The following is a 72,089-nucleotide window of genomic DNA, read 5'->3' as shown; positions in this document are numbered from 1 at the left end:
GGGAATATTACTATAGACAAAACATCCTGTTCTTCCACACACTCTAAAATCATCTCAAAGCAGCAGACGTAGAGAGAGTAAAAGAGCATCAAACCAGAAACTACAATCAGTGCCATAGAGCGCAGGGTTTAGCAGAACTCCAGCCAAGTGAATCAGCACGGATTCGCAATCGGAATCACCAAGGAAAAAGGATCACATTCCCGATCTTATCCTGTAAATACTGAAAATGGAAGAGTGCGAAGAAACAGAAGTACAACTATATCTACAAGAAGAAGGCAGTCAATCGAATGGACCAGCTATTCAGATGACCAGAAACCTGAACAGACAGTCAATAGTCTTTGATGATTCACATTCTACAGAGTTTGAAAGACAACATGGAGAACTTCAATCCTATACGTCCCCTGAGAAAGTTGAGAACTAGATCAAGGAGATTGGTGAAGCCACCACAATGGCTATGTCTGTGAACCAGCGATGAAGATAGAGACTTCTGCAGGGAGATGTAGGATAATATGTTTATAATTACTTAATATATTTAGTACAATCAAATACTTGGGGGGGGGGGGGGAGATGTAATACAAAAGGGTCAATTTAAAAAATAAGTTTATAATACCCAATTTTTTTTTCAATTAAGGGACAATTTAGCGTAGCCAATCCACCTACCCTGCACATCTTTGATTGTGGGGGTGAGACCCACGCAGACACGGGGAGAATGTGCAAACTTCACACGGACAGTGATCCGGGGCCAGGATCGAACCCGGGTCCTCAGCACCGTGAGGCAGGAGTGCTAACCACTGCGCTACCGTGCTGCCCTATAGAGGATCAATGTTAAGTATGTGAATAGACAATCTACATCTCATCAGTGATGTACGGACTCATGACAACAGAATATGCTGAGAGATAGTTCGATGTGAAGCCTCATGCTAAGCCTTCTTCTGTACAGTTAGTGGAGTGTTCAATGAAAGGTAAAGTTGATTAACAGCCTAGCCTCCTGCAGTCTCCATCAATTCTGACCGAGGAAAACCTCGTCAGAGCCCACAAAGATGCTAACCAACTGTAAACCATATATGTCCAAACTATAACCCGCCCCTTATCCCCCTACATTCCCCCCACCCGCCTGCTAAAAATTATAAAATAATGATAGGGTTTAGGAGCGAGACTTCTGGAATCAGGTGCCATTTTGGTGGAGTCGGAGACCCGGTTGCCCCCACAAAAATATAGGCTTCTGTCACACTAATTGCCCATGTCCTTCTTGACCTCATTCGTGCCTAATCCGTTGATATCTCCAAATTAAAATTCTCAACCTTAGATTTGAAATCCTTCAGGATTTCAACTTACCCCCCCCTCTCCCTAAGTTCCCCCAAACCAACGGTTGCACTCAGAACCCTTATGTTCTTCGAACTCTAGTTTCTTTTATACACATCTTCCTCTTAGTCCAACCATTAGTGGGACTGAGATTTCAGTGGTCTAGGTTATTCACTCAGTAATTCTCTCCCTCAACCCTACTTCCTTCTCCTCCCATAAAACTTTCCTCAGAATCCACCTCCTTGACCACAGCCAGGATTTTTCCGCCCTGCCGTGGCGGGACCCGCTGCTTGGAATGCAGCTGGTCAGCCAATGGTCCAATGACTGTCTGTGGGAATGGATGATCCCAGTGGTGGACAGGACCAGAAAATCCCGGCCCACGTTTTTGGTCACTCTCCCAACATCTCTTATCAAGCGATGTGAGCCAGCAGGCCAGAGGGAAGAAAGTTGCAATACGCGTGGATATAAATGTGGGACTAAAGTATAAAGTTTGGAGGTACGAATGTCAGAAAGCATGAGGAGGGATAGCTCGGATTAAGCAGGAAACAAAGAAAGAATCGTGGAAGTCTTTGAATCTGATGGCTGGAATTAAGAGGCACAGAGAAGTGTAACTTTGGTCTGGATGCAAGTCAAGAGGCCAGCCTGGGGACAGGCTGATTGTGTGGTTATGGAAGTTGGAGCCCAAGTGTTTGCCAGTAGGAAGGTTGAGAGACTGAGTAAATGTTAGTGGTGAGGCCAGAAAAGTGAATACATTGTATGGAGGTCAGGGAGATGCACACCGGGACGCCAGGAGAAGTATGTCCAAAACTAATTTGCAATTTGGAATCATATCAAATTGTCAACATATTAACAATAAAAACAAAACATATCATAATTCTCTCATTTTGTGAAGAAATTAAATCATAAAGCGAATGCATGCAAGAAGTAGAGCAGTGTAACTTGATTCAATACAGACAAAATTTTGTCCGTGTTCCATTCAGCACAATCTTCCCTGTAGCTTTTATTGGCAATATGTATGTCTGTACCTGTGGATGAATTTTATAAGGAAAGATATAAGTATAAAGAGAATATAGAAATAAATTAATACAGCACCTTCCATAAGCAGACGATAAAGCATAGGCAACTAAATATGTTTGAGGCGCAGTGCCTGTTTAAATGTAGGGCAACAGCAGCCAATTAGTGCACAGCAAGGTGTCAAGAAGCGTGAATAAAGCAAAGATTTAAAAGTGGGATAAAATAAAGGTTAAAGAGGCTTGAATAAAATAAAGTTTGAAGAATGGGACAAAAGAGGATTGATAAGAGTGCAGCTGTCTGGAGGGTTTAGATAAACGAGTTAGCTTATAAGTTAATTTTGGGAAGATACAAGCTATGATCTGAAATTAACCCCGTTCCCATCTATCTACGCACTTGAACTCTGAAAGACTTATCTGAAGTGGGGAACAATCGAGCATCCGGGTATCTCTGTACTGGCAGGAGAACAGGAGGGAGAGAAGGAGAAGAATCAGGATGAAACACCTAAAATTCTAGCTATGCTCAGCTGGGAATGCCTGAAAGCAAATGTGAGCGAAAAGATGTTGTTTTGAAAACTTCAAAGATTCAAACGCTGAACCCAAGAAGAAGTCTTCCTAAATCGCGTGTGGTAACTATTTACTGGATTTAGCTCATAGAGTTATCTTGTATGGGATGTTGTGTTGGGACAAAGGACATCTCTCAGAGTTCAAGTGCGTAGATAGATGGGAATGGGGTTAATTTCACATTATAGCTTGTATGTGTGTAGCCATTATTGTAGTTAATTGTAATTTGTTTTTGAATTATGGTCTTTCTTCTTGTGAGTTTTACATGTTAATTAACATTTTTTTGTTTGAGTGGTTCCAAAATGACTGGACCTTTCCGCGATACACTTTGGGGCTCTCTAAACCATGGCTCATCTTTCGTCACATGATATTGTCATGTGAGAGTACCTTTAAGAAATGGGTGTTTATTAAATAGCTGTAATGGATGTACCTTTAAGAAATGGGTTTTTATCGAATAGCTGCAGTGATGTCAGAGTGTGGGTGGAGCTGGGCTGGCTGTCTTTCGCTTTCGCTTTGAACAAAAGCTGGTGTGTGTCTGTGGGTTTTTAGGTTTGTTTTGAGAGCTAGATAGCTGCAGGAAAAGCAAGCAGCTGTATAAGGATCTCTCTGCAATCTAAAGACTGTCTCCAGATCATTTGGGTGATTTCAAAGTGATAACTGCTCTCAGTCGAGGATTTAAATCTGATGTCTGTGTTAAAAAGAGTCCTTTGTCTTCTGGATGTTGCAAGGGAAGATTAAGGGTTACTTATAGAATATTGTATCTGTGGGGATGATTGGTGTTGATAGTTGTTAAGATGGTTACTGTAGGTTTATAAAGTGTTAACTGGTTTCATAAATTAACATTGTTTTAATTTAAAAGTACTTTAGATCTCTGTCGCATCACACCTGTAAAGTAGACCCGTGTGCTCCCATAACCACAATCTATTAAAAATTGTGGGTCAGGTGAACTCCATGATACACTTTGGGGTTCTCTAAACCCTGGCCCATAACAATGTCAAATTGAAAAAAATACAATCTTCAGAACCGATATTCCAAGCGACCCTCGTGTCTAACATTAACGGGGTTCTTAACAAAGATACCATTAACAAGAGAGATAACTGACTGTATAATCTGTTTCCATTACATTGTTTGAAGGATAAATATTAGCCAGGACAACAGGGAACCCCACCGCCACTGTTACTCCTTCAGTTCTTCTTCAAATGTAGCACTTGAGAGGGCAGGCGAGGCATTAGCTTTCCATCTCTTCCAAAAGACACCATCTGAAAAAGTGCAGCACTCCCTCAGTACTGTGCTCAAGTGTCAGCTGGAGATGAAAGTGACACCACTGGGACAAGATGAATAAGTTATGTGAGTTCCCTTAATAGTTTAGTGGAGAATGTGCTGCTGAATGTGATTTTGAGCAGAGGAAAGAAGATCCTGATCTGCACCATATTCTTAATCCCTGAAAGCTGTGATGCTGAAAATGACCATTAAATCCCGCAGGATTGGGTCCTTACCACACAGGGCCTCCTCTCCTGGTTCCACTGAGAGTCCCCCAAACCTGCCAGTCCTGGGCTGTTCTTCACTGGGGCTGGATGGAGTCCCATTCGTGGCCACCACACCCAACCGCACTGCTGGTAGCAGGAACCTGTCAACCAATCAGATTGACTGGCAGTTCTTGGAGGTGGGGCCTGCTCCCCAGAATGTTGAATGGCTGAGGGGCAGCAAGGCTGGGTGGGGGTGGGATTCATGGCGATTATTTTGGGAGAGAAACCCCGATATCTGTAAACTCCTGCCTTGTGCTTGCGAGTTCCACATTCTTACCAGTTTTACAGCTGCCTTTGCAACACTGTTGGTGATTGGGTTATACAAGGGTCAGCTTTGCTGATTGGCTGATACATCTTTCAATCATGCTTTGTCAAACTCATTGACAATAACTCTTTTGTCTGTGTTCTGTGATGTAACAATCTAACTGACCAAATGAATAATCTACTTGGTTACATTATGAATCCACCTAGAAACAGTAATCCATCATGACAAGAAAAAATAGCTTTGACACTATTTAAATTGTAATTAAATGCTTTGTGTTAAAACGCCAGTGCGGAAACAAAAAGACAATGTCAGCATGGCAACACTTGTCTTTCTATTGTTTGTGCTGACCTCTGGTAAGTAACTTGCCAGCTGAGGTAGGTTTTTACTATTTTGAACCACCTAAGGTTATCGAATGGAAGAATCCCTATAGTGCAGAAGGAGGCCATTTGGCCCATCAAGTCTGCACTGACCCTCCGAAAGAGCACCCTACCTAGGTACACTCCCCTGCCCCCTCTCTATAACCCCACTTCACCTGGACACTAAGCATAGCCAACCCACCTAACCTGCACATCTTTGGACTGTGGGAGGAAACCAGAGCACCCAGGGGAAACCCACGCAAACACTACAGCCTTTGACCTCCACAATGGCAACCATGCTGCAGGAAAATCACACCAGACACCATATTGGTGAGGGCATTATTCTGCTCTCAGTAAATGGCGACCAGCCGTATGCAGAGTAGGCAGATCATGAAGTCAAGCTCCCTGATTTGATGCCAGCCTTGCCATTTTGGAGCTCAATGCTGCAGCTAACCTTCTTAACCTCGCCCAGCTGAATATATGTTCAACAGGAGGAGAGACCCCCACAGTGCTATTTTAGGGGATCATCGACTGGTTGCACGTTAGTCTGCGAATGTTTTCTGCTGGCTGTTGCTAAAATTGAACGCCTTTGATAGTTGCTGCAAGTTGCACAAGTCTACGGGCAGGTGGGGGAAGGGTTTTTCACCGGCCTAGTGGGTTCTGCACAAATCGAGTCACGGGTGCACTTGTAGCCATTCCCTTTGCATTACGGTATGAGTTGGAGAATCAGCAGAGGTTACACTGAGCAGGACAAAAACTGCTAGAAGAGGGAGGGAGAGGAACAGGAGAAAGGCTCTAAATGGGAAGCCATATCCATCCTTGGAAAGTTGAGGCTCGGTGAGGAAAAATATGTGAGATGTCTGCACCTCAGGGAGCATGACCTCACTGAAGTCTGCCGCCTTAGCAGTCACAACAGCAAACTAAGAGCAAAGCAAGGCTGCCATCGACAGTGGCTACATCTGGCTGTCTCCAGGTGGGAACTGGGGATATTTGAAAGATTTCACAGTTTGCTGTCCACTGTTACTAATGGGAGGTAACTGAGGCTCTCCATTAACTGAGAACATACAGGTGCATGCAAAAACAAAATAATTTGAAGCAGAAGTAGGCCATGTCAGCCACTGAAGCCAGCTCTGCCATTCAATAAAACCATGCTCTGTATTTCAGAGCCCTATAATCTTGCCTCATTTAAATAATATGTTGCTTTTTTATTCTTCCTGCCAAAGTGGACAAGTTCATATTTTCCCACGTTATATTCCATTTTTTTGCCAACTCATTTAACCTATCTATATCCCAGAGTGGACATCTTGGGCAGGATTCTCCGAGCCCGTGCCGGGCCGGAGAATCGGCGGGGGCATGGGAAATAACGGCAGGCCGCTCCGATGGCGGGACGCAATTCTCCGGCGACCGGAGAATCGGCGGCAATCGCTCCCGCGCGCTCATTGTGGTGCCGGTAGGGGGCCGCTGAAATAGGCCCGCGCGATGATTCTCCGCGGGCGATGGGCTGGACTCCCGCCGAGTTCCGCCGGCACGGTTTCAACCTGGCACCACCCACGGGAGCTCGGACCCACGGCAAACGTGAACACCCTGGTGGGAGGATATGGGGGATCTGACTTCAGGGGGAGGACCTCCACGGGGTCCAGGCCCGCGATCGGGGGCTTCCGATCGGTGGGCGGCCATGATCTGGAGGGGGCCTACCTCCTTCCACGTGGCCCGCTGTAAGGTCCCCGACATGTTGCGCCGCACTGGCACGGAGACGGCAACCATGCGCATGCGCCAGCGTGGAGACAGCAACGATGCACATGCGCCGGCGCGGAGACAGCCATCGCACACATGCATGGACCCACGCCGGCCGTGCAGGGCCGCCTTCCGGCGCCGGAGCAGTGCGCAGCACTCCAGTGCCATGCTAGCCCCTAAAGATCGGTGAATTGCTGGGCCAGGATGCCCGTGGATGCAGGCATACACCACTCCGGTGTATCCGTCAGCGTCAACACTTGGCCGGGATTTCAGAGAATCCCAGCCCTTATGTCCTCTTCACAACTTACTCTCCTACCTATCTTTGTGTCATCAGAAAATTTAACAACCATTGGTCTTGTCATCCATGTTATTAATATAGATTGTAAATAGTTGAGGCCTCAGCACAGATTCCTATGGCACTCCACTCATTGCTTTTTGCTAACCCAAAAATGGCCCATTTATGCCTACTCTCTGTTTCCTGTGAGTTAACCAATCCTCTATCAACACTAGTCTGTTACTCCCTCCACCATGATCTCTTATTTTGTGTAGTGTTCTTTGATGTGGCACCTTGTTAAATGCCTTATCGAAATCTAAGTACTTCACATTCACAGATTCCCTTTTATCCATGTTGCTTTTGTTACCTCCTCAAAGAGTACTTGCAGGACAATATCTACCCTTATCAAATCGTTTCACATTGTACAGTTGCATGACAAACTCATGAACTGGGCAAAGGCTGCCACTTTCGGTTCTGAAAAATACCCAGTCTATCCGGAAAAAGTTCATCTTCAAGCCTCAGAGATCCGTCTTCTGTCTTCAGGAGGTCTATCTTCTTTCATAGTGGGTCAGTGATGTCAGGCACCTTTTAAATATGGCACCTAGATATGGTGGCAGGACACAGGCCATCAAGCCTTCCCCACCATAGAAGAGAGCGCAAACCCTCTGGATGCACAATTACTTATGTTCGGGTTGGAAGCTCTCCCAGCCTTCACGCCCGCCGAGAGGCTTATTCCCAAATGCAAGAATTCCCATCACTATTTCTGGTGTATTATGGTGTTTTCTAAAGTCACTTTTAGTTTTTATTTTCCCTTGTGAAACCATTATTTCCTGGACATTTGATTTTTTTTTTTTTAGCTTTGTAGTGTTAAAAATGCAATAGCGTCCATAAATTTCTTAAATTTCTCATATTCCATGTCACATTCACCCATCGCCATTGGGCTCACTGACCTACATTGACTCATGGACCAGCAACACCATGGTTTTGAAATTCCCCTCCTAAAGCTCAAATCCATCCATGCCCTCACCCCTCCATACCTCTGTAATCTCCTCCAGCCCTCCATTGGCGGCACGGTGGTAAAATGGCTCGCACAGTCGCTCAATTCCAGACTTGGGTGACTGTCTGTGTGGAGTTTGCACTTTCTCCCGGGGGGCGGGATTCTCCGACCCTTTGCACCGGAATTACGGCCGGCGCAGGGGCGGAGAATAGCTGTTCAAGCCGGAAATCCGGTGCGGCGGGGCTTCCACGGACTCGCCAGTTGTGTGTGCGCGGTTGACGCGGCGCCGGTCGGGGGCCGTTGGAACAGGCCCCTGCGATGATTCTCTGCGGTCGACTGGCCGAACTCCTGCCGTCGTGGTTTACATCTGGTACCACCCAGTGGGAGCTCGGACCCGCGGCCGCTGTGGCGGTCCTGGTGGGGGGCGGGCGGAATCTGACTCCAGTGGGGGGGGCCTCAACGAGGCCTGGCCCGCGATCGGGGGCCACCAATCGATGGCCCATCGCGATCTGGGGGGACCTACCTTATTCCGCGAAGAGGCCCGCTGTATGGCTCCGCCATGTTGGCGGCACCTGCGCCGAGGTGGGCCACCGCGTGAGTACGCAGACCCACTTGCAGCCGCCGTGCGCATGCGCAGCCATGCGATCTCTACAGCAGGGCCCCACCGGCAACCAGAACTGCGGAACACACGCTGGGGCTCTGGTAGCCCCCTGGAAAATGGAGAATCACCCCAGACTTTCGAGGAAAAAGTCCGGAGTGAATCTCGCCCGTTTTAGCCATGCGTGGGTCTTCATCCACAAAAGGGAGAACCCGGCCCATGTCTGTGTGGATTTCCTCTGGGTGCTCCGGTCTCCTCCCACAGTCCAAAGACATGCAGATTAGGCAGATTAGCCATAATATATTGCCCTTAGTGCCAAAAGGTTAGGTGGGATTACTGGGTTATGGGGATAGGTAGGGTGCTCTTTCAGAGGGTGGGTGCAGATTCAATGGCCCGAATGATCACCTTTTGCACTGTAGAGATTCTAACCCTCACTGAGATCTCTGTATTCCTCCTTTTCTGATATTTCGTGTTACCCCTAGTTCCACCATGGATGGCAGTGAATTAATCGGTGTATGCTCTATGTAAGCTCTGCCTCCCTGAAATGTCTTTACCTGTCTGTCACCTTTCTTTCCTGCTTTCAGATATTGCCAAAACCTACTTTTTGACCAAGATTTTGACCATCTTTCTTATCTCTCCCTCATTGGTTTAGTGTAAAATGTTGTCTGTTAGCATCCCTGGGAAGTTTTACTACATTAAAGGTGTTATATAAGTGCAAGTTGTTGGTGTGCTTAATGTTCAAAGGCGATCGGTTTGATGACATCAAACTCGAATTTCCATAATATCAACACGATAAAGTAAGTCTCAGAAAAAAAAAGGTCTATATTCTACACTTCCCGGTGGCCCCATGAGTTTCCCATGATTTCCATTTGTTTTACACCAGTTCTCACACTCTGATGCCAACAGGTTTATTTTTCTGGTGTGAGTTGCCAACAGGAAGGTTGGCACAAAGAAGGGTGAAGATATGTACAAAGTCTGATTGATCCAGGAAACTCTGACCCATGATGTTTATCTAATCGCACTGTTAGGTCCATCAACGGTAAATTATTGCCTGCTATGGAAATTTTGCACTTTGAAGCCTGCTCTGTTTTTCCTGTGCTATTTTGCACCTGGAACACACACTTGTGACATTTGAATGGTCACAGATAAAGAGCAAATGTAAATGTGTATGCTACATTTTATTGAGATGTGAATTGAAATTCCACGTAATAGATTTGATACAATAATGTGATCCTCACGTGTTGCAAATATTGCTCAGTAGACTTTCGACCTAAAGGTAACAAAATGAAAATATTTCGCAAATCGTTTTGCTTCTGTTCGTCTTACGCCAACCCAAGAATTTTGCTACCAACAACTAAACATGACTTTCCTTGTGCAGATACTTCATGAGCCACTCAATGCTTAATCCGGGATCTCATTTATCTGCTGGTATCCCTTTCAATATTTTGACGGGTGGGAGGGGCAGGGAGGGGGAAAGCAAAACCTTCATGTCATTTCACAGCTTCCAGCCAGAAAAACAGCCTCTGGAGTGAATTAACCAGTGTGGAAAACAGATTTCACGTTAATATCGTGATTTTTTCCAAAGAATAGGCACAGTTAAGCTTTCTGAGAACGCTGCAGTGGTTTTTTTTCCCAGAACCCTATGCGGTAAACAATCTCTATTGTATGACATTAATTGCTGTGGAAAATTATTATGCGGAGATGATTGACTTTGGGCTTGTTTCAAAAATCACATTCAAACACTTTTAAGCTATTTTGTACAAGTTTCAGGACTTAAATCTAAACCAAAGCAAGGGAATTGTCATAAGAAATAAATTTGACATGCTAGATATATGGACCCAGAGGTACCACAGAAGAGGTACTGGGTTCCCCCTCCTGGAAGTCCCCATACAAGTACAGCGTGGAATTGTTCGGGAAGTTTAAGTTTCCGATTGACAATGACCCTGCACTGGGAACCATCTAATGCTTCGATTAAAATCGAAGACTTTGAATGGTTCTAATTTATTTAGCAGAATAGTTACCCAGGAAAGGTTAGAAGGATTAAAAACACTTCTGAGTCCTGGGTAAATATGGAGCTGCCCTCCCCGACCCACCCCAACTAACCCCCCTACTTCTGACTACCCTATTGACCCCTCAACTTCCCACCCATTGACTATAACCCACCCCAACTTCCCTCGCTCTTGATTACCCTTCTGCGGGGTGCCCCCTCCCAACCGATTACCCTCTCCATCACCCTTCATCAACTACAATGCCCCCGACTATCCCATGACCAATCCCCAACTTCCGACCACCAGCCCAACCTCCGACCCCCTGACCATACGACACTGCCCAGATCCTCTCCACATCAGACTACCCTCCTTACATGCTGAAGACCCTCCCAGCCGCCCCCCCCCCTCCCCCCGATTGCCTACTGTGATGTGTTGGGTAAGCTGGGTCTGCGAGGACTGCGTTTACTGTAACAGAGAGAGACAGGCTTCCAACACTTGAAGAAATGCAACTCTATTTTATTAAACTTTTAACTATTAAACATGCTTGAACTGTGGGTTGACACTATGCTGAATTGACTGGAGACCTGAGGCTAACCTGACCAGACTATCTTACTACCACTTGGTGGATCTTCTAGTTGTTGCTCACAGGTTCTGACTGTCTCAGAGGCTGCATCCCCAGAGAGCGGGAAAACTAGCGCCCTCTGGTTTTATAGTGGCCGTGACCTGTCTGGTGATTGGCTGCTGTGTTCTGTATGTTCATTGGTCATCCTTTGTGTCACTCACTGTCTGTCTGTGCACCATCATATACTTGTGTGTATATTATGATATCGCCCCCCTTTCAAAAAATGTGTATGTGTCAATAAATAGTGTACAAAGTATGTGGGCGTATTTACATGAGTAGGAGCTTAACTATATACAAAATACGTGAACGTATTTACATGGGAAGGTGTCTAGTGCAGATAGAGTGCGTACAACAAATTAGGAAGAAACAATATGTACAGATGTGTAAACGAAGCACAAGGCAATGCAACATTCAGTCTATAAGTTCAGTCTCTGTGGCGGGCGACAAATTCTGGTTGACCGCCTTATGGGTGGGTCAGGGGACGCCTGCACTGGAATGGGCGGAGCTGCGTCCAACGTAGACGGTGGCAAAAGAAGCGGCAAATCGGTGAACTCTTGCAAGGGTGTGTCCTGAGGAATTAGCAGGCAAGGCGGGACATCGCGTTCAGGTGGCGAGTGTGGAAGCAGCCGCAGTGCCCGCCTATTACGCCGAAGAAAAGAGCCATCATGCATGCGAACGAGAAATGATCTGGGGCCACTAGCTTGACCACTATAGCTGTGGCAGACCAGCCACCTTCAGGTAGCTGAACGCGAACTCGGTCAGCAGGGACCAGAGCAGGGAGATCTGTGGCGTGGGCTTCATACGCCGACTTGCATTGGGCCCAAGACAGTTGCATTCTTTGCAGGACCGGAAAATTGTCACGGTCCGGGACATGGATACCTGGCACCGTCGTCCATAGTGTGCAGTTCATTAGCAGCTGTGCTGGGGACATTCCAGCAGACAAAGGAGTTGCCCTGTAGGTGAGCAGTGCCAGGTGAAAATCTGAACCCGAATCAGCAGCTTTACACAACAGCCGTTTTACAATGTGTACCCCCTTTTCTGCTTTCCCATTTGATGGGGGTAGTGGGAGCTTGAAGTGACGTGCTTGAAATTGTACTGTCGGGCAAAATCCATCCACTCCTGACTGAAGAAGCACGGGCCATTATCTGTCATGACTGTAAGTGGAATGCCATGACGGGCAAACAGCCCTGATGACTGTTGCTGATGTGAGGTCATTCAGTCTGACCACCTCGGGGTAGTTTGAAAAATAGTCCACGAGGAGGACGTAGTCCCGGCCTTTTGTGTGGAAGAGATCAATGCCAACCTTGGTCCATGGGGATGACGCCAGTTCATGCGGCTGCAAAGTCTCTTTCGGCTGAGCCGGCTGGAACCGTTGGCACGTTGGGCAATTGAGGACAGTGTTGGCGATGTCGTGATTGATGCCAGGCCAATATACTGCCTCTCGGGCTCGCCGGCGACACTTTTCCACCCCCAGGTGGCCCTCGTGGAGTTGTCCGAAGACGAGCTCTCGCATACTCTGTGGAATTACTATCCCGTCCAGTTTCATTAGTATGCCATCGACCACTGCCAGGTCGTCTTTTATATTATATAACTGTGGACACTGGCCTTTCTGCCAACCATCTGTGAAATGGCTCATGACTCGTTGGAGTAAAGGATCCCTGGCCGTCCCTTGACGAATCTGCACGACCCTTTCGTCAGTGGCCGGAAAGTTGGATGCTCAGAACTCAACATGGGCGTCGATCTGGCAGACGAAGTCCGACTGCTCGCTCGGCGTAGTGATGAAACGAGAGAGTACATCGGCCACAATGAGCTCCTTGCCCGGGGTGCAGACCAGGTCAAAATTATAGCGTCGGAGTTTGAGGAGGATACGCTGTAGGCGTGGCATCATATCGTTGAGGTCCTTCTGTATGATGTGAACCAGTGGCCTGTGGTCCGTTTCAACCGTAAACTTGGGGAGTCCATACACATAATCATGGAATTTGTCAATCCCCGTGAGGAGGCCCAGGCACTCTTTCTCGATTTGAACATATCGCTGCTCAGTAGGGGTCATGGCTCTAGATGCATATGCGACTGGGGCCCAGGAGGAGGATTCAACACGCTGGAGGAGTACTGCCCCAATGCCAGCCTGACTCGCGTCGGTGGATATCTTTGTCTCCTTGGCAGGGTCAAAAAACGCCAGGACCGGGGCCTTGGGGAGTTTCACCCTGAGCTCACGCCACTCTCGCTCATGAGCGGGGAGCCACGTGAAGTCGGTGTTTTTTTTACAAGATTGCGGAGAGCTCTGGTGTGAGATGCAAGGTTGGGGATAAACTTCCCAAGGAAGTTGACCATCCCCAGGAAGCGGAGGACTACCTTCTTGTCTTCCGGTGTCTTCATAGCGTTGATCGCCGACACCTTATCTGCGTCTGGCTGCACACCGAACTGCGAAATATGGTCGCCGAGGAACTTTATTTCTGCTTGACCGAACGAGCACTTGGCTCGGAGGCCATGCTCGTGGATCCTATGGAACACTTGCTTGAGGCGATCGATGTGTTCCTGAGGAGTTGTGGACCAGACAATGGTGTCATCGACGTACACTCGCACCCCCTCGATGCCCTCCATCATTTGCTCCATTATTCGGTTGGAACACCTCCGAGGCGGAGATGATGCCAAAGGGCATCCGATTGTAACAGTAATGATCAAATGGGTTGTTAAAAGTGCAGAGCTTTCGACTGGATGCGTCCAGCTGTATCTGCCAAAACCCCTTGGAGGCATCCAGCTTCGTAAATAACTTGGCGTGAGCCATTTCGCTGGTGAGCTCTTCTCGCTTAGGGATAGGGTAGTGTTCCCTCATGATGTTATGACCCAAATCTTTGGGGTCGATACAAATGCGAAGTTCCCCTGATGTTTTTTTGACACAAACCATGGAGCTAACCCAGTCCGTGGGTTCCGTGACCTTAGAAATGACGCCCTGGTCCTGGAGGCCTTGCAGCTGCTGCTTGAGGCGTTCCTTAAGGGGTGCCGGCACCCGACGCAGTGCATGAACCACAGGTGTGGCATTCGGTTTCAGAAGTATCTTGTATGTGTAGGGGAGTGTGCCCATACCCTCGAAGATGCTGTGGTATCGGGCTATGATGTCATTTAATTGGGTTTGAAAGTTGGCATCTGGCGAGGCTGATGCCTCAGCGGGCGACATGGAGTGAACCCGCTGCACAAGAATCAGGATTTTGCAGGCCTGAGCACCGAGCAAGGAAGCTTTGTTGGACCCTACTATTTTGAAATGCAGGGTGGCTCTTGAGGAACAATGAGAAACCACAAGCTGGCATGAGCCACTGGCAGCAATGGCATTGCCATTGTAGTTGTTAAGCTGGCAGGCCGATGGAAGAATGCTCGGATTGACGTGGAGGGTATCCAGGTCAGACTTCGAAATGAAGTTCGCTGAAGCGCCGGTTTCCAGCCTGAAGCGTATGCGAGACTCGTTGACAGTAAGGGTGGCACACCACTCGTCGTCCGGATCAATGCTCATCACTGGGAGTGGGTCAGCCTTTTTTTTAGAAAGCATCATATGCTTGGTGATGATGCCCACCCGGAATGGGGATGTGAGATCCTCGGTGTCGGGATCTGGAACCATGTCGGAGTCGGAGTCTGCAACGGGTTGCTGTACAGACCAGATGTTCCTGCGCTGCGACTGGGATCGCTGTGCGGTGGGCAGTTGAGCAGATCTACACAGGGATGCATAGTGGCCAAGCTTGCCACACTGGAGACAGCGTCGAGATTTCACGGGACATTACCGCTATAAGTGCGCGGAGCCACAGTTGTTGCACGTCATGACGCCGACATCAGGACGTTCCGTGCACCACCACGCATGCGCGGTGCGGTCAAAAGATGTGCGCACATGCGCAATTCGATCTTCGGCCTCGCCGTCCCCTCGGTCGTTGTGCGCATGCACAGGAGCTGGGGAAAAGTGCGTAAAATGGCTGCCCTCATCCAGACTCAGGCCCTGGAGCTGTTTTACGACCTGCACCCGCTCCGCATCGAGGGGGCCTTGCTGCGCCATCTCTGCCGCCTTGATATGGGAGTACAGATTATTAACGTGCTCATGTAGGACGCAGGTTTTGATGGCGATGGTAAGGGTGAGCTGCTTAACTTTAAGGAGCTGCTGGCGAAGGGGATCGGAATGGACCCCGAAAACGATCTGGTCGCGGATCATGGAGTCGGAAGTAGAGCCGTAGTTGCAGGATTGCGCGAGGATACGGAGATGGGTTAAGAAGGACTGAAAAGGTTCATCCTTACCCTGAAGCCTCTGCTGGAACACATAGCGTTCAAAGCTCTCGTTGACTTCGATGTCACAGTGGCTGTCAAACTTCAGCAGGACTGTTTTAAACTTTGTCTTGTCCTCACCTTCAGCAAAGGTGAGGGAGTTGAAAATGTGGATAGCGTGGTCCCCGGCTGTAGAGAGGACGAGGGCGATCTTCCTGGCATTCGATGCGGCCTCGAGGTCGATGGTTTCAAGATACAGTTGGAACTTCTGCTTAAAAATCTTCCAGTTCGCACCGAGGTTGCCGGCGATGTGGAGCGACGGGGGAGGGTGGACGCTGTCCATGTTACCGGATGGCTGATCGCTGGTCAAAGGCAGATAATCTCAAGGTGGGTCCGTCAAACTCAAATATAACTCACTGGTACCATGATGTGTTGGATAAGCTCTGCGAGGACTGCGTTTACTGCAGCAGTGAGAGAGACAGGCTTCCAACACTTGAAGAAATGCAACTCTATTTTATTAAAATCTTAACTATTAAACATACTTTAACTGTGGGTTGGCACTATGCTGAGTTGACTGGAGACCTGAGGCTAACCTGACCAGACTATCTTACTACCACATGGTGGATGTTCTAGTTGTTGCTCACAGGCTCTGACTGTCTCAGAGGCTGCATCCCCAGAGAGCGGGAAAACTAGTGCCTTCTGGTTTTATAGTGGCCGTGTCCTGTCTGGTGATTGGCTGCTGTGTTCTGTATGTTCATTGGTCATCCTTTGTGTCAATCAATGTCTGTCTGTGGACCATCATATACTTGTGTGTATATTATGACATACTGGACAACCTGGCTCTCCTCCCCTCACCCCAGTTATCTTTCTGAACCCCCAGCTACCCTCCCTACCTCCCATATACCCCCACAACCTCGAGACTACCCTCCCAACATCCATTGACCACCCAACCTCCTCTTCAACACCAGACTACCACCACCCCACTTCTGCCCAACCACTCAAACTAGTTCTGACCACCAGACCACCCCTCCTCACCACCCGACTTCTCCGAACATCCAATATCCCGAACCACCCCCCTCCCCCCGACCCCTGCTGAGCATCTGACCCCTTCTGTCCATCCAACATCCCTCTGACCATGTGACCCTCTAAAAAAAGGAGCATGGCTTCACTGCCCTTAATGTATCTTCTCTGGATTGAGGGCTGCCAGGAACTGTTGCTCTGCACAATTCACACTAGACCCGGGAAGGAAATTAGGGCAAGAAGTGTGCAGCTTCAGACTAACGGCAGGTAAAAAGGAACTGGGTGACAATCTGATCGTCGTGGCCACTCCACAGAAATTCTGCCCCACCGTTCGGCAAAGACAGACTAAGGTTCATCTGTCAACAATGGTGGGAAATGGTTGGGGAAAAGTGACTTTGTTACCATGAGCAGTAGCTCTGAATTAAAAAACATGATTATAATGTTGCTACACGTAGTGACCAGAGCAATTACTTATTCGTTAGGACATCTCTGAAACCAAAGAGAGTTAGCAACTTACCAGAGGGAACAGGATATTATTGTATGCTTTTCACAAGTTCTTTTAAACAGATATAAATTGTTCCCCGATGAAATATATTATTGTACTCTCTTCATTCTGTAATTTGGTACTTCCACTCTCTGATTATTTCTGTCTCCTTTCTCTGTTTAAATTTTGATTAATGTGTTTGTCAGCTCACTGTGGGAACTGCCACATGCATTTTGGAGATAGGTGTTAGATTTACTCTACGCCAGTCCTTTTTTCCTTTCCATTTGAATTATTCATCTACTAACTTCTCCCTATTTTATTTTTTGAGCACCCTAACCAGGCTCCTGCCCTAATCCTACAACCCCATAATCCCACTTCACCCGCACATCCCTGGGCACTAAGGGCAATTTGCATGGCCAATCCACCTAACCTGCACATCTTTGGACTGTGGGAGGAAACCGGAGCACCCGGAGGAAACCCATGCAGACAGGGGGAGAAAGTGCAAACTCCACAGACTCAAGGCTGGAATTGAACCAGGTCCCTGGCACTGTGGAGAACCAATGCTAACCATTGTGCTACCGTGCCACCCATATATGCTGATTAGTTGATAATGATCATCCCTTTGAGAACACATATTAGCTCCTCTTTTGTCACTGTATGCCTAGACAATATTATCTCATTTTATATGCTTTGATATTTTCATTTCATATTTTCTTTTTGTCTTTAAAGTCCCTTTCCTAAGCTCATCAAATTTCCATGGTAATGCTGTATTATTTATGCACTTTATGCGCTTTGTCTTTTTTCTTCAGATTCAGTTTCATGTTCCTGTCATTATATATATACAGAATTTAATTCTTGGCTAGTTTGGTCTTATTTTTTAGAGGACTTTATTTCTCCTGGAACACTATTGATGACCTCATGCTTAAATATTGTCCACTGTCGTTCTACCTCATTGTCAATATTTTTCACCAGTTTATCTTCTTTAGCTCCACCCTCATTCACTCACGGTTGCCTTTACTCCAGACTATTACTTTAGACCGTCCTACCTATAAATCTGATCGATCATTATTTTAAGCTTGTTATACCGTGATCAATACTTCCTAAAGTATGACTGTACCCACAATTCAGAACTTTTCGTTCCCTCCCGAAATTCGAGCACAAGCTTTAGGCTGACACATCAGTGCGGTTCTGATTTGGTCGAGTTTAAATGTTTAGCCGAGGTCCTCGCAGGTGAGCAGAAAGATCATGTAACATTTTCCCAAGAAGGGCAGTGGAGCTCACTCAATATCGTTGGCAACATTTATCTGTCAATCTACAGCATCATCAAGCACAGAGGAACTGTTGCTCTTTTTTGAGTTCTTGTTACGTATAACTCAGTTTCCATGTTTACCCACATTGCAGCACTGACTGCATTACAATCATCTGACCCACTTTGGGATGTTTGGAACCCATTAAAGATGCTATATAAACAAAACTCCTGCCTTTCATTTCTCTTTTCACTCACCAAATGCTCTCTGAGCATGACATTATCCTCAGGATATCACATGGTTGTCTGATCTGCTGCCTGGATATCAGCTGGGCAAGATGAGGTGGATAGTTCCTGGCAAAACATATCAAATGATAATTTTTTTTAAACGTAAAAAATAGTTGAAGAAAGGGCTTTTTCTGGACTGAGAAAGTAGAATACATGTGATGTTCAAGGACCGTAAGAATATAAGGCATGGAGTAAGGAATAGGTTATGAAGGCCTTTGAACCTGCGATATCTTTGCAATGTTTAGTTTCTTAAAAACCTTCCTCTGTAAAGTGAACGTTTCTCAGGACATTAGTCAATACCTTCAGGTGGGCAGATAATTTGGGGGGGGGGAAAACATATAAACCTCGTGATCACAAAATACAGAATGGGCGAGTCAGAGAGTCCAGCTAACACCCAATTAGTTGTGGTGATTGAACCAGAAATATTTATCAATCTGGAATATTTTACCACCAGAAGGGGCGGCACGGTGGCACAATGTTTAGCACTGCTGCCTCACAGTGCCAGGGACCCAGGTGCGATTCCGACCTTGATTGACTCACTTCCGGAGTTTGCACTTTCTTCCCTTGAGGTGGGGTTACAGGGATGGGGCAGGAGAGTGGGCCTAGGTGAGGTGCTCTTTCACAGGGTTGGTGCAGACTCAATGGGCTGAATGGCCCCGTTCTGTATCGTGGGGATTCTATGAATGTGAGTGAAACTACAAACTAAATGGTATTTAAAAGGAGAACAGAGTATAAACAGAGAGAACAATGGCTGCTCATACATAAATCACTGTAGCTATTGGAAAAGCAAGCTGAGAAGCCATGTAAAAAGTACTGTAAACTTGACCCTTCTAAATAGCTGTTTGGTTGTGAGAGTGGGGGTGATATATAGCATGAATTTGTGAATTGGTTAACAGACAGAAAACAGAGAGCAGCAATGGACACGCTATTTCCCTGTTGGTGTATTGTACCCAAAGGATCAGTGCTTGGCCCTCTGCGATTTGCAATCTAGATCAAACACTTTGGTGAAGGGAGAAAATGTGATGCCTGCAGGTTTGCATGACAACACAAAGCTAGGGGGGTAAGTCAGCTGTGAGGATGTTGCAAAGAGTCTGCACAGCAATGCTCCACAGCACTTGCTCTCATTCAAACCAGAAGGATGGCAGCATGGGAACCAGCTCCGAGAGACCAGTTTAATGAATGAGGAAGAATGTGACAAATGAGAATGCGACAAATGAAAGATAATATGGGGTGCAATTTTAACAGCCCTGTCATGGTAGTGGGCATGGCTGGAAAATGCAGTGAGTTGTTCAAAAGTCCTTGACTTTGGCACGACCGGAAGATCCCGTTGGCAGGAGGGGCCGTAAAACTTCACCCACAGAGAATATGAGGTTATTTCTAGTTGGGGACGAAAAATACCTAAGTATAAGTATTTTAAAAGGTGAGAGATAGGGAATGTTGGCATTCTGAGATACCTGGGCGTCCTTGCACATATATCATAGCAAGTTAAAATGCAAGTACTTCAAGCAACTACGAAAGTAGGTGGTATGTCACAATGGGATTCATAGAAGTTACAGTGCACAAGGAGACCATTCGGCCCATCGGGTCTGCACTGGCCCTTGGAAAGAGGACCCTACTTAAGCCCATGCCTCTACCCTATCCCCATAACCCAGTAACCCCGCCAAACCTTTTGGACACTAAGGGGCAATTTAACATGGCCAAGCCACCTAACCTGCACATCTTTGGAAGGATACTGAAGCGCCCGGAGAAACCCACGCAGATGTGGGGAGAAAGTGCAAACTTCACACAGACAACGACCCAAGGTTGGAATCGAATCCGGTTCCCTGGTGCTGTGAGATATGAGTGCTGACCACTGTGCCACAGAAGAAAATCATTCACTCAAAAGTTTGTAAACCTTCTATCCCAGTGGACTGGTAATGCTCCATTGCGGAGGATATTCAAGACAGAGATCAACAGGTTTTTGGATATTAATGGGAAAAAGGGATAGGGCAGCAGAGTTGAGGTAGGAGGAGATCAACCATGAGTTTATTGAATGGCACAGCAAGATCAAAGGGCTGAATGGCTCCTATTTCCTATGCACTTATATTATAAGTACTTAGAAGTAATATGCTGACACCCATATGGGTTGATAAAAAAATACAAGCTTTTTTTTCCTTTTCACTTATTCACCCCAATCACACGACACTGTGATAAATGTTAGTAAACTATTTGTGCAACAAGAATTTCACTAATTTTTATCACTCTACATTTCTATTTGGGCTGTTGTTGTATTTTCAGTATTTTGCACTGAAGAAAACAGGGAGGTGCTTAAAGAACAGGTGAATATCGATGCAATTAAAGCACGCAATGACCTGGAGAACATGGAAGAGGCAGTGGATGAATTCATTGGCAATCTTGAGGTAAAGCTTTGATTTCAACTGAAAAAGGTTTCCCATGCAGCTTATCAAAAGATGCCGCTGTTTGTAAGTTTTTCACAAATGTCTCCCATTATTTTAGAAACCTCTCAAAGAAAAACCAAACTTCCTGGAAAAACTGAAGAAAGAAATAGCAAACGGTAAATATCAGGATGATTTCATGTCTTGCAGTTCAAGAGAATACTTCTTGTGGAGTCAGGTTTTTTTTTGTATCTTACTGATGAGGTATTTGCAAAATGGACTGCAGATTGAATTGCTTATGCTGAATTATGATGTTTTTTTATTTGCCAATTAACATAATTTTGCCATTGTGACTATACTGAAGCATCCTAATGCAGGCTTCTAATTTTGCTTCTGTAAGCAATATTTTGAAGTTAGTCATTGCTGTGCATCATTATAATGCTGTGTTGTAAAAGCGTCCTTCAGCAGAATTTTAGGTGCCAAATAAAGGAAATAGTAATATGTAGAAACCAGCAATGAATATAAAAAAGAAAAATGTATTTGGGTGTATTCCCTGACAGTTTTCTTCAAGAAAAAATTCTTGGGTGGGATTCTCCGTTGGCTGACGCTGAAATTGCGAAACACGATTGGTGGTGGGGGGAGGGGGAATAGTTTCCAATGCCAAAATCGCGGCGGGCGCTATTTGACGGCAAATCGCAATTCTCCGTCACCTCGACAGACAAGTCAATGTGGTCCGGAATGCACTGTTTGCATGTCATTAGCAGACCCGATTGGGTATTCTACGGGGCCTCTGTGATTCTCCGCCTCGGATGGGCTGGGTTCCCGACAGCGCGGTTCCTTTGTGCTATTAAAAATCGTGAAACAGAGACTTCCGGTGGCGGCTTTGAAGGAGTAAGTCACACATTTGGTGGCTCCCGCTCTGGTCGGACTTTTGGACCTTTTCCCCCGATTTTTTAACGGACTTGAATTGTAGAACGGATGTCAGTGGCAATTCTCTACTGAATTCCCACTTCGGTGCATGGAGAAAAGGACTAGAAGTGTTCGTAAGAGCAGAAATAAGAAGACAGAGAAAACTTGGGCTGTAGTTGCAACAGGGGACAGCATGGCGGAGGGGCGAACCTCTGACTTGTCGACCCAGCAGTCTATGGAGCAGCTGATGCAAGTCATCCAGGAGGGCTTTGCTACGCAGAAATAGGGTTGCTTGGACCCGATAAAAGTGTTGATTGAGCGGCTGGAGCTCAGGTTGGACGCCCAGGATCGGGCGATCCAGAAGGTGGAGAAGGCGCTGGCTGAGCAGGAGGAGCATCAGACCGCGGTGGAGCTGGAGGTGGGGATGCTGAAGGACCAGCAAAAGAAGCTTCTGGAGAAGGTGGAGGACCTAGAGAATAGGTCCCGCCGGCAGAACCTAAGAATTGTCGGGCTCCCGGAGGGATCTGAAGGAACGGACGCTGTGGGCATACATAGCAGACATGTTTGTGAAGCTGCTGGGGGATGGGGCATTCTCCCAGCCCTTGGAGGTGGATAGGGCTCACAGAGCACCTGCGAAGAAGCCGCGAATGGGAGATCCCCTGAGGGCTATGGTGGTGAGATTCCACAGGTTCTCGGATAAGGAGCGTATTTCGCAGTGGGCCAAGCAGACACGGAGCTGTCAGTGGGACAATAGAATCAAAGAACAAAGAACAAAGAAATGTACAGCACAGGAACAGGCCCTTCGGCCCTCCAAGCCCGTGCCGACCATACTGCCCGACTAAACTACAATCTTCTACACTTCCTGGGTCCGTATCCTTCTATTCCCATCCTATTCATATATTTGTCAAGATGCCCCTTAAATGTCCCTATCGTCCCTGCTTCCACTACCTCCTCCGGTAGTGAGTTCCAGGCACCCACTACCCTCTGCGTAAAAAACTTGCCTCGTACATCTACTCTAAACTTTGCCCCTCTCACCTTAAATCTATGCCCCCTAGTAATTGACCCCTCTACCCTGGGGAAAAGCCTCTGACTATCCACTCTGTCTATGCCCCTCATAATTTTGTATACCTCTATCAGGTCGCCCCTCAACCTCCTTCGTTCCAGTGAGAACAAACCGAGTTTATTCAATCGCTCCTCATAGCTTATGCCCTCCATACCAGGCAACATTCTGGTAAATCTCTTCTGCACCCTCTCTAAAGCCTCCACATCCTTCTGGTAGTGTGGCGACCAGAATTGAACACTATACTCCAAGTGTGGCCTAACTAAGGTTCTATACAGCTGCAACATGACTTGCCAATTCTTATACTCAATCCTGCGGGTTTACCAAGACCTGAGCGTGGAGGTGGCCAGGAGGAGAGCAGGCTTCAATCAGATCAGGGCGATCCTTTTAAAAAAAAAGGTGAAGTTTGGACTGTTATACCCAGCCCGTCTCTGGGTCACGCACGAGGATCAGCACTTTTACTTTGAGCCGCCTGAGGACGCGTTGGACTTTGCAAGAAAGAAAGGGCTGACGAAGGACTGAGAACTTTTGAACTTGGCTGCAACCTTCGTGTTTCTGTCTTCTCTGTTTTGTTTCTCTGTTTTTGTAAAAAGTTCCTCATTTTGCTTGGAACCAGCAGTAGAACTGGGTGAGTTTAGGTTTTCATTTCACTGTTGGGGGATGGAGGTGTGCTAGTTTTGATCTTGGTGTTTTTCGGTTGGGAAATTGTGTGGGGATGGTTTGATGTTGGAGTTTGTTTGCATGAGCGAGGGGGAGGGTGGGGAGGGAACAATAGGTGGGAGACTATCTGGCGCCGAGGATGGGGGCCACCACTCGGTGAGCTACCTCTCGGAAGCGCAGTAGGGGGTGTGCATATGGTTTAGGAAGGGGATTAGGTTATAGGGTGTTGTTGCTAGGCGGGGAAGGGGGGGGGGCGAATGTTCTGCTGGTGAGGGAGAGACTTGGGCTGAGGGACAGAGAGGAGGTCAGTTCCGGGGGTTGCCTGGGGATGGACCAGTGGAGGCGCGGATCACGGGCTGGTGGCGGGCCTAAACAATGGGAATGACTGATCGGTGGAGGGGGGGGCAATGAGCCCCCCAACTAGGCTGAGCACCTGGAATGCTCAAGGGTTAAATGGACCGGTCAAAAGGGTACGTGTGTTCGCACATCTTAGGGGATTGAAGGCGGACAGGTAATGTTGCAGGAGACGCACCTTAAGGTAACGGAAAAGGTTAGACTGGGTCAGCCAGATGTTTCATTTGGGACTAGATTCAAAGACTGGAGGGATCGCGATCCTGATCAAAAAGCGAGTGGTGTTTGAGGCGGGTAGAATAGTCTCGGACATGGGAGGTCGGTATATTGGCTCAATGGGAAACTGGACGGGGTGCAGGTGGTGTTCGTGAATGTATATGCAGATATATGTGAGGCACGATCAATTTGACTGGAGGCGAAGTTGAATCCAAACTGAGGCTTTATTAGTATCAGATGTGTGGCCTCCCACAGCAGCTGACGAAATGGCTGCGAGCTGGAGGCTACGCATATTTATAACCCGGCTTCTGGGCGGAGCGAGCATGCAGGGGCCCAGGTGAACCTGTAGTGCAGGTTCTACCGTACAACCCCTAATATAAGAACACAGTGGTTTACCACATTCACCCCTTGTTAAAACGTCACGTAGGCTTACTGTGGGTTTGCGTGGAGCAGGTGCACCCTTTCCACCAACGGATCCGCCTTGTGGAGCCGCACATGTTTACGGAGAAGCACGGTTCCCAGAGCTGTGATCCAAGTTGAGGGCGATACCCCGGATGTGGACTTCCTGGGGAAGGCAAAAAGGCGTTCATGTGGTGAACTGTTAGTAGCAGTGCAGAGTAATGAACGAATGGAATGTAGTGCATCAGGGAGGACCTCTTGCCAGCGGGAGGCCGGGAGATTTCTGGACCGTAGGGCCAGCTGGACGGCCCTCCATACCGCCCCATTCTCCCTTTCTACCTGTCTGTTTCCCCGGGGGTTGTAGCCCGTCGTTCTGCTGGAGGCGATACCCCTGCTGAGCAGGAACTGACGTAGCTCATCACTCATGAATGAGGATCCCCTGTCACTGTCGATGTAGGCGGGGAAGCCGAACAGAGTGAAGATAGAATTAAGGGCTTTAATGACGATGGCAGATGTCATGTCAGGGCATGGGATGGCGAAGGGAAACCGGGAGTATTCATCGATCACATTGAGGAAATATGTGTGTCGATTGGAGGAGGGGAGGGGGCCTTTGAAATCCATGCTGAGGCGTTCAAAGGGGCGGGAGGCCTTTACCAGGTGCGCGTGGTCTGGCCGGTAGAAGTGCGCTTGCACTCCGCACAGGCCTGGCAGTCCTTGGTGATCGTCCTTACTTTCTCGACCGAGTAGGGCAAATTTCGTGCCTTAATGAAGTGGTACAACCGAGTGACCCCTGGGTGACAAAGGCTGTCGTGCAGGGCCCGGAGTTGGTCTACCTGTGCGCTGGCACATGTACCTCGGGATAGGGCGTCTGCGGGCTCGTTGAGTTTGCCAGGGCGATACTTAATCTCGTAATTATAGGTGGAGAGCTCGATTCTTCATTTTTGATCTTGCCCCGCTTGTGTTGTTGAACTTGAAGGCTACCAACCGTTGGTCAGTGAGGAGAGTGAATCTCCTGCCAGCCAGGTAATGCCTCCAATGTCGCACAGACTAAACGATAGCCTGGGCCTCCTTTTCGACGGATGAGTGCCGAATTTCGGAGGCATGGAGGGTGCGGGAAAAGAATGCCACGTGCCTGCCTGCCTGGTTGAGGGTGGCGGGAAGGGCGACGTCCGATGCATCGCTTTCTACTTGGAAAGGAAGTGTTTTGTCTGCAGCGTGCATTCCAGCTTTGACAATATCAGCTCTGATCCGGGCAAAAGCGTGTTGGGCCTCGGCTGTCAGGGGGAAGTGAGTGGACTGTATGAGTGGGTGGGCCTTGCCCGCATAGTTTGGGACCCACTGAGCGTAATACGAGAAGAACCCCAGGCAGCGTTTGAGCGCCTTGGGGCACTGGGGGAGGGGGAGCTCCATGAGGGGGCGCATGCGGTCGCGATCAGGATCCAGAACTCTGTTCTGGACTACGTAGCTGAGGATGGCTAAGCGGTTTGTACGGTACACACACTTCTCCTTGTTGTACGTGAGGTTGAGGAGAGTGGCGGTGCAGAGAAATTTAGCGAGGTTGGCGTCGTGGTTTTGCTGATCATGGCCGCAGATGGTCACATTGTCTAGATACGGAAACGTAGAACATAGAACATAGAACATTACAGCGCAGTACAGGCCCTTCGGCCCTCGATGTTGTGCCGACCTGTGAAACCACTCTAAAGCCCATCTACACTATTCCCTTATCGTCCATATGTCTATCCAATGACCATTTGAATGCCCTTAGTGGTGGCGAGTCCACTACTGTTGCAGGCAGTCCACTACTGTTGCAGGATCGTGCAGGTCCATGCCGTTACTACTCTCTGAGTAAAGAACCTACCTCTGACATCTGTCCTATATCTATCTCCCCTCAATTTAAAGCTATGTCCCCTCATGCTAGACATCACTATCCGAGGAAAAAGGCTCTCACTGTCCACCCTATCCAATCCTCTGATCATCTTGTATGCCTCAATTAAGTCACCTCTTAACCTTCTTCTCTCTAACGAAAACAGCCTCAAGTCCCTCAGCCTTTCCTCATAAGATCTTCCCTCCATACCAGGCAACATTCTGGTAAATCTCCTCTGCACCCTTTCCAATGCTTCCACATCCTTCCTATAATGCGGCGACCAGAATTGCACGCAATACTCCAAATGCGGCCGCACCAGAGTTTTGTACAGCTGCAAAATGACCTCATGGCTCCGAAACTGAATCCCTCTACCAATAAAAGCTAACACACCGTACGCCTTCTTAACAGCCCTCTCAATCTGAGTGGCAACTTTCAGGGATCTATGTACATGGACACCGAGATCTCTCTGCTCATCCACACTGCCAAGAATCTTACCATTAGCCCAGTACTCTGTCTTCCTGTTATTCCTTCCAAAATAAATCACCTCACACTTTTCTGCATTGAACTCCATTTGCCACCTCTCAGCCCAGCGCTACAGCTTATCTATGTCCCTCTGTAACTTGTAACATCCTTCCGCACTGTCCACAACTCCACCGACTTTAGTGTCATCTGCAAATTTACTCACCCACCCTTCTACGCTCTCCTCCAGGTCATTTATAAAAATGACAGACAGCAGTGGCCCCAAAACAGATCCTTGTGGTACACCACTAGTAACTGGACTCCAGTCTGAACATTTCCCATCAACCACCACCCTTTGTCTTCTTCCAGCTAGCCAATTTCTGATCCAAACTGCTAAGTCACCCTGAATCCCATGCCTCCGTATTTTCTGTAGTAGCCTACCATGGGGAACCTTATCAAATGCTTTACTGAAATCCATATACACCACATCAACTGCTTTACCCTCAGCCACCTGTTTGGTCACCTTATCAAAGAACTCAATAAGGTTTGTGAGGCGCGACCTACACTTCACAAAACCGTGTTGACTATCTCTAATCAAATTATTCCTTTCCAGATGATTATACATTCTATCTCTTATAAACCTTTCCAAGATTTTGTCCACAACAGAAGTAAGGCTCACTGGTCTATAGTTACCTAGGTTGTCTCTACTCCCCTTCTTGAACAAGGGGACAATATTTGCTATCCTCCAGTCTTCTGGCACTATTCCTGTAGACAAAGATGACTTGAAGATCAAAGCCAAAGGCTCAGCAATCTCCTCCCTAGCTCCCAGCGAATCCTAGCATAAATCCCATCCAGCCCAGGGGACTTATCCATTTTCACACTTTGCAGAATTGCTAACACCTCCTCCTTATGAACCTCAAGCCCTTCTTGTCAAGTAGCCTGAGTGTGAGCAGCGTAGTGGCCCATCTTGCCACAGCGAAGGCATTGCCACTTTAAATGTGCGGATCCACAGTTGGCGCACGTCGTGACATCATGGCGTTCATTGCACCACCGCGCATGCACAGTTCGGTCCCGCGTAGAGCACGCCCGCGCGTCACGTCCCTCTGCGTCGACATCTCTTTTGGCACCCACAAGCGCGGGAGGCCGCGGAAAGCGCGCGAAATGGCCGGGAGGAACTCGATCGCCTGGACCCGCTCGGACTCGTAGGACCCCTGCCGTGCCGATTCGGCCGCCTGGAATTGGGAGTAGCGGCTGGTCGCATTTGCATGGAGGACGCAGGCTTCGATGGTGGTGGCTAGGGTGAGGCTTTTAATTTTGAGGAGCTGCTGGCGTAGGGTGCCCGAGGTGACCCCAAAAGCAATCTGGTCCTGAATCATGGAATCGGAGGTGGCCTCGTAACCACAGGACTGCGCGAGGATACGGAGGTGTGTTAGGAAAGATTGAAAGGGCTCATCCTTACCCTGCAGGCGCTGCTGGAAGAGGTACCTCTCGAAACTCTCATTTACCTCGACGCTGAAGTGTTGCTCGAGTTTGAGAAGGACCGTCTTGTACTTCGTCTTGTCCTCACCTTCCGCGAACACCAGGGAGTTGTAGATGTGGATGGCGTGTTGCCCTGCCGTGGAGAGGAGGAGGGCGATTTTCCTGGTGTCCGAAGCATTCTCCCTTTCTGTGGCTTCTAGGAAGAACTGGAAGCGCTGTTTAAACAGCTTCCAGTTGACGCCGAAGTTTCCAGCGATTTGGAGCAGCTGCGGCGGGCTGATGGCGTCCATGGCGCAGGATGGCGAATTCCTTAAGGTGCGTAGGTAGGTCTCACAGTTACTGGCTTCCAATCCTGGTACTATGTCGTGTTGGGTGCTTTGCTACATGGACGAACCAACACGGTTGCGGATGGTACAACTCAGTTTTATTACTAACAATAACAACATCTGTAAACTGGTTACTGTGGTTCGTTCATTACCCTCTAACCTGTGGACCTAGCCCTAACACTATCTTGGAGAAGCACTCAGCACATGGTGAATGTCTGAGTGGCTTGCTGTGAGCTCTGTGCCCTGAGCTGTCTCCTGCTGGAATGAGCGGGAAGTGTCGTGTTCCCCGTTTTATAATGTGTATGCTCTTGCCTGTGATTGGCTGTGATGTTATGTGTGTGTTGATTGGTCCGTTGACCTGTCCATCAGTGTGTATGTATGTTTTCACCATGATGTTTATCTGACTATCATGACACTGACCAATGGTCGGTAGCCTTCATGTTCAACAACACACAGCGGGGCAAGATCAAAAATGACAAAATCTTGCGGTGGAGAATCGAGCTCTCCACCTACAACTACGAGATTAAGTATTGCCCTGGCAAACTCAACGAGCCCCCAGACGCCCTATCCCGAGGTACATGTGCCAGCACACAGGTAGACCGACTCCGGACCCTGCACGACAGCCTTTGTCACCCAGGGGTCACTCGGTTGTACCACTTCATTAAAACACAAAATTTGCCCTACTCCGTCGAGGAAGTAAGGACGATCACCAAGGACTGCCAGGTCTGTGTGGAGTGCAAACCGCACTTCTACTGGCCGGACCGCGCGCACCTGGTGAAGGCCTCCTGCCCCTTTGAACGTCTCAGCGTGGATTTCAAAGGCCCCCTCCCCTCCTCCGGCTGACACATGTATTTCCTCAGTGTGATCGATGAATACTCCCGTTTTCCCTTTGCCGTCCCATGCCCCGACCTGACGTCTGCCATCGTCATTAAAGCCCTTAATTCTATCTTCACTCTGTTTAGCTTCCCCGCCTACATCCACAGTGACAGGGGATCCTCATTCATGAGTGATGAGTTACGCCATTTCCTGCTCAGCAGGGGTATCGCCTCCAGCAGAACGACGGGCTACAACCCCCGGGGAAACGGACAGGTAGAAAGGGAGAATGGGACGGTATGGAGGGCCGTCCAGCTGGCCCTACGGTCCAGAAATATCCTGGCATCCCGCTGGCAAGAGGTCCTCCCTGATGCACTACATTCCATTCGCTCATTACTTTGCACTGCTCCTAACAGTACACCACATGAACGGCTTTTTGCCTTCCCCAGGAATGCCACATCCGGGGTATCACTCCCTACCTGGCTCACAGCTCCGGGAACCGTTCTTCTCCGTAAACATGTGTGGCTCCACAAAGCGGACCTGTTGGTGGAAAGGGTGCACCTGCTCCACGCAAACCCACAGTACGCCTACGTGGCGTTCCCCGACGGTTGCCAGGATACCGTCTCCCTCAGGGACCTGGCACCAGCGGGTTACGCCCCCACACCACCCCTGCCACCCTCCCCTCCCCCGCCACCCCCATCACCTCCCCTAGGACTGTCTGTCCTCCCCCTGCCCACCCCCGTTGATGAAGAGGATTTCGGCACGCTCCCGGAGTAAACTTCGACCACGACAGCACCAACATCGCCGGCTCCACTTCGTCGATCCCAGAGGACGATCAAGGCGCCGGACCGGCTGAACCTCTGACCGGCCCACGGATGACCAGAGACATTTTTTTTTCACTGTTCTGTAAATATTAAAGATTGCGAATTGTATATAGTTATCCACCACCCCCGCCGGACTCAATTTTAACAGGGGGTGAATGTGGGTAACCACTGTGTTCCTATATTAAGGGTTGTACGGTAGAACCTGTGCTACAGGTTCACCTGGGCCCTTGCATGCTAGCTCCGCCCAGGAGCCGGGTTATAAATATGCGTGGTTATAAATCCTTCAGCTCGCAGCCATTTCATCAGCTGCTGTAGGAGGCCACACTTCAGATACTAATAAAGCCTCAGTTTGAATTCAACTTCGTCTCCAGCCAAATTGATCATGCCTCGACCGGCTGCATAAATTGAATCCGGCCCAGCTAGTGGACTAAATGAAGGACGATTTCTGGAGATGGGACACGCTCTGGTTGTCGCTGGCCGGGAGGGTACAAACGGTGAAAATGACGGTCCTCCCGAGGTTCCTATTTGTATTTCAATGTCTCCCCATTTTTATGCCGCGGTCCTTTTTTACGTGGGTCAACATGGTGATCACGGTCTTCATCTGGGCGGGCAAGACCCCGCGGATAAGGAAGGTAATGCTCGAGCGGAGCCGGGGAGAGGGCGGGCTGGCGCTGCCAAATTTTAGCAATTATTACTGCGCGGCGAACATAGCCATGATCAGGATGTGAGTGGTGAGGGAGGGGTCGGCGTGGGTGCGTATGGAGGCGGCTTCCTGGAAGGGCACCAGTCTGGGGGCTTTGGTAACTGCGCCTCTGCCGCTCCCGCCGGTGCGGTACTCCACCAGCCCCGTGGTGGTGGCGACCCTGAGAGTTTGGGCCAGTGGAGGCGGCATGTGGGAGCAGTGGGAGCATCGGTCTGGGCCCTAATTTGTGATAACCACCAGTTTGCCCCGGGGAGTATGGATGGGGGGTTCAGGGGATGGCGGAGAGCGGGGATTGAGAGGATGGGGGATGTGTTCATAGAGGGGAACTTTCCGAGTATGAGGGCGCTGGAGAAAAAGTTTGGGCTGGCGAGGGGAAACAAATTCAGATACTTACAGGTGCGGGACTTCATTCGTAAACAGGTGGCAACCTTTCCGTTCCTACCGCTAAGGGGGATTCAGGACAGATTGATTTCCAGAGGGTGGGTAGGGGAGGGGAGCAACTCTGACATCTATAAGGTGCTTATGGGGTTAGAGGAGACGCAGACCGAGGAGCTGAAGCATAAGTGGGAGGAGGAGCTGGGAGGTGAGATAGAGGGTGGTCTATGGGCGGACGCGTTGAGTAGAGTCAATGTGTCTGCAACATGTGCCAGGCTCAGCCTGATACAATTTAAGATTGTGCACCAGGCTCACACGACAGTGGCCCGGATGAGCAGATTATTTGGGGTGGAGGACAGGTGCACAAAATGCACGGGAGGACCAGCGCACCATGTCCACATGTTTAGGACATGTCCGAAGCTTAGCGGATTTTGGCAGAGGTTTGCGGACGTCATGTCCAAGGTTTTAAAAACAAGGGTGGCATTGAGTCCAGAGGTGGCGATTTTCGGGGTGTCGGAAGATCTGGGAATCCAGGAGGAGAAAGAGGCAAATGTTCTGGCCTTTGCTTCCCTGGTAGCCCGAAGATGGATACTATTGGCATGGAGGGACCCAAAGCCCCCGAAGCCGGAGACCTGGCTTTCGGACATGGCTCGTTTTCTCTGTGTGGAGAAAATTAAGTTCGCCTTGAGAGGTTCACTGTTAGGGTTCACCCGGAGTTGGCAATCGTTCGTCGACTTCCTTACGGAAAATTAATCATCAGCAGACGGGGGGGAGGGGGAGTAGTTTAGGTTAGAGTAGGGAGGTAATAATGGTGGGACCTTTACGACAGGTAAACGGTTTTTGTACTATGTTTATGGTTTCATGTGTCTTGTTTATTTTGTTGTTGTTTCTATACCAAAAATACCTCAATAAAATGATTATTAAAAAAAAAAATCGTGAAACAAGCATTGTGGCTGATGAGGGAGAGAGGAGGTCGGGTACAGATTGCTGCAGCCATGGGCTGGCTGAGCCAGGGGAAGGGGGGTGTCATTTTACCTGATGAAGGAGCAGCGCTCCGAAAGCTTGTGATTTCAAGTAAACCTGTTGGACTTTAACCTGGCGGTGTGAGACTTCTTTGTGTGCCCACCCCAGTCCAGCACTGGCATCTCCACATCATCAAAATATTATCAGCAAAGGAACACGATAAACCACGTAGTTTAGAGCATGATAATCTTCACTGTTGTATTTTTTTCTGCAAATTGTCACTCCCATCCATGTGTATTCAAGGTGCATTTTCTGAAGAGTCCATGCTTACATTTAAGTGTGCTAACAGAACCATGGAAGAGTGTTAGACTGAAGATCTAAATGTTCCCACTTTAGTGCTGGATTTCAGCAGACAGCCATACACTGGTTCACTGGGCTATATTCATTGGGATTGGCTTCTGTTGATGTCAGTAAACTCCAGCCTCGTTATACAAGTTAATATTATAGTGGCAAGGTGGCACAATGGTCAGCACTGCTGCCACACAGTGCCAGGTATCGATTTGATTCCGGCCTTGGGTGACTGTGTGAAGTCTGCACGTTCTCCCCGTGCCTGAACGGGTTTTCTCCGGGTGCTCCAGTTTCCTCCCACAGTCCAAAGATGTGCAGATTAGATGGATTGGCCATGATTAATGCCTGGTGTTATGGGGGTACAGTGGGGGAATGAGTCTAGATACTGTGCTTTTTCGGGAGGATCGGTACACTCTCAATGGGCCGAATGGCCCCCTTCTACACTGCAGGGATTCTATGGACTCTAAAGATTTAACTTGTTTACACTGAGAAGGTGTTTAAGTTCCCTCATTTGAGCACACTAATTGTGATTAAGAACTTAAACATCTATAGTGGGTGAGAACCTATAATTCACTTTAAAATCTACTTAATCAGGGAAAATAAAGGCAATGAGAACTAATTCAAAGTCACTGAGGTTCACCAGCTCCCCATTATGTAAGAATACTAACGTATTAGTTAAAAGCACAAAGGGAAGATTTGAATGTGACCAACTTCTCCACTTTGAACTGCAGAAATAGCTCGACACTGCTTTGGAAGGTGCTTTGAGGAGCATCAGATGTATGCATCAACTTGCCAATTGTACTTTTTTGAGATGCTACTTGCCTTGCCTGCTGTTCTTTAAGGGAAGCACAGTGGCACAGTGGTTAGCACTGTGGCTTCACAGCGCCAGAGTCCCGGATTAGATTCCCGGCTTCGGTCACTGTCTGCAAAGTCTGCACGTTTTCCCCGTGGCTGCATGGGGTTCCTCCGGGTGCTCCAGTTTCCTCCCACGTGTCCCATAAGACATGCTGTTAGGTCATTTGGACATTCTGAATTCTCCCTCTGTGAACCCGAACAGGCGCCGGAATGTGGTGACTAGGGGCTTTTCACAGTAACGTCATTGAATGTAAGCCGACTTGTGACGACAAAGATTATTATTATTTATGCCGTGCTCATATTCACACACCAATGTTCTAAATGTCAAAATCCTGATTCAGGCCAATTCCCAGTAGCATAGCATCTATTTTGCTTGGATCTGTTCGGGTTTCAACCCCCACCACCTTTATCCTGCATAATTTTAGCGTTAGTGGGAAGAAAACCATTTTGCCCTGGCACTACAGTGGAAATGCGTCCCAGGAAGAATCGGCTAATGATAGCAAACCCAGCCCTTCGCTGCCGGGGGATTTTTAAAAAAAACATCTTCTGAAGATATTTATGGCTTTGGTATTTTACAACTACAAGGTGAATTGAATCTCAGATACCTGCAAATAATTTTATGTTTTTTGTTCTGTACGATTACGTTTCCCCGGTGAACTTATAAGAATCTATAAATATGATCTGAGATCTCCCTCTACAGGTAGCTATTATGAAACAAATTGTAATGTGGCTGACAAATTTATAAGCCCCAAGTATATCTTAAACTGTCCAGCTGGAATAGAAAGAATTTCGATTTTTTAAAAATTCAAATGATGTGAGATGTCCGACAGAATCCCAATAGTGCAGAAGGAGGCCATTCGGCCCATCGAATCTGCACTCAACCTTGGAAAGAACACCCTACCTAGGTTCATTCTCCCCCCCCCCCCCCCCTCCCTGTCACCGTAGCCCAGTAACTCCACCTAACCTTTTGCACACAAATGGGAAATTTAACGTGACCAATCCACCTAACCCGCACATCTTTGGACTGTGGGAGGAAAGCAGAGCACCTGGAGGAAACCCACGCAGACATGGGAGAATGTGCAAACTCCACACAGCTATCCAAGGCCGGAATTGAACCTGGGTCCCTGGTGCTGAGAGGCAGGAGTGCTAAACAATGTGCCACCCATCACTGGCAGCCTTTATTACCCATCTCCAGTTGTCCATGAGAATGTGAGGAGATTGGATACCAGTTTTACACTTTGCCCAATTTTATGCTCCATTAAAAGGCAACAGTTTCTCTGTAATTATTACTAAGTTAAAAATAAAGCAGGAAGTAAGCTTGTACCTAAGGTGAAAAGGAGGGAGTGTGGTCAGAAAACATCAAGGTGGCTGACGAGTCATTTACAGGGACAAAGAAGGTGTAAACAAAAGTTTTTCCACAAATTAGTAACACTGAATAGTCAGCGAAACAAAATTAAGTACTAACAAAAAAGGCTGTTCAGTAGATCAGTTAAAAGGATAAAGGGAAAGGGGGTCATGGACAATTGTAAAAGTAATGGGAAAAGCCATTTATGCCAAGATTGTACTGAATGATGGAATGGCTTACTGTTTCTTACTTTATGTCAGATAACTGTCAGAGACAGTTTTGGGACGAGTGAAGGATGTTTAAAGGCAGATTAAGAAAGACGCAGTGGGTATGGTAGAAATATTAAATAGGTATTTTGTATTGGTCTTCATTCTTGAAGACAATACTTGACTGTTGGGATTAAATGAAGATTTTGATAGTAAAATGAACAACAGGTGAACACATTGTTTTTAGATGGAGTTGAGAACGTGAAAATAGATAAATGATATCCACCTGAGATTCCTCAGTGAGGTGGAGCATGTGCTGCGTGAACCTCTTGCTTTTATTTTGTTTGTTCATTACATGTCCCCAGCTTTAAAAAAGGAGGCAGGGTGGGATCGATTAATCATTAGCTACATCAGTAATAGGAAAAATGCTTAAGGGCATCATTGGGGATGTAATATATGATTACTACGATAGGCAGGGACATCCATTACAGCTTCAAAAAGAAGAGGTAATGTCGAACAAATCAGGTCATATTTTTGAAGCAGTTACCAAGATTGTGGATTTCGGTAAACCTAGCAGGCATGGTCCACTTAAACTGCCTGAAAACTTTTTACAAGGTACAAAAGCAAGATCAGGGGTGGGATTCTTCTCACCCTCCCCTCCCTCAACCCCACCCCATCTCCCCCCCTCCCCCCTCCTCCCATCCCCCCCACTCCCCCTCCCCGCCCGCCACGTGATTTTCAGTGGCATACCATTCGCTGGCAGAAGGAATCGCTCTTCCCACCTCATGTCAACGGGTTTCCCATTAAGCTTCCCCACTCTGCTGGGGCACCTGCGGGCAGGGGTGCACTGCCAGCGGGAAAAGAAAATCACAAGGGCCAGAGAATTCCATTCCAGAAGTTGGTTCCAAAATTCAAAGCAATGTTCTTTTTCCCATAAGAATCTGTGTTATTAAAAAATCCATCATGTACACTTGAATCACTTTATCTGTTTCTGCCATCTTGAAGCAGTCTTAATGATGGCATATAGGACAATCCTGAGACCATCCCACTAGTAAAATGACATTGCTACTTGGACAGATAGATACAAAGGGCACACTGGATCTATGGCTGTTGACTAATCTAGACATGCATGGATAAACTCAGTGAAGCCTGGAGAACATGCGAGTCAATTAATCATATTAATTCCTCCTGAACTCATCCTTAAATTTATCCTTGAACGTCTCCTTAATGTTCTTGAATAATTCTCATTAACAAGCTGTCCCATTTGTCTCTTGAAACACTGATTATTTATGTGGAGGAAGAACCTCCATTCTGACAAGTTTCACAATGCCAGCAAAATCACTGCTCAGAAACCAAAACTGTCAATTCTTTTTCCAGGAATTGGACAAATACAGTGCAGCCAAGAAACTATCATTTATGAACTTTGAATATCCAGCTTATTGTGCAGCTTTCTACGATACCAAATTTCAAATGCAACCATACATTAAACTCTTACCTGTATTTCTTCAGCGTTTTATGTAACAGATTAAAGCGAAAGTGTCCCATTTGGAAACTATTTGTACAGTTTGGAGTTTTCAACTAATTCCAGGAATTTTTTCTTCACAGAAATTGAAAAATGTGACTGTGGATATTTAGCCAAAAAAGAAAACTTAAAAGTTGTCATTACTATTATGACTATTGTATTCATCCTTTTAATAATAGCAAATGCCATCATCCTCTTGGTTCTGTTTTCAAAAGCAAAGAAAACATGGTAAGTAATGTCATGGATCTGTTTTGTTTACAAATGTAACCACCTTCAGACAGCACGGCCTCTGTGCAGGTGCTGGGAGTAATTTTTAACTTCACCCAGAATAAGACTGCTGAAAGGATCGGGTGCAACACTGGTTTACACCGTACCCAACTAATCATGCCATCGAAGTCAAGGCAAAATAAGACAGTGTATCGTGGAAAATGAACATTTTGTGCAATCCGCTGGATGCCCTCACTGCACAGCGATTTAGGTTAAGATGATCCCTCGTCTTTTAATTCTACAGATAAGAAAACTCCACTTGAGTGAATACCTCATAACTGAGTATTTCCATTGGGTGAATTGAGACTACTATACTGTTACTCTTGGAGAGTGAAGGCACTTCCTATTGTAGTAAAGAATCCCAGATGATCCCTGGTCTGTGGGAACACTTCCGCTTCTCCCAGCCCACAAATATGCAATGGAACTTCTGGCATGTTCACCTTTTGGTGGCGGGGGAAGGAGGGGGAGGGGGAGGCGGGGGGGGGGGGGGGGGGGAGGCGAGGCAGTGAGCAACATAGCACAATGATCTAACGCAAGCGTTATTTTACTTTCGTACGGCAGCTATCAATACACACCTGGGCAAAAAGCATGTTAATCGACAGTCGGAAATGGAGTCCATTCACTAAAAGTACCAATCAAAGTCAATCTTAATAGTAATAATAATAATTTTTATTGTCACAAGTCGGCTTACATTACCACTGCAATGAAGTTACTGTGGAAAGCCCTTCGTCGCCACATTCCGGCGCCTGTTCGGATACACTGAGGGAGAATTCAGAATTTACCTAACAGCAGTCTTTCGGGACTTGTGGGAGGAAACCGGAGCACCCGGAAGAAACCCACGCAGACACAGGGTGAACGTGCAGACTCCACACAGCCAATGACCCAAGCTGGGAGTCGAACCTGGGACCATGGCGCTGTGAAGCAACAGTGCTAACCACTGTGCTACCATGCCGCCCAAACAGCATTCTTTATCACAGCATTCAGAGCATTTGATTAGAAATTAAAGAAACATTTCAGTCAACCCATTTTCCAATACACTATTGATACATTCAAAGAGTGTCAAGGACAATTCCAGAATTTTACGGGTTTAGATTTGAAAGTGGCTCATATATAACTTTCCTTCATTTTGGCAAAAGAAAGTTAAGAGGGGGCATGCTCTTGATTTAGATAATGCCAAGAGAATTTGATTTTTTTAGATGTGATGCGGGTAATTTAAGTTGGACTTCTTCAGTAAAGGGTACAAATTCAAAATAACAAGGAACAGATTGCCATCTACAGGAGTTAATGCTGTGGCGATTAATGTTATTGTCAAAAGAGTTGGCTAACTATATGGTTTGGAATAGAATTGAATTGAGAACTGTAATGTTATGTGCGAGAGACGTAATTGACTGCTCCAAGGCATCTCATGGTTTCTGCGAAGTTGCAACCATTAACGCCTGTGCAGGAAAGCCAACTAGTCATGAATGATTAACAGAGTTAACCTATGCCACCAGATTTACAGTTGAGGGCCAATGAAAATCTTTGTACAAAATTTTGCCATAAAATGGATGAGGTAGATAATATACTGGTGTTTGGAAGGACTGGGAGTGTTGGACAATATGGCCTTTGCTGGTAACGTGCTCCATATACTGAGTACCACCCTTGCTCATAGAAACATAGAAACATGGAAGATAGGAGCAGGCGGAGGCTGTTCAGTCCTTTGAGCGTGCTCTGCCATTCGTTGCGATCGTGGCTGATCACTCAACTCAAAAGCCTATTCCTGCTTTCTCCCCATAACCCTTGATCCCATTTGCCTCAAGTGCCATATCTAGCCGCCTCTTGAATGCACTCAATGTCTTAGCCTCAACTACTTGATCGTGGTAACATTTAAATAAAATCTATCCCAAATGGTCCCATAGCATGTTGTTATGCTGACTGCTTTTAGTGGAAAGTAGAATGTCTTTGCAGCTTCTTCTCGACACAAGCATGACTTTGTGTAGCTGAAACAAATCAATTTTTGTCGGATAAATGCCTAAAGCACTCAAGGAAATGGAAAGAAATGCTTGCTTTTAGGAGCTCAAGGATCAACACTGTTCACATAGTAAACGAAGGTGAATGCTATTGTATTTCAGACTGTATTTTTATCAGCTAAAATTAAATCAATAAATAAAGAACAAAATAAAAAAGAATGCGAGTACAAATCTAAATTAGGGATGGAGTCAAGAAACTTGTGGTATTTTATTACAGATGCTTTTAGGTCACAAGTGGAAGTTTTGCACTCTCAGTCCAGTCTATTCTGAACAAAGGATCTACATTTAAAATTATTGAGCAGCAGATGCAGCTTCAAGAAGCTGATATTGACCATTTGGAGAGAATTTGCATCTTCAGTTGAAGCTGGCCACTTCTCAGTGAGAAAAGAGTGATTTTCTGGAGTAAACGTATTTCAGATTCTCAACAAAATATGGAACAATAAACAGTATTTAAATGAAGTCCACAGCAAGTTTCAAGTTTTTTAATATTTGTTTGCAAAACATACCTGTAGCTCTTTTGTTTATTCTTTTTCCTATCACTCAACCCTCGCTAGCTTTTAGTCACCTCTCATTTGTCTTGTCTCCAAATAATGATGTTGGAAATGTCGGCTTGGTTCAATTTCCAGTGACACTGATTCAGACAGTTGTGAGTTCAAACCCATAAAGTTGATTCTATAATTTGGAGGGAGTGTGGCAGTTTAATATTTATGCTGCTGCTAAGTCCTCTGCCAGCGCAGGTGGACCCAATAAATCCCATGTCACTACTTGAAGACGGACAGGAAGTTTACTAGATATCTTCGCCAACATTCTGCCCTCAAACACTGTCATCAAATACTGATTAACTGATGACCGTGCTGAATGCATTAGCTGCCAATATAACAGTGACTGCTTAATCAATTGGTTGCAAGGCACTTTGAGTAAAATTCAGCATGTGATAAGGCATTAAGTTTAAATTATTTTGTTTGCTTCTTCCCTACCTCATGACTCCTGCACTCCTCACCTCATCGTATAACATGCAGTTTTAAAGAAATACCCCCCACCCCCAATATCACTGTGGGATACTGTAAAACAGATTGTGGGACTGTGTGTATATATTTGTGTGTGTGTGACTAAGCTCATTAGACTGAAGGCAGTCAGACTGCAAAGTTCAAAATCATCAATGGTTATGTGTAAACGCAGGCATTTTGAAGTGGAGATGAAGTGGGCTTAAGTCAACAACATGGAGGGAAATTTGCATGAGGAGATAAAGAAGGTGTTGACTTGGTGAATTTCTAACGAAAAATGAAAGGGAGGTTTAAAGATCATAAATGAGTAAAGCAAAATTATTAAGTTTATTTTTCCAAAAGTAGTGGCTATGAAGACAACATGAAAAATTATTGTATTCTGGGAAAAGTAATTTCCAAAGTGAGTTAAGAACAATGGATTTAAAAATGAAAGGGAAATAATATTTTTTAAGAAAGAGTGAATATTGTGTTATGGGAGAGGCAAAGTGATGCCATAAAGAGTGTGGTCTCGTTGTTGAGACCCGTGAAATAATCTACCTCTATCCACCCAGGGAAGTGTTTGTTTCAGAGAGCAAGGTTTTGTTTCAAACTTTGGAGTTCCCTTGTTGAGTGAGAGAAAGAGAGAGGAGCCCTGTGAAATACCTCCCTATAGAAACAGCGGCTGCCTCACAGTAATATTACTGTGATTTTTATAAAAACCGTTGCCTGGAAAAGCTTGTTTATTTGTGAATCTCGTGAAGTAGAAATCTTTTGGGAAAGACTGTAAGATTGAATTTAATTTGTAACTAATCTTGATGTGTTTAAATTTTATTGTAGTTTGCTAATTAATATTTTAATTTAATATTTACAAGCTCCAAAAGCCATATTGGATTTCTTATTCTTGATTTCAGTACACATACCATCTCATAATAAAACACAAGTGACACAAAGTTTGGATAGCTTGCCCAAGTTTCCCTTTGGACAGCCCGGCAATTATCACCTGCCATATCATAACTTAATGCCAGTATTTTATTGTTATTAGATATGATAAAGTATATTCATTTTTCATCATCCTATATGTAAATGTATAAATATTTTATCTTCAGAAAATAGGCTTAAGGTATTAATTATATATTTTTCTTATTCGTCCTTGGGATGTGGGCGTTGTTGGGTGGGTCAGCATTTGTTGCCCATCTCGAATGGTCCTTGAACTGAGTGGTTTGCTAGGCCATTTCAGAGGGGGACAGTTAAGAGTCAACCACATTGCTGTGGGTCTGGGGTCACATGTAGGCTAGACCTGGTAAGGACAGCAGATTTCCTTCCCTGAAGGACATTAGTGAACCAGATGGGTTTTTACGACAATCAGCAATGGTTTCATGGTCATCGTCAGGCTTTTAAATTCCAGATTTCTTTTATTGGATTCAAATTTGACCAGCTGCCGTGGTGAGATTCGAACCCGGTCCCCAGAGCATTAGCCTGGGTCTCTGGATTACTAGTCCAGTTACAATACCAGTGAAAGTACCACTACGCCTCAGCGTCCCCTTCAAAGACAAGCATTTTATTCAAAATAATTAATATTCAGGATCACTCTCTTGCAGGAAATAGAATGGGTTAAATTGGAAAATGGATAGGGTGTGATTTTGAAATACATACAATTCCTAAGAGACTTGATAGGGTAGATGCTGGGGTTATGTTACCCTGGCTGAAGGTCTAAGGGGTCAGAGTATCAGAATAAGGGGTCATCCATTAAGCACAGAGATAAGGTGAAGTTTCCACACTCAGATGGTGGGGTTTTCCAGTTCCGCTGAACTGCAGAATCAATCAGTTCCACCAAAAATGAATCAGCTTTTGATTAGGCCGGCAGGTCTCCCGCAGTGCGTTCCCCCGCGACGGGACTGGAAAATCTCAACCGAAGTATAGTGGTTCTTCAGAAGTAATTACCCCGTGGATCTGTGGATGTTCAGTCATTCAGCATATTCAAGATACAGATCAATAGATTTTTGGATACAAACCAAATTAAGAGATTTTGGGGAAATAGGGGATGAAGGATTCGAGGTAGGAGATCAGCCATGATCTTATTGAACGGTGGAGCAAGCTCGAACGGCTGCATGACCAACTCCTGCCGCCATTTTGTATCTTCTTATGACACGGACTAATTTCGCTCACATAGTTATCATGGAAAATGAATGAATTCCACAGATTAATTCCCAAACCACCTATACAAATCTTGGAATCACAATGTAACAAATGTGGAATTTGATTTAATTCCATTGCTGTAAATCAGTAACTTTGCTCGTCTGTCCTTTGCATTTAGCATGTTTATTTAGATTGTGCTATTTATACATCAGCCATAATCAAGTGATTTGTAGACAGTTCGCACCATAAAGCTAAGAGGACTGACGTTTCTGCTTTGAGCACAATCAGTGCTTTGCACGTAAACTGTGACCAACATTCAATTCGCTTTGAGAAGTTATTTTTTTAAAGTATTCCCTCAAACTAATTTGCCCAATATTTAATGTAAAATCTGTCAGGAGCACAAGCAGACAGTGCTTTTATAAAAAATGCTTTAAGCTATTACTTCTGGATATATTTAAGAGAACTAACTCAATGTAGTTTGATTAATACAGCTGAAAATGGGTTTTCGCACAAATGGGGCTGGATTCTCCGATTTTGACTCTATGTCCGGAGGATGCTTCTGGTCTTACAATCAAAAAGTTGGGGCTGCTCCCGCACTTATGCTCCGTCCAATGGGGGGGTTAGCACCCCGGCTTTACCTGCCGATACAGACCAGAATAGCAGGGTCCGTGCCCGCGTATGCGCAGGGCGGTGGCCTGCGTGGCCGCGCCATACAACATGCTGCCGGCCAAGCACAGACCTAGCCTGCCAAAAACTGCCCCCACTGTAAACCCCTTTGCCACCCCTGGACCACTCCCCACCAGTCCCCCCAGCCCATGCCGAAGCCCCCCTGCCAGCAGAATGGCTCTTCCCCCCCCCCCACCCCGCCGACTGTAGTGGCGCTGAACACAGTTTGCAGCCGTCACACCAGGTTTACGAATGTTGAGAGGACATGTGTCCCACGCCGTCGAAAAGTCGGCCCATCAGGGGTGGAACATCGGAGGAGGGCCTCAGGTGACGTCCTGAGGCCGTCCCAACGGCGTACGGTGTACTCGAGTACTCGTTTTTGAGGGGGGGGGGGGGGGGGGTGGAGCATCGGAAAAACGGCGACACCCCTGATTTGGCCGCAAAAAAGGATTCTCCGGCCGATCGCCGAACAAAATTTAGTTGGCAATCGGAGAATCCCGCCCGTCAGCTTTTAATCAGATTGTCTAGTCCACCTCCAGTGAGCAAACAGTTTTTAAATGAGTGATAATGACTTTAAAAGCAACACACAACATTTGCTCATCGCATCTGTCAGCAATAGTGAGTTTCTCAGCAAATTAAAATATGAATACTCCAAAACTTTTTAAATGCGTCGGTTAGTGTCCTTGATCATAAAATAAACTGAATTTTAAGTGCCTCCGTGACTGAGCAAGATTAATGGAACTTTGCAGGATGCGATCTAGTGAAAACAAATCAGAGTTTCGTAATTGGGCAGGTTTAGCTGGGTTGTTCCCGACGGTGGTAGTGCTGGAAACGATACCACTATCGAACGGGACTGTTATTTTGTCGGGCCTCGATGGGAAACGTCCCCCAGTGCTGCCTTTAGCATAATTTCCTGCACCGAGGAGATCCGCTCGCCAGTTCAGAAAGAAATTGGGGCACTATTTTGAATGGCACCCTGATCCCTCCAACCTGGGCACCCAGGTGGCACTGTCAGGGTGCCAGGCTGGAATTGCCACAGTGCCCAGGTGGCATCATTAGCGCCGGGAGGGCCACCCAGCCCAGAATCCAAGAGCTCAGGGGCCTCCTATCGCCTGGGAAACTACTTCAAAGTGCTGTCCTGCCTTGTCCCCGTTTCTGGGGAACAGTGTTAAATGGCGTCCCGCTGGGGTATCCTCAGTGAGGCCGATAGATTCCGGGGGCCGGTTAAATCGGACTTAGGCATAGTTAAGCGAACAGTTAAGCCCACTTAACTGTAAACCTGGATCCCGCCCATTGTGGGCAGGATCAATACCGCAATGTCTTCAGCGATCCCGTTAGATCTCACGGGGCATAATGACCGTCGGGAATCCCGGAAGAGGCCTCCCGCTGGATTTACCCGCGGTGGGACACTGCTGGTAAGTTGCGCCGGCACTGCTGATTAATTTGATCTAGGGGCATGGTCAGTGATGTGTGCAAGACCAAATTCGAGCACAATCCTCTTTAAACTAGCATAAATTAAGAAAGCATGTGTCTAGTAAATCTTATGTGCTGAGATTCCACAGTCTAATTTCGAGCGAACTAACTAAAGCCCTTTTAAGTGCAGTACCTTGAGTCTATTACTTAGCACGTTGACTGATTGAGATGCCAGAACGATACATCATGGAGATGATCCTGAAAGACCTAGCAACAGCAGTGGGCCATTCATCCCTCAAGCCTATTATTCCAATTAGATCATATCTGGCCTCCTAAACTCCGTTTACCTTCCTTGATTCCCTATCCTCTAAAATCCTTAAACTAACAAAAGCACAGAATATCTCACAAACATTCCACCAATAGTTAATTCTAGAAGGTAGTTCCCATTATCCATACACATCTCCCTGCGAACCCGGGCTTATCTCTGGACAAAATAGCTAAAATGTAGTTGAGTATTCAGAATTCATTTCTCACAGATTTTGCGCTTTTGATCCAGCTGAATAGGTCATTGTTTACGGGGTGATTTAGTATGTGGTCAAATTTGCTATCTACACAGTTCTGGGTCAGAGGATCAGTATGCTTCAGGTCGGAAATCCTGACAAGCCAAACTGCCAGCACCTTCTCAAGAATATTTCATTTTTAAAATAGAAGAGCATTTGGCCTTGAGGAACATGCTGGGAGCCTGCATTGGTAATTAAGCAGATTTTTAAGGGAACATAATACATGCGAGATTCCCACAAACACTGGGACCAAGGGACATGGATTCAAGTTTAAAAGCTGGAACCTGCACAAGTTAAATGGAACTGTGGGTGTTGAATGCATGAAATAGAGGCACACAGAGTTACATGAAACAAATAGGGGGGAATATTTTAAAAGAGAATTGGACAGATGTTTCTGGGAGTAGGCAATTAGTTTTGGGACCATCCACCATGAGACCATATTAGGGATGGGCAACAAATGCTGGTCCAGCCAATGAAGCCCGCATCGCGTAAAAATGAATTTTAAGAAAAACATGAACTGCCGGGTCTTTTTTTTTAATCCTGTAATTTCGACTGCTCCTGAAACCGAACAATCAGATGCTAAAAACAAAATCCTGATTATATCAGACCTACCACGAGCATACAAAAATAAAAAACAACTGGTCAATCAATCCCATACACAGTCATACTTATTAACCCTCAATTAGAATTTACAGTGCAGAAGGAGTCCATTTAGCCCATTAAGTCTTGGAAAGAGCACCATACGTAAGCCCACGCCTCCACCCAATCCCCATAACCCAGTAACCCAACCTAACCTTTTGGACACTATGGGCAATTTAGCATGGCCAATCCACCTAACTTGCATATCTTTGGGCTGTGGGAGGAAACCAGAGCATCCGGAGGAAACTCACGCAGGCACGGGAGGGAAAGTGCAAACACCACATAGACAGTTACCCGAGGCTGGAATTGAACCTGGGTCCCTGGAGGTGTGAGGCAGCAGTGCTAACCACTGTGCCATCGTGTGCCCTTGAAGCCGCTGGCAGATGTGGCTGCCCAGCAACCTTGTAGATACTGAGCTGACAGGCTGCCTCCCTTAAGATACTATGGTTGCACAGCTACTATAAAGGTACCATGCGTTGAAATGAGGAGGCCACACACAACTCAACAAAAATAGTTGGGGCATTGCTGCGAGATCTTCAATACTTCTCCGCCCACCATATACTCTCCTTCAAAAGATTGATTGAAAAGAATAAAGGAAAATGCCTCTCAAGTTGAGATGAGGAGATTTCCAGAAAATTAATCTTCAAACCCCAAAGATGATCAAAGCAGGAGATCACAGTGTCAGAATTGGTGGTTAGTTTTTTTCATCCAGTACAGACATCGCGAGATGAATTGGCTCTTTCTGTGCAATAAGGTTTGTATGGTTCTGACATTTACTCAAGTGTATACGGTATGTCATTTTTATGCATTACCCCTCATCCACTTAATTTAGCTATTCTATCCACAAGAACGCAGTGTCGACCCTTTTTTAAATACCTCGATCAATCTCCCAAGGCCCGTCTTTTTTTCCCAGAGCAGAAAACTCAACTCTAAGCCAATCGTGGCTTTTAAACAAGATAACAATCACGTGGCCCTCCGCTGAAATTTTTGCAGAGCGCCTGGATTATACAGAATGGGCATGATTCTCTGTTTGGGTATGTTCTCTTGCCGGAGCTGAATTGTCCCTGATTTACGCTTCCGAATCAGGAAGCGATTCCCAATCTTTAGCCATGCAATCATTTTATGCATAATCTTAGCCATGGATATTCTCCAGGCCGGCATGATTCGCGTGTCCTCTGGGCCGGGTGAGAATTACGACTGGTCCTGAAAAACGTGGTCCTGACACGATGGACTTCTTTCAAGGAGTTGCCCCCAAAGTCCATCAGAACTCCGCTGAATGTAACATGCAAAAAGATGAAAATTTAATCAGGATTTATTTGAATCAAACTCTGCATTAAATTTGCACTGTAGAGTAAAAGCATCAAAAGATGTTTAATGTCTGGATGTAGCTGAACAGGGGATTAGAAACGGATGTTATCAAAGAAAGTCTCATGGTTAACAAGCACTGAGCCATTCGTCTGCTATTTTAGCAGAGGGGTTAAAGTCTGAGGGAATTAACTTTCTGGTCTTCATTATCCCTATTAGATATTTCATGTGAGTGATGTGATTAAAGATGCTGAGATCAGTCATTTTCAAACTCACGGTCGTGACACGCAGGTGGGTGTTGGGAGGGTCACTGAGCGAACGGCCGTGGAGCGAACGGTCGAGGCCTTCCCAATCGCAGGAGGAAGTGCCCAGTGGCTGTGACTGGCTTTTAAAAATGCCGGCCACGATCGGATTTCATGAATGCTGGCTGTCCTGAGTGTATGTTCCCCCTCATCCAGATGTAGCAATGCACAGGCCCGGAGCCCAACGGGGCAGACTGCCCCCTCACTACATCAGCACACTGTACCAGGAGAAGACTTTTTTTCATTGATAGAGTCTTCCCATCAGAAGTAGCGGCAGAGAGCAGGTCACATGCCTGGTACACTGACATCATGTGCTCTGGGCGCAAAATTACTGAGGAGAGCTTCCTCCGTTTCATCGCTGCCAGCAAGCAAACAACAGTACTGTGTGAAGAACTGAAGATGGATCTTTTTGGAATGAGAAAGAGAGGGCCAGATACACAAACAGGCCAGGATCTCACAACTGAATTTGCTGGAGAGATTTTGGCAGGAGAGTCCATGGCAGGACAATGCAGTGTTGTGTCAGCGCTAGTACCTCTGATGAACGACCCTTACAGAAATGTTACATTTAATGACAAGGCCAATGAGATTGTGAGGAACACGGAGGCTCACCTGTCGCATTAAAGGTAAATGGAAATGGTGGGTCGTGAAGTTTGGACGATGCGGGTCATGAAGTTCGGGCAGCGTGGGCCGCGAAGGTTGGCCGGCATGGGTCCCAAAGGTCGGCTGGTTTGTAAAAATGGGTCCCTGCAAAAAAAGTTTGAAACGCACTGGGTTAGATGTCAATTGCAAATGTTTCTTTTTTGAAAGGGAAGGATATTGCTGAGTGTTATAATTGATATCTCCATTTGTGCCATTATCCCTCTTTCACTCTTTGTCCTGTTTTATATTCTGAAACATATTCTTATGAAGATATAACCTGTAAATGTATGAAAATTGTTAAATTAATGGATCACTTATGATGCAGACTGTATGGCAACATCACTCATAGCCACAGGCACTTCATTGGTGAAGGCATGAGAACGGAACGTCACATACGGGAGGACGTCCGGCACACTTTCAGACTAGCCCCAATCAGTTATATTTCAGCTAAAGACACAAAAGGATACTGATATAGCCAGAAAGTGAACAGATGTTTCTCTCTGCAAACTTTTGGATGAAATGTAATAACACAGACTTTGACTTTGACATTTGTGATGACTGGAAGACTTTAGGAATATTGGATTTTAATTATTCGGCAACTTAAGGGTTTAAAGCCTGGGGTTACAATGTGTTTGACTGCAGTGGTCATGTTTTTCTTTTGAGAATTCTGTTTTGCAGGGCCTGGGTGCTTTTAGCCGCCGGAAATTGAATATGATTTTTAGCCTGGATTAATAAAGCTATGGTTTGACTGGGAAAGTGCTTGGAGAGTTGTTGGGGGGGATTGTCCCATCGGGTAGCTAAGTCCCGACGCCGGCGTAAAAACGGGTGTGTGCGCTGGAAAGAAATCACTTTCCTCTTCATCTGCTCTCAAATAACTAACCATTGAACTTATCTGTCCTGTTAACATTCCTAAAGGGGTTCTGCCCCCTGGAGGCATGATAAAATCCTGTGATGGCCGAGTGGTGAAGGCGTTAGATTTGAAATCCAATGGGGTCTCCCCACGCAGGTTTGAACCCTGCAGCAGCGATAACTGTTTAGGCAGCACAGTAGTTAGCACTATTGCCTCACAGCGCCAGGGTCCCAGTTTCGATTCCCACTTGGGTCACTGTCTGTGTGGCATCTGCAGGTTCTCCCCGTGTTTGTGTGGGTTTCCTCCGGGTAACCCGGTTTCCTCTCAAAAGTCCTGAAAGCCGTGCTTGTTAGGTGAATTGGACATTCTGAATTATCCCTCTGTGTACCTGAACAGGTGCCGGAATGTGGCGACTCGGTGATTTTCACAGTAACTTCATTGCAGTGTTAATGTAAGCCTACTTATGACACTAATAAAGATTATTATTATTATGCTACATTCTTTACCTTAAATGTAACAATCTCCAGTCAATCAAGGGTCAGCCCACTTCCTCCCCTCCCCACCCCCCTCGGCAAGATATTGCCATGGCTCATGACCTAAAACACACATAGACAAAAAGAAATTCAACAAAATATAGATTTCTTCAGAACATAAACATCAAAAACCAATTAGATAAAAATAAGAAAATTAACTATTTTTCATTTTTCATTTTCGGGGGAATTAAACTCTGTTCAATTTCTAGTACTCTTAAAACTTTTATACTTTTATGAAACACATTTCATTGGAATGGTGCAGAATGATGGGGTCTTTGTTCTGTGCATGAGAGGTAGGTGCACTCGCCAATGGATCCTCAACGCAAATGAGATGCATTGTAAAACAAAATGCACTGCAGTAACTGCCAGCTGGACATGAACAAACTAAGTTTCAGGCATCATAAATTGGATCAGTCAAAAGGGAATGTTGTTTCTGGAAAATTACAAAATCAACATTGTTAATTCGTGTTGTTATTTTGAACTTTTCTACTATTCTACCCGGTTTTGTGGCTCACATCGTATTTAAAAATGAACCGGGGTTGTATAAGTTTTGGGACAATGCAGAATTAGGTCATTAGCCGCTTCCTTCAAAGCATCTTGATCAACAGTCAGGAGGGGTACAAGCTTTATACATGGATGACAAAATCCAGAACATATTTCTTTGCAAGTTGTTGCTTCTCCCTTGCTCAGACGTTAAAGCTGAAACCAACCTGGCCTCACTCAGCAGCTAAAGTTCATATTCATCTTCTGAATTATTGCCTGAGGGTGTCTAGACTTGAAACTGACAGACTGCCAAGGAGATGTCTCATGGAGGCAACATAATACAGAAGGTAACATTTTTCCATGGTTCAGCTTGGCTTTAAAAAAATCCTTCGTAAGAGGGGAGATTGGGAATACATGGAAAAACCTTTCACTCTTCCATCTTACCAAAGTAAAAAGGTTAAATAAATGGAGGCTGGAAGATATCTGTCATTAAGATGGAACTCAGCCCAAAGATTTTGTTCTAATTTAGCATAAAATCAAATCTGAAAATTTACATTAAAGATATCGAACGCTAAAAATAGCCTTCAGCCGATTTAATCAGGATTTAATTTAGAGGGCTGCTGTTACTTTAGGCAGGGGCTAAAGAATAGGATCAGATATGCAATCTGGTAAAGAGGGTTCCACTGCTTTCCTGGAAAGAAGTTGAGCAATATTATTGCATAAATGTCTGGTTCAAGCAACTGCACTTGATGCAATTTGTAAACTAAAGAGGCACTGGCAGCTTTTCCTACTCTTGAACTGCTCAAATTAAGTGTATGCGTGCAAAAGTGTTCAGAACCAATCTGAAACGGAGATTAGTTGTAATGAGGAAATAAAGCGATCACTTGCTGTAGATACTCATCAGTTTCATGCTTAGAGTTTGTTGACAAAGACAGTATCGGGAAAAATGATACTTAACTACAGGATACAGTAAAATGTTAGCAATGTGCTAGAGTTATTGAATTTAAGCTTTCACTGAGCTGTAAGTTAGAGAGGAGAGTTGGAAACCACTCCTGTGTGATATTCCTTTATTTGGACAGCCAAAACCCATTTTCGGGGTTTCATTCCCTCTGTGTACTATTTTCAGCAAATTAGTTAATGTATCAACATTCATTTCTCAATTCTTGTTATTTTAACAGAACTATTAATCATTTCTTTTAAATGTCAGCAGTAAAATGGACAAGGCTAATATACAAATGAGTTCATACATTCATCAGTCCCAGGAACTTGATACCTTGCACTTCTTAAATTAAATAATTAACATTTGTACTTAAAATACACCACTTTATCGGAGAAAATGATTGTTCTTGCCATGAACTATTATCCACAGTTTTGCCTGCTTTTCCCCCAAAATTACACGTTACAAAATTCACCATGGTCTACTAAGATAAATTAAGAGAAGGTCAGCCCGGTCAAGACAAATTCTTTTCTCATGAGTCTCGTAGTCAAAACAAATTGAATGCTGGAACTATTGTGACACAATTTAACAGCACCATTGATTGGTCAATTAGCAGATTATTCACTGAGCCAGCACCACAAAATAAGGGTCCAGATTTTGCTTTCACAGTAATATGCATAAAATTAGAGCAACTTCAGGTCAGCACAGATGCCCCTTTAAATGTGAATATGCAGTCTGAGTTGTGCTATTAGCTTGGCAAAAACAGCATTCTAGCCTATGAGCCACTATGGAAATGCACTGAATGGCATGGAGTTGCTGTGTTTTCCTGCTAAATACAAGGTAAAGTCACCACAGAAAGTTAAGTCCTGTCGCTAAGTGAAAGTACTATTTTAACAATGTGATGTTAATCACTGTCATTCAACCTCTCTGGCATGGAAAATGAATCTTTACAAGTTTGAACATTATCCCTCTGGTGCCAATTGTTAGACATTTCAATATCTCAATTTGTTTTCCTTCACTTCTCCTTTTCTTCTTCTCTCGCTTCATCCAATTTTCCTTTCCCTCCACTTATTTCTCTTGTATTTGATTTGAGATTGGATCCAGCGTCTCTAATCTGCACTTCCACCTTAGTCCCTGTGCTGTTAATTTTTTAATCCTTCAAACTGGTTGGTTAAGGAGATACATGGTTCCTTGTCCTTCACTCAAGTCTCAGGTGACCTGAATTCAACACTGCAGCATCATCAGTTGGCACTTTCAGGTGAAGCGGTTTTTTAAAAAAAACATTTTCCAATTAAGGGACAATTTCAGCATGGCCAATCCACCTACCCTGCATATCTTGGGTTGTGGGGGTGTTGCCCACCCAGACATGGGAAGAATGTGTAAACCCCACACGGACCGAGGGCCGGAATTGAACCTGGGTACTCTGCACCGTGAGGCAGCAGTGCTAACTACTGGGCCAACCCTGCAACCCTCCAGGTGAAGAGGTTCTGATGTTACATCAGTAACTACAGTTCAAAAATAAAAAGGTGATAGAGTCAGAGTCATTCGGGACATTTAAGCGACTCTTAGACAGGCACATGGACAGCAGTAAATTGAAGGGGTGTACGTTAGGTTGATCTTAGATTAGGATAAATGGTCGGCACAACATCGTGGGCTGAAGGGCCTTTACTGTGCTGTACTGTTCTATGTTCTATGTTACTAAAAAAAAGCACTGGGTGAGAAAGAGCGCCCATTTTTTAAAACTTACAAATGTTCTTAAAACTCAAAATGATGTCGCTGAAGGCAAGATTGCACACACTTATGTAATGAATCATGACACATACTATTGATAGTGTCAGCAGATGTGCACAACTGGGAGATGTAGTAGAAGGATCTGGCACATGATGGGTTAATGTGGGACTGAGTGCAGTGTCGGCCATACAGTAATGTAAGAAGACACCTAACCCAGCGCCAGGGTCTCTCTGTAGCTGGACATAGTTGGGTTAAGACCTAGAATGGGGTCAGATCCATACTCTGCCTTCTACTGTAAATATGCTCATGGATTTGAGTTGTTAATAAAAACTTTCTGTTCACATACTCCAGAATGAAAGCCGACCTTCTTGGTGCCCGAAGCAAGATTCTTCATGATGGCAGCCTCAGGATTAAACCCCACGCCCCTCTGCCCCCATCCCCAAGAAGGCAGATAAACTAAGAAAAGGGTGACCGACTATAGATTCTGTATTGAAACTACTTCCAACTGAAGCTACAGATGTTGAGAAAATTCACCAGAAAGAAAAGCTTGAAGCAGACACGAAAAGTAACTTTAGTCAAGTTCCATTGCAATCTCCTTGGAAGTCCTGCTTCAGCAGCACGGTGGCACAATGGTTAGCACTGCCGCCTCACAGCCAGGGACCCAGGTTTGGTTTCAATCTTGGCTGGTTGTTTGTGTGGAGTTTGCATACTCTCCCCGTGTCTGCGTGGGGTTCCTCCAGGTGCTCCAGTTTCCTCACACGGTCCAGAAATGTGCAGGTTAGGTGAATTGGCCATGCTAAATTGCTCCTAAGTGTCCAAAGATTAGATGAGGCGACAGGGATGGGATGGGGAGTGAGTCTGGTTGGGGTGCTCTATCGGACGGCTGATGAAGACTCGCTGGGCCGAACAGCCTCCTTCTGCATTAAAGGAATTTTATGATTCTGTTCCATGGTTCTATTATTCTAAGTAGTGCTCACAACATGCAAGGGTGAGATAATAATTTTTGTAGTCCAAGACAGCCATTCCTGAGAAACATTTTTTAAGTCATTCATTCAGAAGCGACATTTGAAAGCAACTCAGTTAATTATGAATGCTGATTACAGACTCTGAGGGCACAATTTATCGGCCTCATCGTTCCCGACTTGATGATGCGACAAGACTGTTGAATTTCGCGAGAGGTCTTTCGCGAGATCCGCGATGCTCCTAACAACACGTCGCGGGATTTAACAAGATCTTGCGAGACGCCGCAATCTGGATCTCGCTCTCTTTGGGCGAGATCCAGATTGACTTCTTTAAATTAGTCATTAGACCAATTTAAATATGTCTGTGTCATATTCTCCCGGGGCCCGTGAACGAATAGACTTGCCAGGGCGCGTTCAACATGGCTTTCCACAAATGTAGGCCAGGAGTAACAGCACCTGGGAGGGGGCCTCCCAAGCCATTAGAGACCCCCAGTGGTTAGGGTCTGCGCAGGGTGATACCCTGGCACTCCAGCTGGCACCCGGCACCTTAGCACTGCCAAACTGGCACCTTGGCACTGCTACCGGGGCAGCCAGGCAGTGCCTTGCTGGGATTAGGTCCGGGGGTGCCTTGCAGTTGGGTGCAGTGGTGGTGGTGGTGGTGGGGTTCCGGAGGCCGCAATGGGGTAGCTGAGGAGGGGGTCGAAAGATCCACAAATACTCTTCCTACACTGGTGAGCTGAGCTTATCAGTGCAGGAAATGTGGTAAGTGCAGCTTTGACGGCGTGTTCCTTGCCGAGACCAAACAAACTGGCAAAGTTCCGTTAAATAGTGGTGTTATTCTCGGCGCTGCAAGAAACACCTCAATAAACGTGCCCAAAACAGGACTCTGTTTTTGTCCTGTTAAATCGTGTCCAGCATCTCAGCACGTGGCTCCTGGGTCAGGCAAGAAAAAAACAATCAGCATTACTGATTCATTTTGTCTGGTCTGGGTACCTCGTGGCCATCCAGGTTTGGAAACAGCATGCCAGCGATTCTTCTCCAAGAGCCCGAATACATAACGCGTTCCCGCCAAATTAAGTCGTCGACCAGCCGACATATGCATTGATTGTAGTTCCTTCTTCAGTCAGCATTTTGAAACACCTAACAAATTGTGAAAAATGAGGGAAGATTCTTTGTTCAACAGTAACCGGTGAAACCATCCTGGAAACCTGTAAACGCAATCGCTTTTTTAAAAATTTAAATGTGTCTCAATTCCACACTTCCAGCTCCACTGGAATCCATGGTACTCACCCATGGTCCAGAGCAGTCAAACAATTGGAGTCTTTGGAGGGAAGAGTTTTAAGATACAGTGTTGCTGTGGGTAAAACACTTGAGGTAGAACAAGTACATTTCTTTACTCGGTTAAGCCAAAAGCAGATTACATCATTGCACGACAGGCTACTGACATGTTTTGGTCTCAATTTCAACTGGAGATGCAATAAAATACTGGAGAGAGCTATATTGAATAAGAACGTCCAGCTCCAAGGTGTCCAGGTACCAAGTTGGCATTGCCAGGGTTCGGGCCTGGGGGGGCGGGGGGGGGGGGGGGCGGGGGGGGCCTTGCCAGGCAGAGGGTGGGAGTGAAGTAGGGTGTTGTGGTGAGGGGGTTCCCGGGGACCTCCCAAAGGTTGGGGAGTGAGGGGCGGGGTCAAAAAATCAGGCACGGTCCGAAACGTTGGGGAGGTGGGGTGGGGGGGGGGGGGGGGTGCTTTCGGGGCTGACGGACAAAGTGGCACCCTGATCTGTGAGGAGCATTTTGCCAGCAGGATCTCCCTCAACGTGCTACCACAGCGGGGAAAAATACCCCAAGGCAAAAAATAAGGCAAAGTGCCATTGGATAGTGGCACTTAAAGTGGCATATAAGCCAACACCTCCACCCTATCCCATAACCCAGTAACCCCACTAAACCTTTTTGTTTTAGACACTAAGGGCAATTTATCATGGCCAATCCACCTAACCTGCACATCTTTGGACTGTGGGAGAAAACCGGTGCACCCAGAGGAAACCCACGCAGACACGGGGAGAACGTGCAGACTCCGCCCAGACAGTGACCCAAGCCACAAATCGAACCTGGGACCCTGGAGCTGTGAAGCAACAGTGCTAACCACTGTGCTACCATGCCACCCCACTGTGCTACCGTGCCACCTCACTGTGCTAGTCCACTTGAAGTTTGATCCATGGCACATTGGAATAATGCAGGTATGGAAGTCTTTTTTATCTGAATAGCCCTTTGTGTCACAATTGTCAAATATTGTTGTGAGTCCAAATCCACATTTATAGGGAGATGAGCTTGACTAAGGTAGTTTTTATTGAAACTCTGAACTCCAGCCAACCAGCAAATAAATAATCAATTAAGGGCAGAGGGACTGCTCTGCACACAGTACCAGATTGATCGTGACTTTAAAATCGGCACATATGCAAACAGAATATATCTTTCTTCATCTCAAGTTCAATCAGAATGGCCCAAAAACTTAAATTAACGGGATCGAGAGGGCAGCACGGTGGCCTAGTGTTTAGCACAGCTGCCTCACGGCGCTGAGGTCCCAGGTTCTATCCTGGCTCTTGGTCACTGTCCGTGTGGAGTTTGCACATTCTCCCCGTGTCTGTGTGGGTTTCGTCCCCACAACCCAAAAATGTGCAGAGTAGGTGGATTGGCCACACTAAATTGCCCCTTAATTGGAAAAAATAATTGGGTAATCTAAATTTATTTTTAAAAATTAAAAAATTAACGGGATCGAGGACCCCCGCTTGACCAGCCTGTCTAACTCTGCCTCGATCTTAGGCCTGATGACATATGGCACTGACCTAGGTTGGCTTTCGTCCTTTGGCTCAATGGCGCAGGGCAGCACGGTAGCACAAGTAGATAGCACTGTGGCTTCACAGCGCTAGGGTCCCAGGTTTGATTCCCCGCTGGGTCACTGTCTGTGCAGAGTCTGCACGTTCTACCCGTGTCTGCGTGGGTTTCCTCCGGGTGCTCCGGTTTCCTCCCACAGTCCAAAGGTGTGCAGGTTAGGTGGATTGGCCATGATAAATTGCCCTTCGTGACCAAAAAGGTTAGGCGGGGTTATTGGGTTGCGGGGATAGTGTGGAAGTGAGGGCTTAAGTGGGTCGGTGCAGACTCAATGGGCTGAATGGCCTCCTTCTGCACTGTATGTTTTATGTTCTATGTGATCTTTTTCATGCTTACCAGCTCTCCATTAAAGATAATGTTATATTTCTTTAAAATCTTTGGTAGACCTCTTCAGACCCCAACATGAGATTCACCTCAGCCCAGTTTAACTTGATTCTCCACAGTCAGGTTCTCCACATTAGGACAGGATAGTTACCTTTAACAACGTGCAGGGAGAAGTCTGGACTCTGCCGTTTAACTGCACATCAATGCGGCTCCACAATGGAACGACTTCCCCAGTAAAGGGTTGAAGTATTATCTTTGAGGGTTTTGAAGCGATATGCTATAATTTCTCTTTGTAAACGGTTTCTGGTACCAACAAAACTCTTGCTCCAGTGTCCACTTCCATTTTGACTGGTTGTCCGTCCTGTAAAGGAGTGACCCAGTAATGGATTGCTACCTCTGCAATGGCCAATACGTTCAATGAAGTTCATCCCCTGACTGGGAATCTGGTCCTTTTACGTACCCTTTTTGTATCATGTGGATCCTCTTCCCTCTATTCTTTCTTCCATTTGATGCACTTGATTCTTGCTTTTTATATTCTTATTTGGAGATTATTGGTTCATTCCCCAATGTAGACATTGAGTGTGCCCCTTTTTACCTCAAATATTTTGTTAAGATTCCAGACCAGACCCCAACATTTCTTAGGATACCAAACAAGAAACCCCCAACACTTTTTTTTTAATTTGTAAAAATGTGAGGAAATGATAGTTCACCCCAGGAGTGATGACTCTGACCAATAGGTATATTTTATATGAAAACAAACTTTAATTTAAACACAGAATTAACCACGTTAACATCAAATAAAATAGTGCTACAATTATCAGTTAAATAGTTCTTATATTGTCATGTGAGAGTACCTTTAAGAAATGGGTGTTTATCAAATAGCTGTAGTGGATGTACCTTTAAGAAATTGATGTTTATCAAATAGCTGTAGTGGATGTACCTTTAAGAAATGGATGTTTATTAAATAGCTGCAGTGATGTCAGAGTGTGGGTGAAGCTGCGCTGGCTGTCTTTCACTTTCGGTTTTGAGCAAGCAGCTACAGTGTGGTTAGGTTCATTTAGCAGTTTGGTAGCTGCATCCAGCAAAACCAGGTGCAACTCTGATTTCTTTCTGCATGAAAGGAATGTCTTCAGATCACTTGCTAATTTAAAAGTGATAACTGCTCTCAGTAGAGAATTTAAACCTGGGGCGCGATTCTCCCCTACCCGGCGGGGCGGGGAGTTCCAGCGTAATGGTGTGGCAGGAACCACTCCGCATCTTTAGGGGCCAAGCCCTCACCTTGAGGGGCTAGGCCCGCGCCAGAGTGGTTTCCGCTCCGCTGGCTGGTGGGAAAGGCCTTTGGCGCCACGCCAGCCAGCGCCGAAAGGTCTTCGCTGGGTGACGCATGCGCGGGAGCGTCAGCAGCTGCTGACATCATCCCTGCTCATGCGCAGGGGAAGGGGTTGCTTCCGCCTCCGCCATAGTGAAGACCATGGCGAAGGCGGAAGAGGAAGAGTACCCCCATGGCACAGGCCCGCCCGCAGATCGGTGGGCCCCAATCGTGGGCCAGGCCACCGTGGGGGCACCCGCCCGGGGCCAGATCGCCCCGCCCCTCCCCCAGGACCCTGGAGCCTGCCCACGCCACCTTGTCCCGCTGTTCAAAAGGTGGTTTAATCCACGCCAGCGGGAGAGGGTTGACAGCGGCGGGACTTCGGCCCACCGCGGGCCGGAGAATCGCCGGGGGTGGGCCCCCGCCGACCAACGCGGCGCGATTCCCACCCCCGCCGAATCTCTGGTGGCTGAGAATTCGGGACATGGCGGGGGCGGGATTCACGCCAGCCCCCGGCGATTCTCCGACCCGGTGGGGGGTCGGAGAATCGCGCCCCTGATGTCTGTGTTGAAGAGGGTATTTGTCTTCTGGATGTTGCAAGGAAAGATTAAGGGTTACTTATAGAATACTGTATCTGTGGGGATGATTGGTGTTGATAGTTGTTAAGATGTTTACTGTGGGTTTATAAAGTGTTAACTGGATTCATAATAAACATTGTTTTAATTTAAATGTACTTTAGCTTTCTGTTGCACCACACCTGTAAAGTAGGCCCATGTGCTCCCCATAACCACAATCTATTAAAGGTTGTGGGTCAGGTGAACTCCATGATACACTTTGGGGTTCTCTAAACCATGGGCATAACAATATACAAGGAAAAAAATTGCTATCTATACCTGCTACTAACTCCAATTAAGCAACACCAATACAGTTCAAATGCCTCTTCTAAATAAAGTTAACAAAACCCAGGTTTACTTGCTTATTTGTGCAGACCTTTGGAGAAAGAGAGAGACCCTTTAAGGAACAACCTGAAAATCCTTTTGTCTTGTCAGACTCTTCTGTTCAATCTGTCAGCATTTTGTAAACTGCTGTTCAACTTAAAAACTTGCAACAGACTGCAAACTACAGATAGACCTTAATCCTCCCATTAATTACATCATCTGTATGCCACTATGATGTTCCATCACCTGCTCGGCTTGGATTACATACAATCCCTCATCAATTATCTCCTCTCCAGGAAATTACCTCCCCCCCACCGCTGATGCACCGTTACCGTCCCAAGCCTCCTTGCCAGCTACCTTTCTCCCGCTCTCATTGCCTTGTGCCACAGAGTTCTACAAGGAGAACTCTGACCTCAAACAGACCTGCACAAGACCGATTGTTGCACTCCACTTTTGTACGAATGTGAACTGAATGCCACAAGACTCTCACCTTTACAAGATTTTACCTTGAGATTAGGACATCATTCCAAAAAGGTTTTAATTCAATGAGCATGTAAATGTATTGCAAGTTGAGACCTTCCACGGGATGGCATGAAGACTGACCCACCCACAAACACTCCACAGACTTAGGGGGGGATTTTCCATGCCCCCCAACCCCCAGCGGTGTTTCCCAGCGGTGAGAGGTGGTCCACTGTTGGCTGGTGGCAAGATCTTTTGATCCCGCTGCGTCAATGAGATTTCCCTTTGAATACGCCACTGAAAAACTACGGCGGAGGTGTGCCATCGGTGAGACTGGAAGCTTCCACTGGTGAGAATGGCAAGACAATCCCCTCCTTAATCTTTAATTTTGAACCTGCCATTGTTAATACAAAATTTTGGCACCAACCTAAATCGGTCACAGCACCCGCCATGTTTCCTGTTCTTGCAAGCTTCAGAAAATTCCTCCAAACGTGTGGGATGCCGACCTCCTTACTGCATCATGAGGCTATGCCCTTTTGTTTTTGAATGATTTTTCAACTTTCAACTGAATGGAGATTTAGCAATTTCAGCTGAGACAAAGAAAACTGCTTAAAAATGCAAGGCCCCATTCAAAGGTGAGGGTTAGAAACGAACAAATCGACTCAGTGGAATGCGAAGAGAGAGACATCCATCAAATCTCAAACCATCAAAGACAGTGGAATAAAAAATGCAAAGTATTGGATATATGCTGTGTAGACCGAGCGGTCACGTGATAACACAGCTACTTGAAGGGTCACATGACACAGGCATGGATGTTCTCCCCAGTGCGTGGGCAGAGTGAATTCATGCAAGAGCTGATCTGGGGCGAAATTCTCCATTATCGGCGGAAAGTCCGCCGATCGGCACAAAAAATGGCGCAAATCCCACTTGCGTCACGTCATAAAAATGGGCCGATAGTCTGCGGCCCGAAATGGGCTAGCAGCGACGTAACGGGATCCGCGCTTGCGCAGTGGTTCACGCCGTGCAGCGTCATATGCGCTGCACGGCGTGACGGCTCATAAGGCCGCGCAGCTCCCCCCCACCCGACCGGAACAGCCGACCGCAACACCCGACTTGATAGCTGGCCGTCGCTCAGCCCCGAGGTTCGAGTCACACGATGTGGAGGCGCTCCTGGACACGGTGGAGCAGAGGAGGGACGCCCTGTATCCCGGGCACGGCCGCAGAGTTGCCCCACGCCACAGCCGGCGTCTGTAGAGGGAGGTGGCAGAGGCCGTCACCGCTGTGGCCCTAACACCACGGACAGGCACCCAGTGCCACAAGAAGGTGAACGACCTCGTCAGAGCAGGCAGGGTGAGCCTCCCCCATATCCTCCATATCCCCCCTCCCCATATCCCCCATATCCCCCCTCCCCCATATCCCCCATATCCCCCCTCCCCATATCCCCCCTCCCCCATATCCCCCCTCCCCCATATCCCCCATATCCCCCCTCCCCATATCCCCCCTCCCCATATCCCCCATATCCCCCCTCCCCCATATCCCCCCTCCCCCATATCCCCATAGCCCCCCTCCCCCATATCCCCCATATCCACCCCTCCCCATATCCCGCCTCCCCCATATCCCCCCTCCCCCATATCCCCCCTCCCCCATATCCCCCATATCCCCCCTCCCCCATATCCCCCCTCCCCCATATCCCCCATATCCCCCCTCCCCCATATCCCCCCTCCCCCATATCCCCCATATCCCCCCTCCCCCATATCCCCCCTCCCCCATATCCCCCCTCCCCCATATCCCCCATATCCCCCATATCCCCCCTCCCCCATATCCCCTCTCCCCCATACCCCCGATATCCCCCCTCCCCATATCCCCCCTCCCCATATCCCCCATATCCCCCTCCCCCATATCCCCCCTCCCCCATATCCCCCATATCCCCCCTCCCCCATATCCCCCATATCCCCCCTCCCCCATATCCCCCCTCCCCCATATCCCCCCTCCCCCATATCCCCCATATCCCCAAGTGAATCCAGCCCTAACCTTAACCTCTGCAATGCACGCGCAACCGATGGCGTGCATTCATATACCTGCCTAACACTGTTGCCTTTTACCCCTGCCACCACCCCCCCCCCCCCACAGGAGAAGCGCGCACACAACAATAGGGAGCATGTGAGGACTGGAGGAGGGCCCGCTGATGAGAGGCCACTGACCGTACACGAGGAAAGGGCCCTGGAACTGGCTGGCGGACCTGAGGACCGGGAGGTTGCTGATGCAGAGGTCGAGGCCCCACGAGCAAGTGAGCCACCAACAGCCCGTCCCCATATCCCCCCTCCCCTATATCCCCCTCCCCGTATCACCTGATCACTGCCTGATGTCTAACCATGCATGCTTCATTGTGTATCGCAGGACCAAACGTCCAGGCACCCATCCCCGCAGATGCAGACCGCCCGCAGGATGCCCCTCGGAGACCACAGGAGACAGAGAGACCTGCACCCTCCAGCATGCAACGCCCGCAGGATGCCCCTCGGAGACCACAGGAGACGGAGAGACCCGCACCCTCCAGCATGCGACGCCCGCAGGATGCCCCTCGGAGACCACGGGAGAGGGAGAGACCCGCACCCTCCAGCATGCGACGCCCGCAGGATGCCCCTCGGAGACCACGGGAGACGGAGAGACCCGGACCCTCCAGCATGCGACGCCCGCAGGATGCCCCTCGCACACCACGGGAGACGGAGAGACCTGGAGCAACAGGGAGACGACACCCCCGTCACGTGCGGGAGCGACCACCCAGCGATGAGGGGGGCAGCCACAGGCCCCCGTCACATCCGAGCCAGGACACCCCTACCCGGGACACCACTACCCAGGACACCCCTACCCGGGACAGCACTACCCGGGACAGCACTACCCGGGACAGCACTACCCGGGACAGCACTACCCGGGACAGCACTACCCGGGACAGCACTACCCGGGACAGCACTACCCGGGGCAGCACTACCCGGGACAGCACTACCCAGGACACCCCTACCCGGGAAGACGAAATACCGGACAGTGACTCAGAGTGGATGGGTGGAGACGAACCCCCACCCCAAAGTGCCATGGACTCTGAGTGGGACGAAGAGCACGACACAACGCCACTGCTGTCACCAACACCCTCCACCATCGCAGAAACACTCACCACGGTTGGGCACTTTAGTGATGAGGCGTCTGGTACACTCACTGGTGCGCACAACACAGCCGTCCCGGTACAGCAGGTGGAGGTAGGAGCAGCAGAGGGACCGGGCGGTCGGAGGGCAGCCCAGGCCAAGCGAACATCTGCCGCCCAGATGGATCCCGGGTTCCTGCAGTTACCACACCCACACATAGATCCGATGCAACCACCGACACGGAGACGAGCGAATAGGGTGACGGGTGGCTTGCGGCGGCTGCGGTCGCAGGTGGAGGAGTCCACCCGCGTCCAGGAGCTGGGAGTGGTCCCGGTCATGCGTGCCACCCAGGCTGACACCGCACGGGTGGCGTCTGCGGTGGAGGCAATGGGTGCGACGGTGTCAGACATGGGGAACGGTTTGCGAGGCCTGGGGCCTTCCGTGCAGGCGGCGTCTGTGGCCCAGGAAATGGCTGCCCTCTCACAGGAGGCCATGAGCCAGTGCCAGCGCCAGATGGCAGAGGCGCTCAACGCCATAGCCCAGTCTCAGCAGGCCATGGCCCAGTCTCAGCAGGCCATGGCCCAGTCTCAGCAGGCCATAGCCCAGTCTCTGCAGGCCATGGCCCAGTCTCTGCAGGCCATGGCCCAGTCTCAGCAGGCCATCGCTGAGGGCATCGGCGCCAGTGGCCATGCGCGAGCTGGCGTCGCACTGTCGCAGACAGGGTTCGACAACCCCCTGGGCTCCATGGCTGCAAACCTGCAGACCCCTGTCGATACCAGCACGGGCCTCCATAACTGGCAGCGCCAGATGTCGGGGGCGCGTCGGATGGCCAGTCCGTTCTCATCCCCCACCCATGTAGAGGCCTGGGGGCCATCGGGCTCCCCGAGGGAGGAGGAGGTGGTGTGGTCCGTCCCGGCTCCCACTGTAGGGGAGGTCCCGGTACACCGCGACACCTCGGACTCCCCCCCTTCCGTCCCAGGTGCATCGGGTGGGCAACGGGCAGGACAGGCTGGCAGCTCGCCATCCCAGTCGCCCGGGCCGCAGCCTGGCCCATCTAGGCCAGGACGCCCCAGGAAACGGCCGCCAAAGGGATCCAGTGTCAGAGGGCAGGAATCACAGGAGTCCACCTCCAGTTCTGCTGTACCATCTGGGGAACCACGTAGACGTAGTCAAAGGGCCCGTATGGCCAAACAATTAGACACTGAGTAAGTTGGCACGGGTGCAGGGCACAGATGAGTTTTAGGGGCTAGGGCACGTGCATGAACTCCTTTGGTTATTAAAGTCAATGTTACACCTACCGAAGCTGCCTTTGTGCTCTGTCCAAAGTGTGCGGGCGTGTCATGTACGTTGAGCGCAAGTGTGTGTGTGACGGGTGGTCTTAGCTCAGCCCCAGGTGAGTCTGCCCCCTTCCCCCTGGGCCGCCATCAACATCCCCCGGGCAGAGGACGGGACCGTGCGCTGCAGTGTCACAGCCGCATGCAGGGATGGTCCGGGTGGATGGTGGTACTGTGGCCATGGGTCAGACATAGTCCAACGATGTAGAGCCAGGAGCTCATCGGAGGCAGGTTGTCATCATCCTCCATGGCCTGCGATAGACACGCGTCCACCCGCAACTGGGTGAGCCCGGCCCGTTGTGCCGCCGGTGGATCGGCAATTGGGGGTGGGGGGGTGGTGTGCATGCGGGTGGGGTGTGTGGGGTTGGGGAGGGGGGTGAGGCTGCTGGGTGGGTGGATGGGTGGGGGGTGTGAGTGGTTGGCTGTTGTCATGGTGTGCGGTCTGTGGCCATACTACCCGATTCCCACGCCCATCTAGTCAGTGAAGCGGGCGTCTATCAGTCTGTCCCGTGCCCGCTGGGCCAGCCGGTAACGGTGGACAGCCACCCGCCTGTGTCTACCCCGTCTGCCCTGACCATTGCCCCCATCCCCCTCATCTGGGGAGGACTGGGCCTCTTCCTGCTGCTCCTCCACTCCGCCCTCCTCTGCCTGCGGCACATCGCCCCTCTGCTGGGCTATGTTGTGCAGGACGCAGCACACCACAATGATGCGGCCGACCCTATCTGACCGATACTGGAGGGCGCCCCCAGAGAGGTCCAGGCACCTGAAACGCATCTTCAGCACGCCAAAGCACCTCTCGATCACTCCCCTTGTCGCTACATGGGCATCATTGTAGCGGTTCTCCGCCTCATTGCGTGGCCTCCGTATAGGCGTCATCAGCCACGATCGCAATGGGTAGCCCCTGTCGCCCAGCAACCAGCCCCTCAGCCGGGGATGGCGTCCCTCGTACATGCCGGGGATGGATGACCGCGACAACACGAATGAGTCGTGTACACTGCCTGGGTGACGGGCGCAGACGTGCAGGATCATCATGCGGTGGTCGCAGACCACCTTTACGTTCATTGAATAGGTCCCCTTCCTATTAGTGAACACGGCCCTGTTCTCTGCAGGTGGCCGCACGGCGACGTGCATCCCATCGATCGCGCCCTGGACCATGGGGAACCCGGCAACGGCAGAGAAGCCCACGGCCCGGGCATCTTGGCTGGCCCGGTTCACGGGGAAGCGGATGTAGCGGTGCGCCATGGCATGAAGGGCATCTGTCACTGCCCGGATGCACCGATGCACCGATGTCTGCGATATGCCGGATATCCCAACCTCCACCCCGGCACGGACGCCCTCCACAACCTCCACCCCAGCACGGACCCCCCCCCCAACCTCCACCCCGGCACGGACCCCCTCCCCAACCTCCACCCCGGCACGGACCCCCCCCCAACCCCCAACCTCCACCCCGGCACGGACCCCCTCCCGGCACTCCCCCGGAGCCCAGCCTACTCTAACCACCCCCCCCCCCCCCCCCCGCACACACACACAAGCCGAGAATCACCTCTCCTCACGCAATCAGTCTGCGGCCACGCCATTTCCTGCCCAGAGCCAACCCCCCAGGCCGTCACTCACCTCCTCGCTGGTCGGCGTGAGCCTGGAGCAGCGGGTCACGCCGATGAAAAGGAGGTTTGATTGACGTCGACGTGAACGGTCATCACGTCGACGGGACTTCGGCCCATCCGGAAGGGAGAATATCGGCAGGCCGAAAATCGGCTGCCTTGCGCAGACCCGTGACATTCTCCGCGGCAGCGGCGCCATTAACGCCCCGCCGACTTTTCTCCCTTCGGAGACTTCGGCGGGGGCGGGGGCGGGATTCACGGCGGCCAACGGCCATTCTCCGACCCGGCGGGGGGTCGGAGAATGACGCCCCAGATTACTGAATGAACTACTGTTTGTTATAACTCCTTGGTGTCCCTCCGTCTGTCCAGGACTGCAAGAAGGGCAAAGGCAAGGCATTGTGCCAGCTGGTCAAATCTACAACTTCAGAGCAGGGCGACAACAGGATTGCCAATGGCTGTGCAGGTGACCATGGAAATGAAGTTTTATGCACCCGGCTGTTTCCAGGATGGAGTAGGGGATATTTGCGACAAATTAAAGTTTGCATAAAGGAAGTCTCTGCGGGGGGTGGGGGGAGGGGGGGGGGGGGGGGGTGGGGGGGTGGGGTGGGGGGGGTGGGGGGGGGGGGTGCTCTCTATCCAATGAGCTTTTCATTCTGTCTTGCCGGAGACAAGCTAGGGTTGCAGATGTCTAGGGTGCCATTGATTGCTCACATGTCACTTTGCATGTCACTTTTAGGCAGAGCATGAACTACTTTACATCTCAACCAAAAGGGGTTCTCTTCCTCAAAGACCAGCCAGTGTCCTGGCAACCGTAATGACGCCTCCATTCTGCAGCAATCTGCTGTGTCAGCATTCAAGTCCTCGGGTTTGAATCCTGGCAATGACCTCCATAGCTATATGATTCCATTGCCTTCCCATTAGGTGTCTGAAGGACCTCCTGGTCTCTTAGAACATAGAACATACAATGCAGAAGGAGGCCATTTGGCCCATCGAGTCTGCACCGACCCACTTAAGCCCTCACTTCCACCCTATCCCCGTCACCCAATAACCCTTCCTACCCTTTTTGGTCACTAAGGGCAATTTATCCTGGCCAATCCACCTAACCTGCATGGTCTTTGGACTGTGGGAGGAAACCGGAGCACCCGGAGGAAACCCACACAGATACGGGGAGAACGTGCAGACTCCACACAGACAGTGACCAGGGGGGAATCAAACCTGGGACCCTGGCGCTGTGAAGCCACAGTGCTATCCACTTGTGCTACCGCGCTGCCCTTGTTGATGCAGGCAGTTCTCCTTCTTGCCACATTCTCCACCAAGTCCTCCAATGCAAAATCCGAAAATCATGGAGCGTACTCTCTCCTATGATATATCATTCTTTACAATCCTATGTTTGGAAAATAAGGGTAGTTTTAAGTGATTTCTAATTGCATTGATTAACTTTAGAAATAAGGTTTAGTTTAATTGGATTTAATTGAATGTTTCTGTGATTGGAAGGGTAAAACCTATAGTTAGATGCATACTGGACAAAGGAGTTTGTATGTGTGGGTGTTGGTTTCAATTCTAACTTTGATTTTATTGTGCTTAGAGAGGACGATGACATGAAGAATAAATAAACCAGCAGTGATTGCTTCGCAACTGGGGCCTTGTAAGTGTCGAGAAGCTTTTAAGTTTTAGCTTGGCTAATTTGATTGCAGTTGGAGGTAGGTAGTGAGGGAGAAGGAAGCACTCACAGCTCTACTGGAAACACTTTGTTTTAGATTGTTATAGAGGGAACATTTCGCTCAGCCTTGTTGGAAGAAAAGCCATACTATGGAGCAATGATTAAGAAAACAGATGCCTGAAATCTAAAGTTCAGCTAGTTAAGGAAACTAGAGAAATAAAGAGAAGTTTATAAGAAGTCTGGAGTTAACGGAACAGAGAACCTGGGAACCAGAACAGATTACTGTTCGTAAAGTCAGAGAGTTGAAAGGGCACTGAATCATGACAGACCAGAAAGATATCTGCAGGAGTGCAAAGGTTTGTGAGAAATTACTACAGTGTAGGAAACATTATTTGAAATAATTGTGGAAATCAGTAGATCGACTTCGGAGTTTGTCAAAAAGTCTTTAAGAAGAAAGGAAACCTGAAGGGAGAGGTGTAACCCTGAAAGCGGAACCTTGCTGAAAGCAGTGGAGGGAAATCATAATTTAAAAGAAGATTTGAAAGTGTGACTTTTGAAAGCGGCATTTGGAATCACTTGTGCGGAAGCCAGAGTTCAGTGAGACAAGGGGCGGGATTCTCCCGCAATCGGCGGGGCAGCCCGTACTGGCGCCAAGAGCGGCGCGAACCACTCCGGCGTCGGGCCGCCCGGAAGTTGCAGAATCCTCCGCACTACTGGGGGCTACGCCAGCGCTGGAGGGGTTGGCACCTCGCCAACCGGCGCCGAAGGGCTTCCGCCGGCCGGCGCGAGTTGGCACATGCACAGGACTGCCAGCGTGTTCTGCCGCATGCGCAGAACCGCTGCCGTGTTTCCTGCGCATGCACAAGGGTTTCATGAGACTCTGCATGGCGGAGCGTTACAGAGGCCGTCGCGGAGGGAAAGAGTGCCCCCACGGCACAGGCCACCCGCAGATCCCCCCGCGCCCCCCCCCCCCCGATGACCCCGCTAACCATCCTCCAAGCCAGGTCCCACCGGGATGGACCATGTCCATTTCATGCCATGGGGCTGGCCGAAAACGGGTGGCCGCACGGCTCATTGGGGCCTGGAGAATTGCTGGGGGGGGCTGCTGCCAATGGCCCCCGACCGGCGTGGCGCGATCCCCGCCCGAAAACCGGCGCCGGAGAATTCGGCAGCTGCCGTCGGAGCGGCGGGGCGGGATTCACGCCGCCCCCCCCCCCCCCCAGCGTTTCCCCGCCGGGTCGGAGATTCCCGCCCAAGCTACCTGATGATATACAAATCATCTGGAGGGATTTTGAGAAGATTTCCACAGACATTGACTTGGGTTCAAAGAGGAGTGTGTACTTGATCACGGCGTTGGACTGGGGTGGGCACAGTAAGAAGTCTTATACACCAGGTTGAAGTCCAACAGCATTATTTGAAATCACGAGCTTTCGGAGAGTAGCTCCTTCGTCAGGTGAGTGAAGAGATAGGTTACACAAACACATACATAGACAAAGCCAATGATGCAAGATGATAATTTGAATGTGAGTCTTTGCAGGTAATTAAGTCTTTATAGGTCCAGACGGTGTGACTGGAGAGAGGGATAATCACAAGTTAAAGAGGTGTGAATTGTCTCAAGCCAGGACAGTTGGTAGGATTTCGCAAGCCCAGGCCAGATGGTGGGGGTTTAAATGTAGTGAGACAAGAATCCAAGATCCCAGTTGAGGCTGTACTCATGCGTGCGGAACTTGGCTATCAGTTTCTGCGATGTGATTCTGCTTTGTCGTGCGTACCGAAGGCCACCTCGGAGAAAGCTGATCCGAGGATCAGAGGCTGAATGCCCTTGACTGTTGCCCGACTGGAAGGGAACATCTCCTGCTTAGTGATTGTCGTGCGATGTCCATTCATCCAGTGTCACAGTGTTTGCATGGTCTCGCCAATGTACTACACCTTGGGACATCCTTTCCTGCAACGTAAGAGGTAGACATTCCATTTTCATTTAATCAGACCTCATTTAATGCAAGTTTATGCTGGCCAAACCAACCTTTAACAGTGTATTGAGAAGTAAAATGTTCGAAGTTTGTTATTTTGTCCAGTTGAATGAATTCAGTGACTGCCAGTCAAGGTGAAGCCAAGATAGAGTGTTCGGGGTATTTTTGTTAAAGCTGAAGTTATGGCCATTGAAATAATGTAGAAACATGCAGAGTCTCATGTAGTTCGAGTTAAAGATAGGTATAAATGGCGAGGTAGAAAAGATATCCATTTTTCTCTCAATAGTATAGCCACAGAAGCATTTCCAGTTTCTTGAAAGACCCAGGGCATGAAAATTGGAACGCTTCATAGCAGTCTGCCGTCATGATCCAAATCGTGATCTTCCTGACTTAGTGCAATTAGCGCTTCTTCATGTGAAACTCATCACACCTGACTTGCCAGACATCTGATTCACCCGATCTGGGGCTCAGCTGAGCCCTGCTAACAAGGTCGAGCTGTATTTAAATTGTATTTAAATGGTTCCTCAGCACTCAGTCCCAGTCAAGGCGAGGATGATGGCCGGGAGAAGAGCAGCTCCAAGATCTTCGGTGGGGGCCTTTGCCAGGCTTTTGGACGGGGTGGTGGAGGTGGGCCACCATCTACCCATGTGTAGGCAGGAGGCACACAAGTAATGTTCCCATCCCTGTTTGGGAGACAGTGGCAGCAGCATGACCAGGAGGTCTGGTGTCTAATGCCACAAAAAGGTGAATTGCCTCATATGTACTGCAAGGATGAGTGACCATCTGTCTCCCCTGGCAATGCCCTGTCTCAGTCTCACCTGTCCCCCCTTGGCATCTGTCCCACCTGTTTCCCCCTGACATCTGTCCCACCTGTCTCCCCCTGACATCTGCCCCACTGCTTCCCCCTGGCAACTGTCCCACCTGCCTCCCCTTGACATCTGTCCCACCTATCTTCCCCTGGCATCTGTCCTACCTGTCGCCCCCTGGCATCAGTCCCATCCATTATCCCTGGCTTCAGTCCCACCTGTTACCCCTGGCAGGTCACTCTTCATCCACCTGCTGCCACCTCATAGCTTCCCAAAACCCCAGGGACCGCCCAGCATCTTCTTCAGACCCCCTGGAGTTCAAAGTGGATGAAGCCTGAGCCTACATTTCATCCGTGACCTCCCGGATCCACTTGAGGTCTGACGATTGGGAGATACCACAGAAATGGCCAGACAGGCCCTGGAATAACCTTGTAAAGAGATTCAGGGCTTCCGTGACCTTCACCGCCACAGAGAGCAGATACCCTCCTCCTCCAAGTTACACCAGGTGTTCAAGGACATGGCAGAGAAGCTGCACCATCTCTTTGAGCAAATTAAATGCACATGGGTGCCCGTCAGCTCCAGGAATGACATGCTGGTCCTGTAAACACAAGGTCTCCTTTTCCGACGTCTTGGAGCCCCTCCTCGGACTGATGGGAAGCCAAGTCTTGCGCCTGAGCTGCGGCCTGCTGTTCTCCTGGTGCAGCCTATTCCCTGGGTTGGGTTTCTCTGAGTCAGCGTTGTCTGTCCGCCTCCTGTGCTGTAATTAGAAATATCGCCAGCTCCACTGGCTCCATACCGAGGCAAATCAGTAATCTGGGAAGAATGGGAGAAAGAGAGACAGTCAGTTAGGTGGTCCATCTCGCGATCCTCAATCTCTCCCAACACCCCTAGTCCTCATAATCCTGAAGGCTGACAACTGTACCCCCTCTCCGGTGCCTGTCGTGTTCTCTATTCTGCTTTACCTGGATGGCTCGGATGCGTAGTGTTGAATAAAGAACACAAAGCTTTGTCAACGATCAACACTAAAAATGTATTTACACTACTAACTAAGATTCGTTCACATTCCTAAAGTAGAAGATTATTGTATAAAACTATGCTATTTCTAACTTACAGAACTCTCAAGTATGCAAGTGCTCTCTCACAGCTCACTATCTAATCCTCTCACGATCTAATCTTCTTAATCGTCTAGTCCCAGAATCCCCGAAGTCACATGATATATATATATGAAAATGAAAAAAAATCACTTATTGTCACAAGTAGGTTTCAAATGAAGTTACTGTGAAAAGCCCCTAGTCGCCACATTCCGGCGCCTGTACGGGGAGGCTGGTACAGGAATTAAACCGTGCTGCTGGCCTGCCTTGGTCTGCTTTCAAAGCCAGCGATTTAGCCCTGTGCTAAACAGCCCCAATATGTGACTGTTCTGTGGTTTCCTCTAGTGGTATGAATCGTTATCATTAATTTGTTAATTCTTTACATCCCAGTCAATATACATATCATGACAGTGCCAACACTACCTCAATTAAATGCTGCCCATCACACATCATCATGACCGACACGGTGGCACAGTGGTCAGCAATGCTGCCTCATAGCAGTGGGATAGCACGGTAGCATTGTGGATAGCATAATTGATTCACAGCTCCAGGGTCCCAGGTTCGATTCCGGCTTGGGTCACTGTCTGTGCGGAGTCTGCACATCCTCCCCGTGTGTGCGTGGGTTTCCTCCGGGTGCTCCGGTTTCCTCCCACAGTCCAAAGATGTGCAGGTTAGGTGGATTGGCCATGGTAAATTGCCCTTAGTGTCCAAAATTGCCCTTAGTGTTGGGTGGGTTGCTGGGTTATGGGGATAGGGTGGAGGTGTTGACCTTGGTAGGGTGCTCTTTCCAAGAGCCGGTGCGCACTCGATGGGCCGAATGGCCTCCTTCTGCACTGTAAATTCTATGCTAGCGCCAAGGACCCAGATTCGATTCTGACCTCAGGTGATTGTCTGTTTGGAGTTTGCACATTTTCCCCGTGTCTGCATGGGTTTCCTCTGGATGCTCCTGTTTCCTCCCACATTCCAAAGTTGTGCAGGTTAGATGGATTGGCCAGGCTAAATTATCCCTTCGTGTCTAAGTATTAGATGGTTTTACAGGGATAGGGCAGGGAATTGGGCCTAGCTAGAGTGCTCTTTCGGAGGGTCAGTGCAGGCTCAATGGACCGAATGGCCTCCATCTGCAATGTAGGGATTATCTGATTCTATTCTATGATTCACTGTGAGCGGTCACTGCCCATGCCCCTTCATAGTCGTCCACAGCCTCCTGTCTGATTGTTTCCTCCCTTTACATCGGCCGCAGTGGGATCCATCCTGTATTGGGGCAGATGGACGTCCATGTGAACCTTGAGGGTCCATGGGTCCCCCAGGACAGTTGGGTGGTCACAGCCGTGAGACGCTATCCTATCCTTCCTGATTACCCTTGCCCAACCTTCAACACTTAAGCATTCAACCCCTCACCTTAACTTGGAAAATGTGGGCAGCTGACATTGGTGAGGGTTAAATGATGATGGCCAATAGGTTGGACGAGCATGACTCACGGGAATGTTAGAGGGCTAAAGTACTCTTTTTAGCAGAGAAAGGCAACGCTAATAGCCACCGTTAATACTTAGATTTGGTCAACCCATGATCGACTTATGTCATGCCTTCGCACTT

The sequence above is a fragment of the Scyliorhinus torazame genome, chromosome 22, assembly GCF_047496885.1.
Source record: "Scyliorhinus torazame isolate Kashiwa2021f chromosome 22, sScyTor2.1, whole genome shotgun sequence".
Lineage (NCBI taxonomy): Eukaryota > Metazoa > Chordata > Chondrichthyes > Carcharhiniformes > Scyliorhinidae > Scyliorhinus > Scyliorhinus torazame.
The sequence above is the reverse complement of the archived record's forward strand: the minus strand, read 5'-3'. Positions refer to the sequence as shown.